The following is a 72,089-nucleotide window of genomic DNA, read 5'->3' on the forward strand; positions in this document are numbered from 1 at the left end:
TGGATTTAACTAAGCAAAAAGACTAGAACTGAAGAAATTACACACTGCATATATATATATATGCACTCCTGGAAACACCAAACCTGAAGTAGTCAGCAGAAGCCTGAAGATGACGAATGTGACTTCGTCGAAACGTCGCCAAGACATCTCCAATTCTACGCGGGAGAAAACCCGAACAACTAGAGACCTACATACTAACACCCGCGAAAACCTCAGAAAACATATATATATATATATATATATATATATATATATATATATATATATATATATATATATATATATATATATATATATATATACACATATATATATACATACATACATACATACATACATACATACATACACTTACACACACACACACACACATACACATACATACATACATACATACATACATATATAGTACACAAACTACACAAATGTAACAAAAGGCAACAGTTAAATATTGGGCTTTCTGTCTGGATGGTCTCTTGTGACGAGCCGATGGACAGAGAATGGAAGCAGTTAGCTTCCTCCCATAATTGGGGCATACCAGGGGTTGTGACTTTAAATATATACCTTTCTCCCTGGCTCAGCTGGTAACGGAGGACAGCCTGTGGCTCAAGTGGTTAATACATCTGCCTAATATGCAATACAGCCCAGGTTCGAATCCCAATAAGGGTATGGCTAGCTTATGAGAGCTAAATAGCTTGAAATAGATCTATACTAGTCTCCCTTTATTTGTTTATCAGCACAAATACTACACACACACACACACACACACACACACACACACACACACACACACACACACACACACACATATATATATATATATATATATATATATATATATATATATATATATATAATATATTTCTTCCCAACTAAAGAAAAAGACAGTGACTGCTATGTTACTACCAGCTGCTATTTCCGTGTCCTACCATTAAATGGACTCTGGCATAATGATATCATAGAGAGCAAATAGGCATGCACATGACTCGAAGGTCCAAATTGCGCTCACCTGCTATTTTTCTATTGTGTTTTTAATAGCAGGTGCAGATTTACTGCACTTCCAGTCTTTTGAAAGTATGTTTTGACTTGATAGGAAATACCTGATATGCATCATTTCAAGCTTCTTGGAAAAACACAGCTCTATTTCTTTTCTTTTTAAAAAAAAAAAAAAGTTGGGTTCTTGAAAAAGATTTCAAATGGAGGAGGTGTTTTTACTTCCATTTCCTACAAGATCAAAACACATAAAAGTAAGGAAAACGGTATCTGAAGCAACCTTAATCTTCCTGTGGCGTTTTTTACAACAAGATGGAAAGTTATCTTTGTTTTGATTTAAAGCTGCGTACAAACCATCAGAATGGTGTGAGATATTAAAAACCATCCAGAATTGGTGATAGTTTGGAGTTAAAAAACACATCCCATGAAGATTACTTTCCACCTAGATCAAATATTTCTTTTTAATTATATAAGAATATTTTAAAACATAGTGATAATTGAAAATAAATAAAAGGCATCACATTTAACAAAAATACTCATGATTCGCAGGAAGAATATCCCTCAAAGATGGGAGAAATATAAGTATAATATAACTCTTTCTAAGAAGGACTAAGATAATGACTGTTGAACAATATATTAAAAGGAAGGGAGGGAGGAAGGGAGGGAGGGAGGGAGGGAGGGAGGGAGGGAGGAAGGAAGGAAGGAAACTATCAATAAAAGGAGGATGAATGCAAGCAAATAGAAAATTCAGGAAATGGATATGTTTCTATGTATGTGGGGTGTCTTGCATAATCCTTTCCCGGAAAAATAATAATACACAACTTGATACCTTTCCTTTCAACTAACTTTATCTAAAAATCCTTAGTTATAGTAATTGGATCTATATGCTACATAAATTGTGCACTATTCTAAATGAATGGGTGTCTTATAATTTTTAATAATTATTATACAACCTGCTGGAGGCAATACATAAGCAATTTCAGGACAGATCATATAGTACTATATTAAAATTAATAGACCTACTCCAAAAAACCAAGAGCCAAGGTGGCGCAGTGGTTAAATGCAGCACTGCAGGCTACTGCTAGATCAGCAGGTCAGCGGTTCAAATCTCACCGGCTCAGGGTTGACTCAGCCTTCCATCCTTCCGAGGTGGGTAAAATGAGGACCCAGATTGTTGGGGGCAATATGCTGACTCTCTGTAAACCGCTTAGAGAGGCCTGAAAGGCCTATGAAGCGGTATATAAGTCTACTGCTATTGCTAAAACAGAATTTTAAATACAAATATATTTCTATAAGACGTTAGAATGATAATCAGAAGGCATCATACTGTTTAGTCTTCTAACACCCATTGTGACACCAGTGTAATTGGTTATAATGATAGTTCCTTTCTCATCTCTGCCATCCTCCTTACCAAAAGAACAAGATCTGTTAGCTAATATGTGCTTAATTAGGGCTGGACCAGGTTCATTGATTTTTAAACATGATGCTGAGAATCTCTAGATTCCCCCCCCCCCCCAAAAAAAAGCATGTGATTAAAAAAAATAGTTACATATGCATTTCATTCTACAGTGTAATCTCTAGCTGGCTACATTCAAATTTAATTCACAGAATCCCGCTAACATTTTTCTGGTCAATTATTAGCTGTGGCTTAAAATGCCATATAAAAACAATTATCTGTAAATTGTTCAGTCATTGTGGTTAGCAAACAAAAACATGCCAATGTCTATTTTTAACTATTTCCCTGTTTTGTTAAACGTCTAATTAATGTCCATTTTGAATATCATATCAAGTAACATTCTTGGGCCATTAAAACAGATACACTGCCAGCTTTAATACCATGTGATTTGAGCTACCGTAGTTCCCCTTCAAAAAAAATGTCGACAGGAGATAGAAGAAAGCACTTTCAATTCTTTCCATCAGAGCCAGTTACTGGATATGAAGCTTATTTGAGGCAGTTTAAAAGTCTTCAATTTTAAAAGCCAATTGTCCACCTTGAAGACTGTCACTGACGTACAGACTAAAAAATATTATTTGTTGCAGCTTTTGAAAGATGGAATTCATTTCTCCATCAAACTATATGCGCATATTTGTGAGGTCAATTTTACTCTCTTTTAACTTTTGGCCTTTTTGTCACTATTGGGTATGTGGGAACTTCCCCACCCCTCCAGAAGAATGAAATATATTGGGAAATACTAAAAAGGCAGAGTATTATATTTCCCCAAACAGAGAAATGGAGAAACATGCTCTTTAGACAGAAAGTAGATTCAGTCTTTCTTAATAGCCCCAGCAGATATTTTGTGCCCATTAAGAAAGATTGGGTCAGATTTACAACCTAAATGCTGGAGATGAGATTGTCTCGATATTACCATATATGGCGGACTTGTAAAAAGGTAAAAGCATTTTGGATAAAAATATGGTGGATAACGCAAAATGTTCTTTAAAAAAGGATAAAGTTTACCCCTCAATTATTCTTGTTAGGTATAACTACTGATTGTACTGTTATAGAGAGTAACTTGATTTTGTATTTAATAACGGCAGCAAGACTGTTGGTGGCGCAATACTGGAAGAAGGAAGATTTGCCTACTATTCAAGAATGGATATTAAAAGTAACAAACCTAGCAGAGATGGCTAAAATATCAGCGTATCTCAAGGACCACTCAAATGAGAGATATAAACTGGAGTGGAGAAGATGGATTGACTATACTCAAAATAAATAGGGGACTAAGAAATTCCAGATAGTTTATGACTGAAGAAGCAAGGAATGATATAATCTGTTTATAGTTAGCCTAACAAAAGAGGAGTTAAAGCTCAAATGAAAGATGATGCTAACTTTCTTTAAGTTTATTTTAGAACATCTTTGTTAAAGATTTATACCCTGTATTTGTTCTGGGAAGTCGGGGAGGGGGCAAATGTTGGGGTGGGGTGGGGTTTGGGTGGGGAGGGCAGGGGGGGAGGTAAACATTTGTAAAAGTTTTTTTTTTCTAAAAATTTTCAATAAAAAAAGAAAGAAAGATTGGGTCAGCTTCAGAGTGATGGGATTAAGAAGAACAGGATATGACACTTCAGAAGGGTGGATTGCTGCCAGTTTGGTACGCCCAAAAACTGAAGAGGCTTCTTGGATGAGAAGCGAAATGTGTTCAAAGAAAAAACAGAAAGGCCAATTGCCTCTTGAAAAAGCACCTTTGGGACTGGATAATAATGGTCTACAACAGTGGTTCTTAATATGTGGTCCATGGACCTTGGGGGGGGGGGGGTGTTGTCATCACCAGTGGTCAGCAAAGGCTTGAAGAAATGTTACGATTTACATCTTAAGTCTTTTGTGTCCTTGGCAACAAAAGATATTTGGGGGGGAGGGGATGTCCATGAATAAAACACTGAGCATCACTAGTCTACAATACCATCATCCCCTTCCAGTATGAACACTATCTAATCTCAGATAAAGAAAGCCTCCACCCCCTACCAATTGCACACAAGAACTAGTTAGGAATTGTGCAACCTAGAATAGGCCATTCTACATCTCTGTGGGCAAAGAAACTATCCGCAGTTCCACAGTAATCTGATGTGGATATACACATATCTGTTGTGGCCCGGCAGGTGCCGTTGGAGCTGCCACCAGACTCCAACAGCGAGGGGTCTTATGAGTCGGCCCTGCAGGAGGTGGAGGACCCTGGACAGGGTGCCGACTCCAAGCGGGGCGGGGAGAGACTGGTTGGCCACCAGGTGGCACTGGAGCCTTGCATCAGAGGGAGTGATCAGGAAAACACTTGTGAGTTGTTTCAGGATGCACGCCGTCGAGGGGCTACTCAGATGCAGGAACAACTGCGTAATTATAGGAGATGATTATGCTCAGTTGATGCTTATTAAGATCCTCTCCTGATTATAAAAGAGGCTGCTTGTGCCACGCCCTTTTGCAGAATTCAAAGTTCATGTTAAGGACTAACCAGAAACAAACTTGGCAGGCTGGATTGCTGCTAGAGTTTGTGTGCATTGCTGAATCTTGACTGATTAAAAGGAACCTTTTTAGTTACGTGGGTTTTGGCTTTCATTCCTGGACGGAGGAGGGGGGTCAGAACACATATCTATAGTCATAGTGTGAGAAAGCAATTCCAAGAAATACATTTCCAACAATATCCTGTCTATGCTATTGGACACTCACGCACACATCGACCCACACATACATGGATGCACACAGACACACACCAATTCTTAAACCTATTTACATTTGGGCTTCCCTACCATAACTGTTTATAGTTTTTCAGTGTACCAATTATTCATTTCCCTCAGCATCTGGGAACCAATAGATCAAGGGCACCATTTTATACAAGCCAAAGATTCCTCCTGATACAGAAACAGAGAGTTTCAGAGTGGTTACCATAGAAACTTAAAGGCCAGATTACAATCCCGAGCAGCCATCACCCTGACGTGGTTTTGCCCTTTACAAGGCAAAGGTAAAGCTCTGGGTTGATTTGTCATACATCCTTGACCTTTTCGTGACAAAAGCCTATCTTTTAAAAAGCAATATCACTGAAGGCCTGGATAAAAGCCAAATCAATAGTCATAAAAGTTCAACCCTGTATTTGCTGATGCCAGTAACAGCTTTGATACGGACACTGAAGGCAGCAACTTCTGTCCAGTTCTTCTTTCCGGTTCAGATGCCTGCTATTAATTTGGACAGCCATGATTTGATTCAAGGAAAAGCCACAGGAGCAACGTAAATAGACAAAGATATATTAACTTATTCTTTAACTGGGAGACACACCAGCAACTGATAACCTAAATTAGATTGAAGCAGTTCTATCTCTAAAGAAGATCTTTCGCTCAGAAGAAGGAAGTAAATTTATGAGCAAGGAAAATGAATTAAGCACGGAAAACAGTCCAAGCATTCATTCAACCCAATCATAAAAATCTATATTATTATGTTTTTCTTTAGGAATTCTCTCTCCTTGGTTTCATTACCATATTATTCAAATTGAGCTGAAAGTAAAAGTATTGAAGTGTTATAGATATTTAACTAATTAACTGGGTGACCTTTGCAACATGTTCATCCACCATCTTCTTGCATAAATATTTCATGAATTACATGTAATCATTAATAACATCAACTTGAGAGAATTAATTACTGCCAATTTTTTATTAATAAAATGCATCTTGTAATAAATAATGTTGGTTTATTGCAGTGTATTAGTCTCAGGGGTATGCACATGTCAGTGGCATTCTACTTCAGGCTATGAGAAAAGTAATCAAATAACTGTAATTATTGTACTAAATATATCACCGTTTGTTTAAAATGTCAATGAGACAGGATAAAGGCATTCATAATGCTTCAAATAGAATATTTGCACGCATAGAACAGTAAGTGCAAGGGAGACAGGAAAAAAGGTTGCAATTAAATATTGGGCGATACTGACTGATGTCTTTAAAGCACCAAATACAGGTAGTCCTTGACTTACGACCACAATTGAGCCCAAAATTTATGTTTCTAAGTGAGAAATGTGTTCTGTCCCCCCTTCACGGCTCTTAACAAACGGCAAGACAAATAAACTTAAAAGGAACTTTCTTTATCAGTTCTCAGTTCAAACTGGCTTCGAGCCCAAAAATAACGTAAATACAGTCTCTGACTCGATAACGGAATGACAAACAAAACAACTCTTACAAGCAATGCACTTCTCCAAGTGTAGCCTTGAATCAGGGTTACAGGAAACACCAAAGCACTTATCCAAGTGTATCAAGTAATTGTGTACGCACGAAGGAACGTTGACTCCTGCGACTAGGGCGTGGCAGCATCCGTCCTTTTATCTCCAAACCTGGCCCTAACAAGCCCCAGCTGCATAATGAATCTTGTATCCCGAAAAGACTCACAGCAGACACCTGCTGAGTCACAACAGAAATGTATTGAGTTTTGCTCCATTTTTTTGACTTTTCTTGCCACATTTGTTAACTGAATCACAGTTAAATAACACAGTTGTTAAGGGAATCTGGTTTCCCCATTGACTTTGCTTGTCAGAAGGTCAGAAAAGGTGATCACATGACCTTACATGGGACACTACAACCATCATAAATATGAGTCAGTTGTCAAGCATCTGAATATAAGTCAAGGACCACCTGTAATACAACAAATAGATGGAACTTGGTATTTGATTTATTCTGGTAAATTGGATAGAGTCATAGAAACTCATAGGTTTACAATTTAGGCTCATTTCTGGAAGAAGAAGAAGGAGGAGGAGGAGGAGGAGGAGGAGGAGGAGGAGGAGGAGGAGGAGGAGGAGGAGGAGGAGGAGACGATGACCAATGTCATGTCTGATTCTTGGAGATTCTTTGGGCCAGGTCTTTCCTGGAATCTAATACTAGTCTCAAGATGTGCCTTGTCTAAATATAAGTAGTAATCTGTCTTTCAGCTTGACCCCATAGAAAGTCAGCTTTCTATCCCATTGAATGTACCCAAATGTAAAGTGATGGGAAGAACATGGGTCATTCAAACCCATTCATGGCACTCATTCAAAGCCCGCTGTCATGAGTTTAAAGTTGTAGTACAATAAGGTATGAATATTCATAAGTTCCCTAGCTATTCATTACTTCCCTAGCAGTAAATTATCAGTAAGTGATATTATTCTATTAGAAATTGAATGAGCTGACTCCAGCAATATTTACAAATGATAGCAAGTTACCTTTGCTAGCTCATACAATAATACATATGTCCTTCAGGTAAATGTCATTTAGAATAACTTGGTGAAAGATGACCTCTTTGTGTAGACCATCCATTCATAACATCTTCACAAGTGCAGTAGAAATGTAAAATAAGTTTAATGGTCTTCGTATGCATACAATATACGACATGTGTACACACACGCGCGGACATACAATCGATGGAAACTTCCAAATTATATCAAAGTCATATGCCTTCAAAGTGTGGGTTAGATTAGTCATATATTCTTTCAGAACAAGATCTGGGGTAAGGTATTAGCAGCAGTGGTGGGTTTCAAAAAATTTTCGAACCTACTCTGTGGGTGTGGCCTCCTTTGTGGGAGTGGCTTGCCGGCCATGTGACCTGGTGGGAGTGGCTTGCCGGCCATGTGTTTTCTCTCTCTTTCTCTCTCTCTCTCCTTCTCTCTCTCTCTCTCTTTCCTTCCTTTTGTCTCTCGGTCCCTTTTTTCTTTTTTTCTTTAATTTCTCTCTCACTTTTTCTTTCTTTTTTTCTTTCTTTCTTTCTTTCTTTCTTTCTCTTTCTCTTTCTCTGTATGAGTCTGTCTATCTGTGTGTGTGTGTGTGTGTGTGTGTGTGTGTGGCTCTTTGCCTCTCTCTCCCTCCCTCCCTCCCTCCCTCTGTGTCTCTCTATGTGATTCTCTCTCTGTGTCTGTCTGTCTGTCTCTGTGTGTGTGTATTTCTCTCCTCCAGTGGTGGGTTTCAAAAATTTTTGGAACCTCTTCTATAGGTGTGGCCTGCTTTCCAGGTCCACTGGTGGAACCTCTTCTAACTGGTTCGGTAGATTTGACGAACCGGTTCTACCGAATAGGCACGAACTGGTAGGAACCCACCTCTGATTAGCAGCCACTGTATCTGGCATAGACAGAATTGGGGGGGGGGGGGCAAATCGTAATTCAAAAAATGGATACTCAGAATATAAATTTGCTATAAAAAGACAGAAGGCTGCTATTGTGGATTTCTCATAAGCATTCTGGGGAAACCTGATCATAATGGGAATAGAAGGAACTGAATAGTTCTTCAATCTCTTCCAGCAAGGGTGGATTTTTTATATATATATTTTATTCCCGGCTTTGGGTATGTATTAATTCAATTGCAGGAATCTCAGATATGTTGTTGAGAAGAATTTCCTCCCATTATGAATGATTTCTGTCATGCGGTATAATCATTTCATAATACAGGCATTATGTCTGATCAAATACCTAGAACAAGATAGTGAAATAATTAGTTCAGTTAGGCCAATAATTATTTGAAAACACGATGTAGTGCTGATAATGAAATCTTTTTTGTTCTGACAACTTTGCCTCAGATCTTTAAAGAAATAATTAGAGCTATTAGGACCTGGATCAAGACTGTGATGGTCCAGAAACAATAGCAATAGCAATAGCAATAGCAATAGCAGTTAGACTTATATACCGCTTCATAGGGCTTCCAGCCCTCTCTAAGCAGTTTACAGAGTCAGCATTTCGCCCCCACAGTCTGGGTCCGCATTTCACCCACCTCGGAAAGATGGAAGGCTCAGTCAACCTTGAGCCGGTGAGATTAGAACCGCTGAACAGGCACTGCCAAGCATGTACTAGCTGTAATAGGATGTCTATTGAGTCCCAACCCTGAACCCAAGCTCCCAATGATAATAGCACATAGTACATTGCCATAGGACCAGGGCCGGATTTAGATGAAAAAAGGCCCTAGGCTATTCCACTTATGAGGCCCTTTCACCTCCCATTTTTAAGTTTGTAAATTACATGAGAGACAATAAAATACATCATTACTGTGATATATATCAATATATATAGCTGGCCTCCCGAAGGAGGGAGGCTCTGCTCTGCGGCAAAGGCAGCGAGGCCAGCTGCCTCCCCTGCTGCGCTCAGCTGCCCGGGTCGGCCCCCTCGCCCTCACCTGCCTGGCCGCTGGTGGGCTCCGCGTCGACAGGGCGGCTACTGGGAGCGGCCGCGCCTCTCGCCCGACCGCCAGTGCCAGGAACGTGGGCGGGCTCCCCAACTGCCGCAGCGCTGGAATGATCTTAACCAATACATTTTTATGTTTGTTTATTAGTCATATGCGTAGAATTTCTCCTTATTTTCGGTTCAGTGTTTTAGTGTTCACTGTTTTTAGAATAGTGTAATTTTAATTTTGCTAACAATTTGAATGTAGGCCCCTCTTGATCTTGAGGCCCTAGGCTGAAGCCTAGTTAGCCTATAGGAAAATCCGGCCCTGCATAGGAGGTTTAAATATGTATTAAAAAGTAATAATGCTTCAAACCATGACCCACTCCTAGAGGCTATATGGACACATACATTCATTTTCTCAGTAACAATACAGAAGTGATTCTTTCTGTTGCCTTTTCTGGAGATGATTTATATTTCCTGTCTAGTTATTGTTCCATCCAGGGTGTCCATCCAAGGACTAACATGGTTCAATCAATCCAGCTAAGATTGGTCAGGTTGCTGCTGCCTGCTGATACCCTCACATGCTTATATTAATGCAGCGTCCAAGAGAGAAAGAAACACAAATCATCTCAATGTTATCAAAGTTATCAAATAAAACAAAATTGGTGCTTAATGAAAGAACTATCCAAGTACCTCAGCTGATTGATTGATCGATCGATTGAATTTAAATGACACTTCCAATGACTCAAAAATAAAATTCAAAATAAAAAATACAATAAGGAAGCAAAAGTAAAGAATAAAAACAAAGAAAATAATAGGAATTGGATTGATGTAGGAGAAAAAAGAAAAAGACCCATACACAATCCAACAGGACTTCTCTCACCCTTACTTGGAGTAAAGCCTGATTCTTGAGCCATTTAGAAACACCAGTGGAAGGGGTGTTCTTAGGGGAAATCTTGTTCCAAGGAGCTGAGGTGGCGCAGTGGTTAAATGCAGCACTGCAGGCTACTTCAGCTGACTGCAGTTCTGCAGTTCGGCTGTTCAAATCTCACTGGCTCAGGGTTGACTTAGCCTTCCATCCTTCCGAGGTGGGTATAATGAGGACCCGGATTGTTGTTGGGGGCAATATGCTGACTCTGTAAACTGCTTAGAGAGGGCTGAAAGCCCTATGAAGCGGTATATAAGTCTAACTGCTATTGCTAACTGCTAACTGCTAAGTACAGGTACTGCTACAAAGGTGATCTTCTGTGGTCTTGATGGATAGCATTGTTTAATTAAAAAAGCCTTCATCAACCCAACCCTGCCACAGCAAATTGACCAGACAGAACTTATAATAACAGGCAGTCCTTCAAGTAACCAAGTCAAAAAGGGATTGATAGGTAATAGCCAGCATCTTGAATTGCACCTGGAAACAAACTGGCAACCAATGCAGCTGGTAAAGCAGAGGTGTTACATGGGCATATTAAGTCATGCCCATCAATGGCGCACCACGCCTTCTCGACCAAACCAGTTGAACCTTCTAAGTCATCTTCAAATACAACTCTATGCAGATTACCAGACTAACCTGTCTCTTTCTCAGGTGAATCAATTTATGATGAAGATAACTTGGAACAGAACAGTACAGAACGGAACAGAATTGAATTTCATTTCATTTCATTTTCACTTTATTTGTATGCCGCCCTTTTCCCTGGGGGGACTCAGGGCGGCTCACAGTTCAAAAGGGGGGGGGGGAGAAAAACAATTTACAACATGGAGACACTACATCATTTAAGAACACAACAGTCATACAATTCGAGTGGGGTTAGAATCGTTAACCCCAGGCCAGCCGGGACAGCCAGATTTTAAGGGCGGCGCGGAATGACTGGAGGGTGGTGAAGGTCCGAATCTCCACGGGGAGTTCGTTCCAGAGGGTTGGAGCAGCCACCGAGAAGGGTCTCCTCCGGGTAGTTGCCAGTCTACACTGGCTGGCTGATGGAATTCGGAGGAGGCCTAATCTATGCGATCTTATTGGTCTAGTGGAGGTAATTGGCAGTAGGCGGTCTCTCAAGTACCCAGATCCAATACCATGGAGGGCTTTGTAAGTGACAAGTAGCACCTTGAATCGCACCCGGAGATCAACAGGTAGCCAGTGCAGCTCGCGGAGGATAGGTGTTACGTGGGTGAAACGAGGTGCACCCACGATCGCTCGCGCGGCCGCATTCTGGACCAGCTGAATAAAGAATTGAATTCTTTATTGGCCAAGTGTGATTGGACACACAAGGAATTTGTCTTTTTTATGACCCACTTCTTATGAAAATAACAAGGAAGCAACCAACATAAAAGATAATAAACCAAAACAAAAATAGATGAGGATAAAACCAGTATATATATATAAATAGTCGTATAATCACAATAGTCCAAAGTAAGTTATCTTACAGTACTTTATTCCATATGTTGTAGATTCTACAAAGGAGACAGATTTGCTGTTATTGCTATTTTTGATGTGAAAGCTGCTAAAGTGTCCTTACCGAATGTCCATTAAATTTTTATTTTAAATTATATGCATATTATCTTTTGGCTAGTATTTGGTAATATATTGGACCATAATAAGCTGAGGTTTTCTATAACTGAAGCTAAAATTATAAATTACTTCTAATTTTGAAATAATTGCTGTCTCACTTACGTACCTCATAAGCATACAGAAATGTTCAAAAGCAATATCTACCATCTATGCAATTAAACCAATTTTGCCATCTTTGTGTTTCAGCTAGGGAATGGATTAAATATAAATCAGAAATACTAGCATTAGATCTGTAGCTTTTATTCTGCAAAGCTTGTTCGAATATTAGAAGGAAAAAAAACATATTAACTAATTATGTACAACTAGATAAAAATAGCAGGGTTTTTTTTTAAAAAAAAGTGGCTCATGAGTTCATAAAAGTTATTACCTGATGTTCCCCACCTCAGAAAAAAAATAGCCTAACAACAAAAGTTAGTTTCGTTCTCCGCCAGCAAAAATTGAAACAAAACCACCAAATCATGAAGGCCAGCAGAAACGCATCTATTTAAAATAATAATAATAATAATAATCCAACAATCCGAAAGAACAGATGAATGGGGAGAAGGCAATAATAAAACTCAAGCCTTTTTTCCAAAATGGTGCTAATGCTTCTCTGAAACTTAATTTTATAATTTACTGGCAGTCAAGATGGCAGGAAATAAAATAATTTGCTATATTCTGCACAACAAACTCCACTTTTCCTGGGAAGGGTAATTATCCCTAAAAAAAAAAAAAAAAAGACGACATCTCATATTAAGCTAAAGTCTAATCAAGAAGAGAAAGAGTGCCTCATTACATGTAATTACCAGGGAATTAGAAACATCATTTAACTAAATGAGCGAATAATGCTCAGGATATTGAAGAAACTTGCCTGCACTTCTGCAGAGCACTCTAAGTCCCATTACAAAAATTGCACCTCTTTAATGGAATAATTTTAGGCCTTGTCTGCCTTGCTTTAAAAATAAAGAGCCTCAGAGAGGCTGAAACTACCACAAACAACTGTTGAAAAGAGCCGCTGAGTGGAAGTAGTCTCCACTGGATACCATAATTTAAAATGACTCATAATCTAACATAATCATGAAAATTAAACCTTAGGAGTTTGAGAGTAGGGGAAATTTCTATTTTTTTTTAAAGCAATGTATTTACTTGAGACTGCAATATGTTTGTGATTTTGTATTGCAAATTAGGAAGGAAGGAGTTTGAAGTGAAAAATAAATCTTTCCATGTCTTCTTAAAATGAAGCTAGCGGATGGAAAGGAGATTATAAAGGAAGAACCGTTCCCCCATTGTATGTATCAAATATGGCAGTAGGCTGTAGCTTTTTGTAGTTATCAGGAAAGCTATTTATTCTTGTGGGGGGGAAAATTGAGAAAGCCGTATCAAACATCCGGGTAACTTGTTATAGGATGCTGAGATTTGGTGTTCTGTGTATTGTGCTTAGGTGGAGCAGGTCGGTTCACCGACAAAAGGGCGACCGACAAAAGCGCACCCGACGAAACCGCGGTGACAAAACCGCGAGTTCTAAACCGCGCCGATGAATGAGCGCTGAATCGCGCCGACAACAGCGCGCTGACAGAAGCGTACTGTAAACCTAAACCTAAACCTAAACCTAACGCTAACCCTAACGCTAACCCTAAACCTAACCCTAAACCTAACCCTTAACCTAACCTTAAACCTAACCCTAAACCTAACCTTTACCTTAACTTAAATCACGCTTCTGTCAACACGCTGTTGTCGGTGCGCTGTTGTCGCCGCGTTGATGACGTCACGGTTTTAGCGATGCGGTTTTGTCGGCACGGTTTTGTCGTGCGCGCATTTGTTGGGTCACGGAGCAGGTCAGTAAAAAGTAGGCAACAAAAAGCTTATTTTAAGTATAATGTGAATGGTGAATGTGAATCAGTTTACAGTTGGCCAAAATACAGTGCTTTCAAAGTGTTTAGCATATGATAGTATCCGAAATGATGACTCTGAAATTCAGTTATGTTTCCCATTTCATTAATGAAATAAAATCCAGACAAAGAAAGGACATTTTGGAATCTAACCCAATGTTCAAAAATTTTGGATTCAGGGCAAAGAGAACAATAGCAATAGCAGATAGACTTCTATATCGCTTGATAGGGCTTTACAACTCTCTCTAAGCAGGGTACAGATCAGAGGTGGGTTCCTACCAGTTCGCACCTATTCGGTAGAACCGGTTCGTCAAATCTACCGAACTGGTTAGAAGAGGTTCCACCAGTGGACCCGGAAAACAGGCCACACCTACAGAAGAGGTTCCAAAAAATTTTGAAACCCACCACTGGTCCTTGGATATGATTATTATACACTATCATGCTCATATTGATAAAACTCAGTGCCTCTGTGAAAGGTAAGGATGACTACTGCGTTTGTGGTGCAATCAGAACATTGCGTGTGTTGAAGTTGTTTTAACGCAAACCAAAGATGCCTTTTAAAAAACAAGTATACATCATATTCTTATGCATGCCAGTGCTGTGTGTGAGGTGATTTAAGGTGGTTCTGACAAGTGTCGTCGGCATCTTCATATCCGGTCACATGGGCGGCAAGCCACTCCCATCTGGTCACATGGGTGGCAAGCCACTCCCACAAAGGAGGCCACACCCACAGAGTAGGTTTGAACAATTTTTGAAACCCACCACTGGTACAGAGTCAGCATAATGCCGCCAACAATCTGGCTCCTCATTTTACTAACCTCGAAAGGATGGAAGGTTGAATTAACCTTGAGCTGGTGAGAATTGAACTGCCAAACTGCAGGCAGTCAGCAGTCGGCAGAAGTAGCCTGCAGTACTGCATTCTAACCATTGTGCCACCACCGGCTTAGGATCCTGAAACTCCCCTTCCACATATGCTCGTATCAACATCTCTTCCCCTATGAAGTCAGGTGGCATGCTTTCATTTACCCCACTACTACCCTCCCAAGCTCCAAAAGGATTTTGAACAACTATTTTGGAGAACCACATACATAAGAGTTTTGAAACCTATGTTTCCCATAAAATAAAACTGGGTTTTAAATTAATTTTTGCTCCAAAAGATTTGTTAAGGCTTATTTTCCGGTTAGGTCTTATTTTTGTGGATATTCGATACTAAAATGCATCCATCTGATGATTACCGTAATTGGGTCTTATTTTGAGGTAGGGATTATATTACATGCATCCTGAAAAAGAGCCGAGGTGGCGCAGTGGTTAGGGTGCAGTACTGCAGGCCACTTCAGCTGACTGTTATCTGCAGTTCAGCGGTTCTAATCTCACCGGCTCAAGGTTGACTCAGCCTTCCATCCTTCCGAGGTGGGTGAAATGAGGACCTAGACTGTGGGGGCGATATGCTGACTCTGTAAACCGCTTAGAGAGGGCTGAAAACCCTATGAAGCGGTATATAAGTCTAACTGCTATTGCTATTGCTAAAAATCATGCTAGTCCTTATTTTCCAGTTAGGTCTTATTTTCAGGGAAACATGGTGAATAGCAAAACAAAGAAGGCTGTTCAATACAGATAGTCCTTCCTTCCTGTCCACTTGTTCAATGATCGTATTAATTACAACAGTGTTGAATAACGAGATTTAATGACCTGTCCTCGTTAAGTATTGCAGCATTCCCACAGTCATGTGATTGTGATTTGGACACACAATTGACAGATGTAGCATCCTACAGCAACATGATCCTCACAGCTGGTTTCCAGCAAGCAAAGACCAAAGGGGATACTGGCAGGATGTTGCAAGTCACAATCATATGACATTGTGCTTAACAACTTATGGTGATTCCCTTAATGATCACAGCCGTAACTTACATCTTAAATCAGTGTAGTCGCATGATGACCGTTTAACAACTGTGCCATTTAGCAATGGAGTTGGGGTCCCAGTTATGGTTGGTAGATAAAGACTACCTGAAAAACCTATTGGTTTTTCAGCCATACTTTGGTCCGATTTCATTCCCATTAGCTTTCCGCAATGGAATTCAAAATTTATGCTTCGATACCTGTTCTATTCCCCCCTTCTCCGCTCGTTAACAGCCAACAGGCAGACAAACTTAAAAGGAACTCACTTTATCAGTTCTCGGCTCAGACTGGCTGCGAGCCCAAAAATAAACATAAATAAAGTCTCTGATGAGAAGATAACAGGATACCAAACAAAACTCTTACAAAGCAATGCACTTCTCCAAGTGTCTCCTTGAATCAGGCTTACAGAAAGCAAATCACTTCTCCAAGTGTCTTTCAAATAAACCATGACCGATGATCAATGAACGTTGAATGAATGTTGACTCCTGCAACCAGGCCGTGGCACCATCCATCCTTTAATCACCAAAAGACGCCACTAATGAGCCCCAGCTGCATTGTTAATCTTGCATCCCGAAAAGACTCTCAGGAGACTTTTGCTGAATCACAACAGATACCTATGGAGACAGACACATGTAGCTTGTACCTCCTTATACACCTGCAGCAGAAAATAGTCAATTCTTTGTGGGTTTCTATTTGAAAATTTGTTTATTCACTAAAATTTATTTGCAATCCTCAAATCAATACTCATGACATTTTTTCAGTTACTCAGGGACACGTGCATATTGGTGGAAATTTTGAGTCACAATTCTGCGCATGTCCATCTTCTCTCAGTGATCTCGCTGGATAAAATGGCCATCAAAAGTATTCTTTTTATTCTTTTTAAATGCTTAATCTTTGTTTAATGTTCCTTTTTCAGGACTTTATTTGTAATAAATATGGACATTAAATAAAGCATCCTTAAACGGAAATACCCATTGAGCAAAATGTTATCTATTAATTATTTGACAAAAACATTGTGACAGGAACATGTATTTTTCTGAAAAAACTAATTCTCTAATTCAGTGTTTGCAGTACAGGTACTCCTTGACTTAAAACAGTTCATTTAGTGACTGTTCAAAGTTACAATGGCCCTTGACTGTTTTTCACACTTATGACCGTTCCAGCATCTCAGTGGTCACATGATCAAAATTCAGATGCTTGGCAACTGATTCATGTTTATGACGTTTGCAATGTCCTGGAGTCTCAAGCAAAGTCAATGGGAAAGCCAAGTTCACTTAACGACCGTGTTCCTAACTTAAGAGCTGAAGTGATTCACTTAACAACTGTGGCATGGAAGGTCATAAAATGGGGCAAACTCACTTAAGAAATGTTTTGCTTAACAACAGAAATGTTGGGCTCTCTTGTGGTTGTAGGTTGAGGACTACTTGTAATTTTACAGAACATGTAAACCATGGAAAAGCAGAATTTACTGTTTGTTTAAAGTAATAATTGGATAGTAAAGAGAAGCAAAATTCTACATATTTCAGTATAATAATCCATTTTCCCCTTGCTTCACAGTTTGTTCATTTTTTGGGGAGGCGGGGTAAAAAAATAGTGTAGGATTAGGTAGAGATTTGATTCATTTAATAAATTGGGCAAACCAGTGGCGGGTTTAAAAAATTGTTCGAACCTACTCTGTGGGTGTGGCCTCCTTTGTGGGAGTGGCTTGCCGCCCATGTGACCGGATGGGAGCGGCTTGCCACCCATGTGACCGGATATGAAGATGCCGACGACACTTGTCAGAACCACCTTAAATTACCTCACACACAGCACTGGCATGCATAAGAATAGGATGTAAACTTGTTTTTTAAAAGGCATCTTTGGTTTGTGTTAAAACAACTTCAACACACGCAATGTTCTGATTGCACCACAAACGCAGTAGTCATCCTTACCTTTCACAGAGGCCCTGAGTTTTATAAACATGAGCATGATAGTGTAGAATAATCATATCCAAGGACCAGTGGTGGGTTTCAAAAATTTTTGGAACCTCTTCTGTAGGTGTGGCCTGCTTTCCAGGTCCACTGGTGGAACCTCTTCTAACCGGTTCGGTAGATTTGACGAACCAGTTCTAGGGAACTGGTGCGAACCGATAGGAGCCCACCTCTGGTGCAAACCTATTAAGCCCTAATTGCAAAAAAGTAAAAGTCACCTCCAGATTTTGGAAGGTTCTTGGACAAGATGATTTCCTTGAATGGAAGAGTGGCTTGGAAAATGGGCAGCCCTGCTCTCTGTTTATTTGGTTTGCCTTCCATTGAGAGGGACAAGCAGGCAGGATGGTGGCTAGTCCTCCCTGCCTCTGCCTATTTGTTTAGCAGGACTCGGGAACAAGTAATGACAAAGTAATCATCTCTCAAGCACTGCTCGATCAAGGACAAAATTGGTGTAGCTCCAGCTTTTAGAATATAAGCACTGAAATCAGGTTGCAAAAGCAATAACTTTTTGGAATACAAAAGAGTCAAGTTTTAAGATTTTACTATATAATGCTTTTTGTAGTGTAGTAAGGGTAGCTTCTTGCATTGGGTGTGTTACAGCACTGTCTGTAAAAAGGAGTCTAAACATGGAAGAGGGCAGTGATGGAATGATGACTAACAGGTTGCCCATTTTATAAATGCATGACATATATGAACAAGGGCAGAAGGGCTTCAATTGCAACTCTGCAATTGCCATCTTCCCTAAGCTTTACAGTAATTGAATAACTACAGGTAATCCTCATTTAATGATAATAATTGGGACTAGAAACTCCATTGTTAAGTAACATGGTCATAAGAGGGGGGGGGAATCATGTGACTGCACCATCTAGTGATGGCAGTTCCAGCAGTCCCAATTGTCATTATTAATGGAGGACCACACACATTGTTAAGCAAGGACCTCACGTGATTGTGACTTCTGACTTCCTGCTGGCTTTCTCGTTGATTTTGCTTGGCAATCACAGACGGGAAAGTAGAAAACTACAATCATCTGACCGGTTCACCGACAAATGCGTGCTAGACAAAAGCACGCCGACGAAACCGCGAGAAAACCGCGAGGTCGAAATCGCGCCAACGAATGAGCGCAGAAGTGCGCCGCCAACAGCACATCTTCAACAAAGAACTAATAACAACCTAATAACCTCAACCCTAAACCTAACCCTAACTCTGAACCTAACCCTAAACCTAACCCTAACCCAAACCCTAACCCTAACCCTAAACCTAACCCTGAACCTAGCCCTCAACCCAACTCTTACCTTAACTTAAATCGCGGTTTTGTTGGCGCGGTTTTGTCGGCGCATTGTTGTGGGTGCGTTTATGACATCGCGGTTTTCTCACCGCGGTTTCGTCGGCGCGCTTATGTTGTGTGCGCATTTGTCGGGTCACGCATCTGACCATGGTAATGCTGAAGCAGCCATAAATACGAGGTCTGCTCATATAAGTTGTTCGGAAATGCTGTAAGCTTGAACAGTGGCTGAACAAGCAATGACATTGAATGAGGACCATCTGTATCCTGCTCCTATTTTATTAACTGGATTGGTATTACTGCAAATTTTATGGCAAGGTTACATTTGTATAACTCCAAAAGGTATTTGCAAAGGGATCAAAATATCAAGATAGTGGTCACAAAATGCAGTCAAAGCCCTGCCCTATTTAACAAGCATCCTGATGTGTGAAAGGAAGTAAGGCTTTCATTCCATGATTGTGGCTGCCATCTTGACTGTTTTGACTGCCACATGGATGGTCCAGTAGTTCTACTGGTTGAACTAGGCTGAGAATCTTGAACTTTCCAGTTGTCGTGTGAACAAGGAAATTTGCATAGATTCTGAGTGGCTTAACTAGACTCTGCTTTTGTTGTGGTGCAAACCAGAGGTGGGTTCCTACCAGTTCCCACCTATTCGGTAGAACCAGTTCGTCAAATCTACCAAACCGGTTAGAAGAGGTTCCACTAGTGTATTGAGTATTGAGTATTGAGTAATTTATTTATATGCCGCCCTTTTCCCTGGGGGGGACTCAGGGCAGCTTACAACTCGAAAAGGGAGGGAAACAAACAATTAATACATAAGACAGTACATCATTAAAAGCACAAAAGCTCATACTATTCGGGTGGGTTACAGTCTTTAATCCCAGGCCTGTCGGGACAGCCAGTTTTTAAGGGCTGTGCGGAAGGTCTGGAGGGTGGTGAGGGTACGAATCTCCACGGGGAGATCGTTCCATAGGGTCGGAGCTGCCACCGAGAAGGCTCTCCTCCGCGTAGTTGCCAGTCGACATTGACCGGCAGATGGAACTCGGAGGAGGCCTAATCTATGGGATCTAATTGGTCGGGTGGAGGTAATTGGCAGTAGGCGGTCTCTCAAGTACCCAGATCCACTACCATGCTTTCTAGTGGACCCAGAAAGCAGGCCACACCTACAGAAGAGATTCCCAAAAAATTTGAAACCCACCACTGACACACACACACAGAGAGAGACTCACACAGAGAGAGAAAGAGAAAGGAAGGAAGAAAGAAATAAAGAAAAAAAGAAAGAAAAAGTGAGAGATGAAAGAAAAAAAGGAAAAATGGACATAGAGACAAAAGGAAGGAGAAAGAGAGAGAAAGAAAACACATGGCCGGCAAACCACTCCCACCAGGTCACATGGCCAGCAAGCCACTCCCACAAAGGAGGCCACACCCACAGAGTAGGTTTGAAAAAAATTTGAAACCCACCACTGGTGCAAACATAAGAAAACATATAGAAAATGGGACACGAAATTGGAGAAAAGCATGAGATTGCTACATACCTAGGAATTTCTACAAGATAGACACAATGTATTTTAAAAACTCATATAAAAGAATTAAATAAGTCCACAGGAAAAAGTTATTTTTAATGCAGTGGATTTTTTTCAGGATTCCAAAGCAATGTAAACCACCTTAAATTTGAATGTATTTCTTACTGGGTATTCCCTTGCCATCCTAGAACTAGTGCTAAAACCTTTTTTTTAAAAAAAAAAATTAAATATTTCCCCCCTCTTAAAAGTCTCAGTTCTCATCCATTACCCCTACTTAATTAAGTTTGGAGTATTTAAAATTGCTAATCACATCTTTTGGGAGACTGTACATTTTAAATCACAATTATATGATGAATATTTTATGATATATATCTTTTGTGTATAATTAGGAATAAAAATTTAATCCTAAAAAGATGTTTAATAATTTATACTTCTTTGGGGTTGATTAAGGATATTAACAGGGCTGGGGAAATGATTTAATTATGTCCAAATCAGAAACTTCAAGTGCACTTGTTTTTGAAATTAAAAACTATAGTTAAGAAAAAAATTAAATACCACAATGCTTTGATAACATGCTTCTGTGCAGTTCAAGATTTTTGTTTTACCCACTTTATATCAGCTAGTAAGTATATTTTTTTCTTTTCTTTTCAACAGGTATAGATAATCCACAAATCAAATTTATATAGCCACCCATCTCACATGACTCTACAACATGGGTGTCAAACTTGATTGTATCACATGACGTGTAGTGACATTTTTGTCTTTGCAGAGTTTGGGTAAGCGTGGCCTACAGGTGATGCATCTGGCCCGTGTGCCGCCAATTTGACACACCTGCTCTACAATAAAACAATAATTGAGTCTAAAATAACCATTCGAAATAATTAAATACACATATAATGCACATAAAAATAAGACTCTGGAAGAAGGAGCCAATGTTATACATATACGTGACCCAACAAATGCGCGCACGACAAAACCGCGCTGACAAAACCGCGGCGCTAAAACCGCGACGTCATCAACGCAGCAACAACAGCGTGCCGACAGAAGCGCGATTTAAGTTAAGGTAAGGGTTAGGTTTATGGGTTAGGTTTATGGTTAGGTTTAGAGTTAGGTTTAGGTTTACAGCGCGCTTCTATCGGCGCACTGTTGTCGGCACACTTCAGCGCTCATTCGCTGGCGCGCTTTAGAACTCGCGGTTTAGTCGGGCACGCTTTTGTCGGTGAACCATACATATAATACAATCATCTTGCGGGGTCCCTGTCTCCGTGAGATCCCAGGCCTGTTGGAAAACCACATTTTTTTTGTCAAGAATTCCCCACCATTCAATTAACTACCCACTGGACAGCAAACACAAAAAAATTGATCAGGTAACAGTCCTTATAGAGATGGTAGTAGAGGGGGAAAGTCTTGAATCTTTTGCTTTGCTCGTTCTCTGCCAGCAGTTACAAAGCAGTGACAATCCCTTTTTCTCCTTCCTAGACATGGCAGAGATCATAACTGGCAAAGGTTGGGAGAAAAAAATTGAGATCCTTCCCCGGTTATCTGTGGAGAAGCGAACCTGAGAATCTATATGAGGAATGTCTGCATAGTTTTTTTTTCTCACAAAATACCTGTATATCTCACAAGATTAGAATTGCATGTCCACAAGACATGGGAGGGATTGCATACAGTTGTTTTCCAATTGCTCGTTGACACCTGACACACAAATGAAAAAGTTGCTGATAGAAATCAAGGATTCCTTGAAAACACAGTATGACGGCAACCATCAAAAATAAGGTTTGGGAAATGTGCTTGCAACAATAGCAATAGCAGTTAGACTTATATACCGCTTCATAGGGCTTTCAGCCCTCTCTAAACGGTTTACAGAGTCAGCATATCGCCTCCACAGTATGGGTCCTAATTTCACCCACCTCAAAAGGATGGAAGGCTGAGTCAACCTTGAGCCGGTGAGATTTGAACAACCGAACTGCAGAACTGCAGTCAGCTGAAGTAGCCTGCAGTGCTGCATTTAACCACTGCGCCACCTCGGCTTAATATATGTATTCTGGGGAACTGTTAATGTACGCATGTAAGTGCACATTTAATTTTCATGATACAGAACTGAATATAAATTACAATTACCAATAGCATACACTTCTTTTTAAGATGGGTTAGATACCAATTTCCAATCTAAAAACATAGACATATTTACATTAAGTATGGAACTGTTCTTTGAAATCTTATAGGATTTGTTCTGAAATCAAGGGTTCTTTTATGATTATTTTTGGTGGCTGGGGTTAGAATTTGAGAATTTTTTTTAATAGCAATAGTTAGGCTTATATACCGCTTCATAGGGCTTTCAGCCCTCTCTAAGCGGTTTACAGTCAGCATATTGCCCCCAACAACAATCTGGGTCCTCATTTTACCCACCTCGGAAGGATGGAAGGCTGAGTCAACCTTGAGCCTGATGGGATTTGAACAGCCAAACTGCTGAACTGCAGTCAGCTGAAGTAGCCTGCAGTGCTGCATTTAACCACTGCGCCACCTCGGCTCTTTTAGCTGTACTATTTTACATTTTCAGTTGATATCCTTTTTAAAAAAAAAAAAAAAAGGAAACTCTAGATGGCGCTTTCAAATAACCTTGGGCATTAAAAATTATTTAAATATTAGAGCCGAGGTGGCGCAGTGGTTAGAGTGCAGTACTGCAGGCCACTTCAGCTGACTATTATCTGCAGTTCAGCGGTTCTAATCCCACCGGCTCAAGGTTGACTCAGCCTTCCATCCTTCCGAGGTGGGTGAAATGAGGACCCGGATTGTTGTTGGGGGCAATATGCTGACTCTGTAAACCGCTTAGAGAGGGCTGAAAGCCCTATGAAGCGGTATATAAGTCTAACTGCTATTGCTATTGCTATTGCTATTAGGTCCCACTTCCCTAAGATTTGGATAGTTATATTACAATATCTTAAGTATAAATGATTCGCTTTACAAAAGCTCATTAAGGTGAATACCAATTAAATAATTAAACCATACTTACCATATGTGAACATCAGCTAAAGTATCTCAGAGGAAATGTTACCCTACCACCAAGGAAGCAAAGGAAAGGGAATGAAGTTAGCAAGCTAAGTGATTGTTGTGACAAGGGCAGTGGACAGATCAAACAACATAAATTTGTAACATAAGGGCAAAGTACTGAGAGGGGGGAAAGATTTTTATCCATGAAAAATGCCCAAGAATAACATCCAATCATAAAACAAACACTTCTTGTTTTTGTTATGCACAATGGATGCCACAGAAATACAAAATTATAACTGTGGTATGCCCAGGGAAACAATAGTGGTCTAGCTGCATTACTGAATGCTGTGGTTGGTTGTACCAAAGAAATTCAATTTAAATTTGCATATTCATTGATTGGCAGACGAGACAGAAAAACAGAACAACTTGATATGAAATTATGGTCATGGATATCATGCGGTACATCAACTTCCAAATGTTCCTATATGTGATCCTAGCACCCACACTAAATAAGAAATGTAAAAATTAGCTGAAATGTAGAGAAAATATTGAAGAATCATATAATCTTGTGAGATATCATTGTTCTTGTAAAAGATCTCATAAGAGTATACCAGATACTAAGTGATTGATATGAGTGCCAAGAATCTGAAATGTTGGTTGATCCTTGTTATAAGCAAGGGCAGTCACCAAATTCAAACCTCATTTATAAATAATTTAACATTTTGTGAAGCTAAGATGAGCAATAAAAAGTAAAATAAAAGTAAAGGTATGAAATAAAGTCGAGTCACTTGCCTGTGAGATGGGTAGCTATATAAATTAGATAAATAAATACACCTGCATTGGTCCCCATGCTTTCTTGTCCATAAAATCTAAGTCTTTGAAAACATATTGCATTTTTAGCACAGCTTTACAACAAAAAGATTCAGGTATTTATTTTAAAATATGCTTCCAAGTTCTACAGAATTTGGCCATTGATGTATTTGAGCCAGACTGGGTACAAAATGTAAATTCATAACATTGCAAGATTAAAAAAAAAAAAAAACTGTTTATATTGTTAACCTAATTTTCCTTCTTTAGAAGACTGTATTAGGTGGGTTTAATAAATTTTACACATATTAAAATTACCCTAATTCATCAGAATATTTTATTTGTTGAAATGTGACAACACATCATTTGGGATACAGATGTCTTCACTATACATACCATGTTAGTCTTCTGAGACCCCTTGTAACATTTTTACAATGCGTGCAGCCTGGGATGATGGAAGGAATTATTAGAATGGTCAGTATGATTCTATGTTCTGGAAAGCTCTCTAATCTCCAACAGAAGGCTATCATTTAAAAAGGCTTTTCAGAGCTCAGTTACCCTGCTCAGGAATCATTCTGCCTTATCTCGTTTAGCAAAAAGCAAGTTTACTGTGTATTACTCAACGTTTGTGACATTTTGCCATCATGCGTTCAGAGAATAAAAAAATTGCTCCTTCATAGATGGAATGCCTCACATATACATATATGCATGCGTGACCCGACAAATGTTCGCATGACAAAACCGCGCTGACAAAATCGTGGAGAGAAAACTGCAACGTCGAAATCGCACCAACAGCGCGCCGACAAAAGCGTGATTAGGGTTAAGGTAAGGGCTAGGGTTAGGTTCAGGGTTAGATTTAGGGTTATTACATTGTTTTCGCATTGTTTGTTGAAGGCGCGCTTTTGTTGGCGCGCTGTTGTGGGCGTGATTTTGATGTCGCAGTTTTCTTGCCGCGGTTTTGTTGGCACGCATGTCGTGCGCACATTTGTCGTGCACGCATTTGTCGGTGAACCATATGCATGTGTAACTGTATACTGCTTCTAACAGAACTATCAATTCAGGTTAATAATCCCCAACTACTGAAAACACACTTACTTGGTTTGGAACCTGACCATTGATGTGTATTGGCATCTGATATATAGATCAGTATCTAACCCACTTTCTCCTATTTCCAATTTCTCTACTTGAATTTCATTGGCATTTTATTTCCTCAGCACCTTCAAATCCTCCAATATATTTACATCACTTTTTCTGTTTGAATTTCATTCTTGGCCTCACCTACTCTTATTTTGGCCTTCTCTTATGCCTCTAGTGTAGGTATAAAAGATTGCAACAGGCCATGTATAAGCTTCCTACAATATCTAGTTGTACTAATGCCAGAGTTTAGTATTAGAGTAGAGTACATTGATCGGTTGACAGTTTCACAATCATTTTCAAAGGCTGCGAATTGTGGCAATAGCAAATGGCTGAAGAAATGGAATGCATTAATTTTCATGACTCATAAGGGAATAAAATGGAAAGGCTTTCTATTTCAAAAATAACCCTTGCTACTAAGATTTCATTGTTCCGAAAGTACAGAAGCCATACACTTCTACTTCATTAATCTGAAGACCATCTAGTCAGACTACAGTTGGAGCAAAGCTAAATGTGATTTAACGGAATAAAGTCTGAAGTATGATACATTGTTAACTTTTTTAATGGAAACAGAATAGTTGGTAGTTACTTATTCTTGAAATGTATTTTCAGAGATATCTGAATCACACACAAAGCAGAAACTAACCATTAGGGTATTGGGACAATTAGAGAAAGATAATAGGATGATTTGATGGAGTGATAAATATTACTAATGAACATAATATACCAAACTTGTTCTATAACTATGTAAACTATTACTAATCTAGAGCAGGGCTGAACAGACTTTATCACAACAAATGCCTTTCTAAAAATCACTAATGTAATCTTAAATCATTTTGAAGGGGGAAATAAAAACTGAAAGATACATCCTAAAATCAGATTAATAAAGTTAAGTAACAAAGAAAATATCCAAAGCTTCGGCTCCAAAAATATAATTTCAGGAAAAGTTTCAAAGATGATGGCACAATTTGGGATCTACAAATAATTATTTATCAAAATTGTCACATGGACTCTATGGATTGATATTCTTAGCAATCTCTCTTACTTTTAATTTCATATTTTATTGCCATCAGTATTTAGCTCTAGTTATAATTGAAAATTGTTTCAAGAATTAAAAAAGTCTACAGTCTTTTAGCCATATAGAATATATAACACTATCTTGAATTTATTATATTTCAAATTAATATCCTACAAGTAACACATTTGTAGAAACAATGTGTATCTGATACAAATATCTGTTGTGGAATTGGGGTGCTGTTTAAAGACAAAATATTCTTTTTTTCCAAGAAAAGAAATCAATTTTCAAAGGCAGACATTGATCATTAACAGTGACCATAAAACTTCAATTTAGGGTGTAAATTCCTTAAATCTGTAGGACATACTTTCCTAAACCTGCTGATCACATAACTTAATTACAATAAAAAATAAACAGGGAAAGGTTAGAGTTAACATCAATCAAATTTAAGTTGCTTGCTGCTTGAAAAACGTCAAAATGTTTTCATCATCATATTGTTGCTGCTGCTGTACAGTACATCAAAAACGATGCCATCATTAAATTCAGGGCTTAACATTTGCAGCCGATTCCAGCTAAAAGTATAGCTTTTGGGATAGAAGCGGGGGGGGGTGGGGGGAGAGAGACTGGGTTGAAAATATTTATTCAAACAATTAGGCCACAATTAATCTATACAAAAATTCAACTGTCACATTTCAAAAGAATGAACTAGCTTACAGGAATATTTCAAAGTCAGATGAACAAAAAGAACAATTCTTGGCTATGGGTTTTTTTTTTTTTAAAAAAAATTACAATATACCCAATGAAAACATTATGCCAACATTGAAACATCTTCATTTAATCCAAGGATTAATTTGTTTTGCTAGTAGTAGGTTTTTGATCAAGATTAAGTTGACCTGCAACAAAGAGAGAGATTTTAGACATGTATTTGCATTTCTGTAATATTCAAAATGAATTTTTAACTTTCTAAATAAAGCAGCAGATTTTATAAAATCTCAAAACGATTTAGCATTTCCTTGCATTTTAAAATATGTCAAAACAGAATGATTATAAGAATTTTAGAAACGGTAATAGAAAAAGTAAGCCAGGAGCTATTATCATTTGTATTATTGAATGTGTTTATTGTACTGGATCACTATAAAATTTCTATCACATCGGGCTGAAGAAAGGAATAAACATGTAGAAAAATAAATTAAACTTTCAGAAATTCATTTATAGAGAGAAATAAGTCCAAATAGATGCCTGTCTAAATGCATTGCAATTATGTTACAATTATTTTGCAAATAAACAGATGCAGAATGCTCTGCCTTGTCTCAGCTCATTACCGATTCAAACAATTTGCCCTTCTGGGATCAATTGTTTACTAATAAATAATTGTTTGCAGTCACAAAATGATATTAAATGCTATTCTTATTAGTTTTGCTTCTACATCCTGTAATAAGATTCAAAACTAACCAACTCCCAAGAGTCCAACCTTAACCTTGCTGTTTTTAACAGCCCAGGAAATGATGAACCATCTGTTTCAGAAAATAATGGACAGCTAAGAGGAAATATTGTTTAATTGCAGATTAACCTCCTCGAAAAGCAGAATGAAGCATCCCTATAATTAGCAAGCACACGCCAAGTATCGAAACAGCTGAATGTAAAGTCATATGGTTGTCTTTACTCCACTAAGAGAGTTTCCCATGTTAAATTCTCGCAATGCAAATAATTTACAGGAAGACAGCCATTAGAAAAGGGATAATATGATAAGTGAAAACAATTGCACTAAGCTGATTTGCACTTTATGCCAAGCGTAACAGATCGTACACAAAAATAAACTTAAAAAATAAAATATAAAATGTAGAATTGTTATGATTGACATATAAAATACAGTTAAGTCTAAATCCTATTGCTACAGTGCTGTTTTGGAATGCTGTAGCTGTCTCTATCGTTTCTGACAGTATTTTTAAAGAAATACATTCAAGCACAGCAATAAATTTTCATACAAAAAAAATCTCATTTTATTATTCAATGTTACCTTTAACTAAAATATCAAAACTTTCTATTGGGGTTTCTCTCTACACAAATTGAATACTGAATATGTTAACTAAGAATGTAATGAACATTTGCTGGCACTGCGGGCTATCTTCAACTGGCTCCATTGAATGTGGCTTGAAATGTAATGCTACTTATATACATACTTGAAGCAGATCATACAGCTCAGTGGAAAAAATGTACATAGTACTGAATTCCAGCATGCAGTTTTATATTAATCCAAGGAAATGCCATCACTTTAATCATTTATTGTAAACTGCATTCAGAAATGGGGTTTGCGATTATTTTTATTGTAGGGGAAGGCAAACATATTGCATTTTATAAGTCAAATAAATAAATAATCTTTGAAACCTTAACATTCTTCATAATTCTAGTTCTTTTGCTTGAATGAATTTGGGCTGTCAAATTCATGGCCCGCGGGCCAAGTGTGTCACCTACTGGCCACGCCCAGTTTAGCAAAGGGGGGTAAATTCCCGCTACGTCACGTGACGATGCCGTAACCATGTGAATTGGATACCCCTGCTCTAACTGGACTGATTTTGGAAAAAAGCATTTCGTGAATTCTGTCTCAAAATGCAGTAATCAGGTTAAATTTCATATTGTGAGATACTTTTAATCCAATTACAAGTTTCAATGATACAAAGATACAATGTGATTCACAAAGTAGACAAAATTTAGGAAGATGGCTCAAAGCTTTCCCAATCACAAGAGCTCAAAATACAGTCTAACTTTAAATTGAGAAATGTACATATCTATCTCTTTTTTCTAATATAATATGTGACTATTCAGGTTTTATATGAACAGATTTATCTTTCCTATAGACATTTAGACAATTGTTGTACATCTGCACTTTCATTACCTTTCCTTTCAAAAGACTCATATGCCAATGGCAGTCAGATACTTGTGAGCTAATGACAGCAATCAATATCCTATTTTCAAACCTTACAAACATGCAATGCATTTTCTTATTTTAATATACACTAGAAACAATATAACTGAACAGCACTAATGACGAAAAAAGTCACAATATATTTAGTTTGAGAGTACATATATGAAATCTGTGCACCTTCCCATTTTGTCTGGGTTACCAATGGTGGCATAATTTTGGCTATCAAAGGATTTAAATATGTGTGTGTAATTTACACAACTGCTATTATCTAATTCAGGCCCAACGTATTAAAGTTGAGAGCTGATACACATGCAAAAATGACAGTCAATTGTTTGACAGCTTGAAAATCCTACGTAATAATTTTGCTCACGGTAGTGATCTTTATTTATTCAGCTTTATTTGAAAGCATTATGCCAGAAATAGCATGACTTTGTACAATAGTTCATTCAGAAAGAATGAAATTTTGACCTCCTTCTCTAAAACAAACAGACAATTTTATCCCTCAGTCATCTAATCGCCTACAGATATTTAGTGTTTGGAGAGAAGAGAAAATTAATTCCAGTTTTCCAATGAAGATGCATTTTCCACAGTAGTCAATGCTGTTCATGAATTAAGGAAAATTAATCAACCCTGGAATAACCACCAAGAACATTTCAAGTATCGGTGGAACGTTCTTACTTGGGTTTTGTCTCTGCATCAGTCACTTGGCGAATATAGATACCATCTTCAGGATGTTCAATGTCATCCATTTCATACATATATGAGGATGCTATTGCAAGAGTAGTCCCATCAATACTGAAAGCTAGTGAAGCTATACTGGTAGGGTACCGGTGAAATTGGCAGAGTCTTTTTTTGTTGAACGGATCCCAAATATTGACAAAGCCATCAGAGCCACCTACAAACGGGTGTGTAAGAAGGGAGCCATTAGGAATTAATTATACATTCTTTTGTAACCCTATTAAAAATTTGTAGGGTTAGTACAAAAAGTTTTATTATTATTATTATTATTTTTATAAGAAGAGAACAAAAATCCAGAAAAGAAACAAGCCCTATAATCTGAAATCAGTGCAAACCAATCATAAATTTCAAATGGCATTACATTCTGCACATTTCTCCCCTCAATTTAATATGCTGCAAATGTTCAGGAACTGCAGTTATGGCCAATTAAAACAAGTTCGGGGGCTAAATACCGGTCCAAGACTTCACAATATCCCATTTTCAATTTTAAAAAAAGATCATAAAATGGTTCAGGGCTTGTTGGAGAAATCCAAGTTCCAAGCTACCCCTCAGACATAGAAACTCGTCACATAACTCTGGACAAGTCAAGTTGCTGAACAGAGCAGTTGTTGTGGAAGAAAAATAAGTAGAAACCCGTGTATGCTGCTTAGCTACCAAATAAATAATAAAATGAATGAAGTATTGCATATGAAACCAGGATCACTACCCATACAAATTAGTTCTGAATATCTACTACAAATCATACAGTAAGAAAACAATTACCTGTAGCAAATGTGTTATGGACATTATGAAAAGAGATGGCATTGACAGGGTAAATCTGCTCGATGTTATTCTCCTTCAATCTGTGGCATTTGAAAGCATATTTTTTCTTCTGCACCTCCAAACTTGGGTCCAAATATTCAACTGCAACCCGACCTTCTATGGAGCTCAACACATAACCCTATCAAATGCACAAAGGTCCTTTAGTTATTACAAACAGTTGTGTAAGGTTTTCTTTTGTGTAAATACTTCTATCGCATTCTACATTTGTGCCCTTCAAAATGAATCCTGTACTGTGGAATAAAAGATTCCAAAGATAATTGGAAATAATTTCCTACTTCATGTCTACTGAGACAAATTAATTCAGAAATCTTGGAAACAGAAATACATCCAACACCTTTTCAGAAATGAATTGCCATCAAAAATACTTCATTGGGAACATATTTGCCCACAAGTAATACATGAAATTAATTCCTTCACTGCATTAAAAAAGAAATCTACTTCTAGGACTCCTTACTATTTTTTAATCAAGAGCACAATTTGTTTCCTTTTTTCTTCTACCACAAGAATAGAAAATAATTCTTGCACTGAATCCCATAAAAAAGTAATAGTACAGTAACTGAAATAAAGACTCTCGTTTCAAAATTAATTTTCTTCAGTGTTGACAGGTCCAGGAAAAAAACCAATCTAGAAAGGGCTCCTAAGCAAATATATTTTCTGAAAGCCTAACTTTTAGAAAAATAAAACCATATTAAGCATGGTACTGTTGTAATATTTCCTGTACATTAATTGAACTGAATTTCCATACACTGGAATTGATTCATCAAATTTGATTGACTAGCTTTAAAAATGACATCCCTAGACACAAACAAAAATAGCAAAATTCCAAAGTTTTAATAAGCCAGGAGACAGCTAAAGTAACAACGGCATGTTTCATTCCACCAACTTAAATCTCCTATACAAGTTAAATACCTGTTTGTTGGGAAATGCCCTGATGCAACGGGTCTGATATTTAAGACTTGATTCTCTTCTCTGCTGAACATAGCCCATGTTCCGTAAGTCCCACACCAGAACTCTTCGACCAGCTGTTCCCACTATCAATCTGTCACCAGATACAGACAATGTATATACCTTGAAAAAAGATGTAGAATATTGCATTAGTATATGGGCTGCTAAAGTTTGGTAGACCAAGAATCGAGACCTTGTATTTCAAAGATATTACATATCTGCTTTCCAAATAGCCCAAAGAGGAAAATACCAGTCCTCTATTTACAACCACAATGGAGCCCAAATTTATGTTGCTAAGTGAGACATTTGTTAAGTGAGCATTGCCCCACTTTATGACCTTTCTTGTCACAGTTGTTAAGTGAATCATTGCATGTGTTAGGTTAATAATATGGTTGTCAAGGGAATCTGGCTTCCCCATTGACTTTGCTGATCAGAAAGTCACAAAAGATGCTTACATGACCCCAGGGCACTGCAACCCTCATAAAGATGAACTAGGCCAAATTTTTATCACACAACCATGGGGATGCTGCAACAGTCATGTGAAAAATGGTTTTAAGACAGTTTTTTCAGTGCCGTTGTAACTTTGAATGGTCACTAAACTGTTGTACAGAACTGTTGTAAATCAAGGACAACCTGTAATCATAAATCTCATTCTAGAAAAAATATAAATGTTAAGATAAAAGATAAATTTTGGCCAAGGATATTCTAAGGAATTTAAATTTATCCTACCACAGAAGGTCAAGTTAATTTTATCTATTTAAATGAAATATCTAATCCTAATCTCATACAATAACATACATATAGTAGTTCCCAAAGGCAACAATTAAGACTTGTTCCAATTAATAGTAGAGCCAAAAAATAAACTCTATTGCTAAACAAGCTTTGGTAATGATATTTCATTACTATAGCCACATATAAAAACTTTCATACAATCTCAAATTCCTCCACACCTTTAATATCTTGATATTCATGACAGGATACCCAAAAGTGAAAGTTGATCTTTCTCAGTGGTTCATGTGGAAGTGAAACAAGAGTGAGAGAACCAACCAAAGAATCCTAGATGGCCCCAAAATAGGCAAAGGTCTCATAAGGACTTAACTAAGGGGTTGAGGGAAAATGTTACAGTTCGTACTGTATCTAAAGAATACTTTTATGCTATTATACCTTGGCTAACTAATTACCGTATATTACTGGTTTATAGAAACTAATTTCTTTAAGAATAGAAAAAAGAAAATTTAGAACTCAGGAATGGAAATTTAATGTGCAAATCCAGTAGCTTAAACGACGGTTTTCTTTTATATCTGGAATTTTAGAGTTAATCAATGCACCTTAAGATGGAATTAGAGCAGCAGGGCAGGAATCTGGAATGGTGGGAATATTTACAGGTTAGAAACAGGTTTAAAAGCGATAAGGTACGGTTTGGGATCTACCCAAACTAGATAAAACTAGGGCTAGATAAGATTTTGTTTGGCGGAGACAAGAAAATGTTATCGAAGATTTATCAATTTTTGACCTGCCAAGATGCTAAAGAAGAGATGGATAAAAGCCTTCTAATAGCATGGGAGAGAAACTTTGGCTATGAGATTGAAATGGGCAAATGGTGGGATCTATGGAGTAAGACTATTAAACTTACAATATCTACAGCATTCAAAGAAAACATATACAAGATGGTTTATAGATGGCACTTCCCCCCAACGAGGTTAGCCAAAATGTTTCCTGGGTTATCTCCACTGTGTTGGAAATGTGGAAGAAAGGATGGCACATTCTACCATATTTGGTGGTCCTGTACTGAGGCCACGAAATACTGGAGAAGGATTCAAAAATGGCTAAAAGAGGTTACCGGGGCAAGCATGGAATGGAAACCCGAGAATCTTCTACTAAGCATTAAACCAGAAAACATGAGCAATTCAATATGGCATTTGAGCCTACATATAATTGTGGCCGCAAGAATAACTTATGCACAATTTTGGAAATCCACTACCATACCGTCGGAAGATGCTATAATTAAAAAATCTATGAATGTGCAGAAATGGACAGAATGACGGGTTGGCTGAGGGACAAAGGAGAAACGGAACATTATCTTAGCTGGAACCTATGGTATATGTGGGCGACAAGGAGAACAGCAGGGACTTAAAACGGGGAAAGTTAAATAGCAGTTGTTAACAATGGGAACTAAAAATGAACATGGGTATTGTAATAGATCCCTGAATTTTGTAATGAGAAGATGTGGCTTAGAGACCTAACAATGTGGAAAGAAAAAAAAGTTGGGCTGTGAATGACTGTCACCGCGGGGGGGTGGGGGGGTTGTATGTTTAAAATTGTATTTGTATTTGTATGTTTTACTCTTAAAAAAATGTATAACTAATAAAGATTACTTTTAAAAAAAATCAATGCACCCTAAGAGATCCAATTTGGTCTACTTATTAAAGATGTTGGACTAGAAGCAAGGAAATTGTGAAAGCCAGTGTGTCTGTCTGTCTCTCCCTCCATCCGACCGTTGTTTACTTTTATTATTTGTATTTTGTCTTTTTATGTTCCCCTTTTTCCCCCTTGAATTGTTCGCCGCCCTGAGTCCTCCCGGAGAAGGGCGGCATACAAATAATAAAATTCTATTCTATTCTATTTTATTCCTCTCTTTCTCGGACTTAGGAAGAAGACAATGGCAAGCAACTTCTCAAAGTGCTTTGATTTTTTCCCCCATTTACCAGGGATCAACTCTGACTTGCAAGACAAAACAAGCACACACAGAAATAAGCACTCTAGCCAAGGGTAAATCTCCAGTTTTCTCCCATCATTTTCTCCTGAATAAGAAAAGGAAATTTCAATATATAATCTCAAAGCAATGACCTAATCTGGGAGGTATTCGATTTGCTCAAAAACATTTTAGTTGCATGCAAACTTAACTGTTCCAAGTGAACATTCTTGAGAATATTGAACATTCTATTTTTCCTCCTGATGATACTTGTTTGGAACATCCAGATATTTTGTTCTACAAATGTTTTATTCACAGAAAAGCAGGTTTTGCACATCTCTATTACACTCATTTTTTTAAAGTCACTATGCAATTATGTTTATTGATATGTATGGTAATCAGTAGAATTAATCCATGTTGAAATGATGTACAGTACTCTAAATAATTTAAGAACAAACCTTTTCAGGCTGAGAAAATGTTCCTGCATTGCAAGGTGTTCTTGGATCCCATAACTTGACTGTTTGATCCCAACTTCCTGTTACCATTACATTCACTTCTGGACAATATTCAACACATCTTATAGGAGCATCGTGACTGCCAACAAGATTTTCTGTTTGGGAAAAAAAAATAATGTATTTAGCTTTACTAGATTCAGGGATAGTGAAATGTAATAAAAGGATTAAGGCAATATTCACACACAAGTATCAAGGTTTGACAGGCCATTCATTAATCTATGTAGATGCTGGGACATCCTTTAAAGAATGCTTGATCCTCTAATCTTTGTAACAGATATACGCTCCTGAAGTGTTAAATGTAGACTAATAGGTATCAACTCACTATTTCAAAGGAGCTTAGCAGGGAAGTTGGTGCCCATGCAGAGACTTTCAAATGAATAAGAGAGATTTATGCACCTAACTGCTGGACACAACTGAAAATTCTAGTCATGAACGGCTTATCAGGAAGATTTAATAATTGGTGAATATAACATGACAGCATTAGTGCATGCCTTTAGCGCTATTTAAGATACAAAACAATTTCAACAAACTATTGTCAATAAGTTCTTCTTCCTACATTACTATTCATTTTATCAACACAGTAGTATTAAACTGTTTAGAAGCTTTTCCAGTGATGTTTAATACAATTTTTAGTTTAAAATCTTTTATTGCTTTAAATAGCTTTTTCCTTCAAAGTTGCGGCTGAGCTTTCCAACATCTTCAATTTCTACAAACATCCTATGGAAAGTTTTTATTAATTTATGTCGCAGCATCTCATTTCATTCAGCTAGTCTACTTCCAAATATCTAAGTGCCTGATCATAGATCTCAATAACACAGGTAAAAACAAATTTAAATAAATAAAGTTTTTAAAATAATGATGGCCATTGGAAGATACTCTTAACAAGCTACATATTTTGCAATTATACACTATACTCATGTATCAGAAACTTAGTAAACTGCTTTCTTCAGATTACACCATTAGCCTCCATTTTTTTTAAAAAATGAGAAAATCTCTCATGAAATTTTTTCACAGAAAAAGTCAACCAAATATAAAGTTCACTTTAAAAAAAATATTTGAAAGTTTCTCTTTGTTTTAACTGAAAGAAGTTTCAGGAACAATTTAGCATAATTTGGAATAAGAAACTGTCAAATACTGGGGTACAGATGGACATGCTATTTCAGTAATTTATAGATGAATGAATGTCTTTTTTCCACAATCTCAGCAAATAGAATATTGCAAGAAGGAAGCCTATGACATTAAATTGCCATGAATACAATAGTAAGTGAAACAATCACTGTCTACAGTATGAGAGATAATATTGGTTGTCACCTCCCCGTGTTTTGTTAGACAAATTAATAAGATAGTGTTTAAATTAAAAAAGATTACATTGCAGCTGATTTTAAAAAGAAAAAATAAAACATTTTCTATCAGAAACATCTATAGCAATAATGTACAAAATTTGATCAGAATTTTATATTTTGTTGAATTATATTGAAGTCCCATATGTTGACTCAGAAATAAGTTCCAAGGAATGTATGAAAGTTTATTCTCAGATAATAAGTAATGGCTTGGTGCCCACATGGTTCAGCTATTCAAGCATATTCTGTTTTCTGACTGCAGGCTTTATACACTATCAGGTGAGTTTACCTTGATCAGTGTTCAAGTCATGCATTTTCAGCTGCCGATCTAATCCTCCACTCCAGGCATGTGTTGGGTCCTTCAAAACAAACAAAAGTGTTCACATGTTGTATAATTGAAGAATAAACACGGTAAAAGCCACTTTTTCCTCCAATGATATATATAAATCTGTAAAGCATATAAATGTTGCATACATGTGAAATTAGCAGGTTGCTGTCTTATTATTGTAATTGGGTTCCTGTGTTATTTTATGGTAATGCCATCAGGACACATAAGCAGAAAACATCAGGAAATTTATGTGGGGCCCTCACAGTATATGAGGAAGGAATAGTAGCTCAACTTACTAGAGATGAGTTTATTTTTAATCAGCGGCCCAAGCACATAGAAAAATAAAGATTAAAATGTAAGCTCTCATTCAACACTTTATCAACAATATTAATTGTATTAAAGCTATCCATCTTTGTGTCAAGAGTCATCATTTCAGGATAAAGTGCTCTACAGATCTCATGGCTTTGATTCTGTTGAAATTTTGAACTGTTTTGCCTTTTTCTTCCACTTACTGATAAAGCATGTTGCCCGATTAAAGGTTCTGGAAAACTTAAAAGAATTATCCACTATTTATGTAATTTGGGCTACTTCTACTAAGTATCATCAGTAAACTACATTTCAGAGGTTTTCCTCCCATGGCTAACTTTGCTTTGTATATATCAAGATTATCATATTCTAAAAATAATTTAACTTAACCAAAGATGCAACAATTATATGAGAAAGAACAAATTATTAGTTATGAAAAGTAACATGAAAGATGATTTCTGACTTAGATGTCCATTCAAAATTTGGCCAGGCCAATTTTGACTAGTTACCTGTCATTAATTCAATTTTATTTTGATTTATTGTATTGTATCTTGACTTATTTCAAAATCTTCAATTCAACAAGCCAATTATCTGGGAGTCACTTCAAGATGCAAAGTAAAAGAGAAGATTAGAAATAAGGCTATTCCATCACCCCTATTAAAATGAGCTCTCTTAATCATCCTTCAACAGTCACCTAGCAACAACCATTCCAACATGCAACACAATTAAAGAACAAGGGGGAAAATATTCCAGCACCTCTGAAAAACAATCTGCATTGTGTTCTTGCTCAACTATCAATTAGCTAACAGTAATGTTACCAGGCTGAAAAACCAAAGGTCAGGAACAGATCTAGAATTCAGTTTTTAGCCCTTTTAAATTGTGGCACTCACTCTTCCTGCGGTACTTGAGACCACCTACTGCCAATTACCTCCACTCGACCAATTAGATCCCACAGATTAGGCCTCCTCCGAGTTCCATCAGCCAGTCAATGTCGACTGGCAACCACGCGGAGGAGAGCCTTCTCTGTGGCAGCTCCGACCCTATGGAACGAACTCCCCGTGGAGATTCGTACCCTCACCACCCTCCAGACCTTCCGCATAGCCCTTAAATCCTGGCTGTCCCGACAGGCCTGGGGCTAAAGACCTCACCGTACCCGAATAGTATGAATGTTGTGTTTTTTAATGAAGTACTGTCCTATATGTAACTTGGTTTGTCCCCCCATCCTTCTGAATCGTGAGCCACCCTGAGTCCTCCCAGGGAAAAGGGCGGCATACAAATATTAATAAATACCAAATACCTGCTGCCTAGACTTTTAAGAATGAAACAAGAAAAAAATTACAGCTGAACATTGTGGCAACTAATATGAAGAACTTTGTTTTTCTCCTCCAGCTTTTCATCCTTGTTCTTCATGTCTTTTAGACAGTTGCCATCTTCGAGTTTACAAGATCACTTTTGTTATTTATAATCAGCCTGAAACTTGTCTTTTTTCAAGTCCCCAAATTACAAAAAAAAAGTTTGCTTCTATTATTGTAAAATATCTAAACTCATTTGAATATGGCACTATACATATATAAAAACATCATAACTATACCAATACATAACAAACTTGGTTCATATTTTCACCAATTAATTGAAGGTCTGGATAAAGAGTAGCTCATGTAGAAATACAAAGATTTTTGACAATAATATAGACTATTTCCAGAAAGGAAGAGCTAACAAGTCCACATATGTGCAAAACACTAACATGTTTCAGAATTCTGTCCAGCACAAAGTTCTGGTCACATATTAGATTAACTAAGTATTTCCTTCGTATTTTCTTGGAATTTTCAAATTTCAAAACATGAAAAAACTTACATAAAAAGCACAGTCAAGAACTGCTCCAGTGTGTTGATACTTGAGTCTCATTGTATTAGCAGGAACATCATACAATCGAACAGTTGTATCCCAAGAAGAAACTAGCAGAAACTGAGAGGTGTTTGGGTTGAATTTCACTGATGAGATTCCATCTTCTGGAGGTTGGTTCAGCTTAAATTCATTTGATCCAGTCATCTGATAAGATTGTGCAAAATTAGATGCGCACTTTTAAATTATTGCTTAAACTTTCTAGATAAACATGTTTGGAAGTTCAATTACTATTGATTTAGTCGTTTCATTATAAAATTCTTAACTGTATAATTCTGCAACATGCGCCTGCACAGTATGAATTTAATTGAAGAACTTTGCAGTATTACCATTATATTTCTTGTTCATTTTTATGAGTGTAATTTCACATTACGCATATTTGTGGCAGTGGAGTCATTGGTGTTCCAGGAGGTGGGTTGTTTGCTTGCACATGATTCACCATACAACTAAGTAACACTAATATGGATGCCAGTGGCACTGATGATGCTATCTAATTGAATAATGAAATATCTGCAAGAAAGCATCAAGGACTCCATACAGTTCGACGCTGAGCTACATATATTATCTTTTATTGGTATATGTGTGGCATTTATATGTTGTAAAACCATGTTGTGATTTAAACTAAAAAAAGAAAAAGTATTCTAGCCATAAAGAAGTTTCATTGCTTTTTTTAATCTTATATTACTCAAAACTATATCAATTTTTAAAAAGATAAATATGTTATCATTGAAATTACATTTACCTAAAAATATTATATAAAAATAGTCCAGTATTATCCTACACTAGGGGTCTCAAACCCAATTGCATTGCATTGAGTTGCTGACTCAGTTTGCTAAAAAAATTTGTAAACCGCTTAGAGAGGGCTGAAAGCCCTATGAAGCGGTATATAAGTCTAATTAATGAATAAATAAATAATAAATAAAGTCATATTGTGATGTGTCAGGATGTGTTTTGCCTTTGCGGAGCTCAGATGGACATAGCCTGCGCGGGCCATATTTGGCTTGCGGGCTGCCATTTTGATTGGTCTGTCCTACTCATAAAATCTTTTTATGAGGCATCCTCTCTTGTAATAACAGTATCTGAAAAGTAATTTTGCATCTTATAGCAAACCTGTAAAACAGTCTTTAATGCTGCCAGAGAAGGAAATACAGTTGACCTGGATTACTGTTCAAACCACCACTTTTCTGATCAAACTCAACACTCAAATTACTTTAGAAATCTTGTCCAACTTTCTCTTTAAGTGGGCAATATTGTACACGGTTACCTGACATCAGCACAAATGAATTCACTGCAATCTTTTTGTATCACGCTTTATTTTTAAAAAAATAACTCAAGGCTGCAAACATAGCCAACACACCTTTTGCCTTCTTTTGTCCCCAAAACAACCCTGTGAGTTGTGCTGTGTGTGTGTGTGTGTGTGTGTGTGTGTGTGAGAGAGACTGGCCCAAGGTCACCCAGCTGACTTTCAATAACTAAGGCTGAACTAGAACTCACAGTCTCCCACTTTCTAATCTAGTCAACCACTAGGCCGAAGTGATTCCACTAGTCATACCACCAATTATCTTAAAATAAAAAGAATTAAAGGGAGGGGGGGCAGAAAACCACAGTAACAAAGTACAAATAAACAGAATTGGGCTTTATTTAAAAACAAAAAATGCACATGCACAGCAAGAAGTCTTCTGTTTGACACTTTCAGTAGTGGGATTACTACTACTAAATCTGGCCTATAAAAGATGATCCTACTAAATGACAGCAAAGTCTTAACGCCTGGCTGTCATCTGCTAATTGTCCAGATGTTTACAACCAGCTCTTCACAACCCTTCACATCTTCGACTTTGAATTCAGAGCCTTTTCTCCTAAAACTCATTCTGGATCAACTTTTTCCTAATATGAAGATTCTGGAAGTGGTGGCCCTAAAATTTCTAAAGGGATTTTATATGACAAAAATCTGACATAGCTTGAACACTTTTATTACAGTGACCTCAATTTACAATTGATAGTCCTTGACTTACAATTGAGCCCAAAATTTATGAGACATTTGTTAAGTAAGTTAAGTGAGTGCCCCATTTTATGACTTTTATTGCCACAGATGTTAAGTGAATCATTGCAGTTCTTAAGTTAGTAACATGGTTGTTGAAACTGGCTTGAAACTGAAACTGGCTTTCCCCATTGACTTTGCTTGTCAGAAAGTTGCAAAAGCTGATGTCATGACTCCAAGGCACTGCAACCGTCATTAACATGAATCAGTTGCCAAATATCTGAATGTAAATCGCATAGCCAGGGGAATGCTGCAACATTTGTTAAGTGTGAAAAATGGTCATATGTCACTTTTTTCAGTGCCACTGTAACTTTGAATGGTCACTAAATGGATTGTTGGAAGTTGAGGACTACCTGTATAGCTTTCTCGTTTAGTGCCCGTGATCCACTGTAGGATGCTGATGATCTCCTGGGTGGCCTTCCTACCTACCCAGTTTGGCCCGGCAGGAGCCGTTGGGAGCTGCCACCAGACTCCGACAGCAAGGGGCCCTATGAGTTGGCCCTGGAGGATGTGGAGGACCCTGGACAGGATTCCGACTCCGAGCAGGGCGCAGAGAGACTGGTTGGCTACCAGGTGGCGCCTGAGCCTTGGATCAGTGGGGAGGAGATAAGAGAGAGCGATCCAGAAACCAAGTGTGAGTTGTTCCGGGATGCACGCAGTCGAAGGGCTACAAGAACTACTACGTAATTATAGGAGGTAATTACGCTCAGCTGATGGTCATTAGGCTCCTCTCCCAGACTATAAAAGAGACTGCTTGTGCCACGCCCTTCTTGCAGAAGTCAACGTTTGGGACTAAAGAGAAACGAACTTGGCAGGCTGGATTGCTGGCAGAGTTTGTTTGCATTGCTGCCACAGTTTGTCGGACTTGCTGCCAAAGTCCTTATCTGTTTGTTTATTTGGCTTTCAGCCCCCGAGAATCTGGACTTGTTATTAAAAGACATTCTCATTTAAGCGTGTCTCGGCTTTCGTTACGGGACGGAGGAGGGGGTCAGAACACTACCCCATAGGAGAAATTCAGCCAGTTGGATACTATCCATGCTTACTTAAGAGGCCAAAGACTGCCCCCCCCCGACTTAGGCAGCCTTGAATGCAGGAAAAGACAAGAGAGGGAGGGAGGGAGAGGGAGAGCGAGAGAGAGAGAGCAAGAGAGAGAGAAAGAGAGAGAGAGAAATAAATAAATAAATAAATCATAAGGAAGGAAGGAAGGAAGGAAGGAAGGAAGGAAGGAAATCATGATGAAGGAAGGAAATCATGATGAAGGAAGGAAAGAAGGAAGGAAGGAAGGAAATCATGATGAAGGAAGGAAGGAAATCATGATGAAGGAAGGAAGGAAGGAAGGAAGGAAGGAAGGAAGGAAATCATGATGAAGGAAGGAAGGAAGGATGGAAGGAAGGAGGAAGGAAATCAGAAGGAAGGAAGGAAGGAAATCATGATGAAGGAAGGAAGGAAGGAAGGAAGGAAGGAAATCATGATGAAGGAAGGAAATCATGATGAAGGAAGGAAAGAAGGAAGGAAGGAAGGAAATCATGATGAAGGAAGGAAATCATGATGAAGGAAGGAAGGAAATCATGATGAAGGAAGGAAGGAAGGAAGGAAGGAAGGAAGGAAGGAAGGAAGGAAGGAAGGAAGGAAGGAAATCATGATGAAGGAAGGAAGGAAGGATGGAAGGAAGGAGGGAAGGAAATCAGAAGGAAGGAAGGAAGGAAATCATGATGAAGGAAGGAAGGAAGGAAGGAAGGAAATCATGATGAAGGAAGGAAATCATGATGAAGGAAGGAAAGAAGGAAGGAAGGAAGGAAATCATGATGAAGGAAGGAAATCATGATGAAGGAAGGAAGGAAATCATGATGAAGGAAGGAAGGAAGGAAGGAAGGAAGGAAGGAAGGAAATCATGATGAAGGAAGGAAGGAAGGAAGGAAGGAAGGAAGGAAATCATGATGAAGGAAGGAAATCATGATGAAGGAAGGAAGGAAGGATGGAAGGAAGGAGGGAAGGAAATCAGAAGGAAGGAAGGAAGGAAATCATGATGAAGGAAGGAAGGAAGGAAGGAAGGAAATCATGATGAAGGAAGGAAATCATGATGAAGGAAGGAAAGAAGGACGGAAGGATGGAAGGAAATCAGAAGGAAGGAAGGAAGGAAGGAAGGAAGGAAGGAAGGAAGGAAGGAAGGAAATCATGATGAAGGAAGGAAATCATGATGAAGGAAGGAAAGAAGGACGGAAGGATGGAAGGAAATCAGAAGGAAGGAAGGAAGGAAGGAAGGAAGGAAGGAAGGAAGGAAGGAAGGAAGGAAGGAAGGAAGGAAGGAAGGAAGGAAATCATGATGAAGGAAGGAAAGAAGGACGGAAGGATGGAAGGAAATCAGAAGGAAGGAAGGAAGGAAGGAAGGAAGGAAGGAAGGAAGGAAGGAAATCAGAAGGAAGGAAGGAAGGAAGGAAGGAAGGAAGGAAGGAAGGAAGGAAATCATGATGAAGGAAGGAAATCATGATGAAGGAAGGAAGGAAGGATGGAAGGAAGGAGGGAAGGAAATCAGAAGGAAGGAAGGAAGGAAATCATGATGAAGGAAGGAAGGAAGGAAGGAAGGAAATCATGATGAAGGAAGGAAATCATGATGAAGGAAGGAAAGAAGGACGGAAGGATGGAAGGAAATCAGAAGGAAGGAAGGAAGGAAGGAAGGAAGGAAGGAAGGAAGGAAGGAAGGAAGGAAGGAAATCATGATGAAGGAAGGAAATCATGATGAAGGAAGGAAAGAAGGACGGAAGGATGGAAGGAAATCAGAAGGAAGGAAGGAAGGAAGGAAGGAAGGAAGGAAGGAAGGAAGGAAGGAAGGAAGGAATCATGATGAAGGAAGGAAATCATGATGAAGGAAGGAAAGAAGGACGGAAGGATGGAAGGAAATCAGAAGGAAGGAAGGAAGGAAGGAAGGAAGGAAGGAAGGAAGGAAGGAAGGAAGGAAGGAAGGAAGGAAGGAAGGAAGGAAGGAAGGAAGGAAGGAAGGAAGGAAGGAAATCATGATGAAGGAAGGAAATCATGATGAAGGAAGGAAAGAAGGACGGAAGGATGGAAGGAAATCAGAAGGAAGGAAGGAAGGAAGGAAGGAAGGAAATCAGAAGGAAGGAAGGAAGGAAGGAAGGAAGGAAGGAAAGAAGGAAGGACGGAAGGAAGGAAGGAAATCAGAAGGAAGGAAGGAAAGAAGGAAGGAAGGAAGGAAGGAAAGAAGGAAGGAAGGACGGAAGGAAGGAAGGAAATCAGAAGGAAGGAAGGAAGGAAAGGAAGGGGAAGGGAAGGAAGGAAGGAAAGAAGGAAGGAAGGAAGGAAGGAAGGAAAGAAGGAAGGAAGGAAGGAAAGAAGGAAGGAAGGAAGGAAGGAAGGAAATCAGAAGGAAGGAAGGAAAGAAGGAAGGAAGGAAGGAAGGAAAGAAGGAAGGACGGAAGGAAGGAAGGAAATCAGAAGGAAGGAAGGAAGGAAGGAAGGAAGGAAAGAAGGAAGGAAGGAAGGAAGGAAGGAAGGAAAGAAGGAAGGAAGGAAGGAAGGAAGGAAGGAAGGAAGGAAGGAAGGAAATCAGAAGGAAGGAAGGAAGGAAGGAAGGAAGGAAGGAAGGAAAGAAGGAAGGACGGAAGGAAGGAAGGAAATCAGAAGGAAGGAAGGAAAGAAGGAAGGAAGGAAGGAAGGAAAGAAGGAAGGACGGAAGGAAGGAAGGAAATCAGAAGGAAGGAAGGAAGGAAGGAAGGAAAGAAGGAAGGAAGGAAGGAAGGAAGGAAAGAAGGAAGGAAGGAAGGAAGGAAGGAAGGAAGGAAAGAAGGAAGGAAGGAAGGAAGAAAGGAAATCATGATGAAGGAAGGAAGGAAATCATGAGGGAAGTAAAGGGAAAAGGAAAGGAAACGGGGACCCTCCAGTAACGTGGGGGTGGATTAAAAGGCCTACTTCTTTTTTCACGGAGCGCTCTCTCGATTTGAAGGCGCCAATAGGGAGCTCTGCCCCCTCGCCCGTTCCCCACCACGAGGCCCACCCCCATCCCCGCTCACCTTGTCCTCCAGCGTTAATCCGAGCGACGCCTCCCGCGCCAACCGCTCTTCCGCTCCGCACCAGACGTAGAGTAACGCACGCGCGCGCGCAAATTTTTCCTTTCCCAGCGGCCTCAGCGCCCTCAAACCGGGATTGGCTGGTTTGAATTACTCAGCGGCACGCACGGGCAGACCAGCACGCTCCGTGAAGCTAAGACTACAACGACCGGCATGCAGCGCGCTCAAAGCTTAGTCGCTGGCCGCCTTTTGCTTCGAGCCGGGGAAATGGGCATTCCGTATCAGTTGCCTCCTTTCTAAGAAACTGGGTTTCAACCGGCGCCGTCAGCATCGGGACGAAAGCCACGGAGGGAGAACTTTTAAGAAACCACTGGTTTAAATTTGTGGGTGTTTCCCGCCTTGGACTTAAATTTTAGAACGGCGTTCAAGCCTAAAGTTGTTGGCTAACGCAGTGTTTCTCAACCTTGGCAACTTGAAGATGTCCGGACTTCAACTCCCAGAATTCCCCAGCCAGCATTCGCTGGCTGGGGAATTCTGGGAGTTGAAGTCCGGACATCTTCAAATTGCCAAGGTTGAGAAACACTGCGCTAGCGCCTCTTGAGTGCAAACATCCGAAGGCTCGCTAGGCGGCAATAAAGAGCGGGTTTGTCCCTCTGTTGGCTGCGATTTTTTTTTTCCCAATCCGAAATCCATGTCAAACCAATGTGCACTCATCGACCTACCGAATTGGCAGGCTCATAGAAGGGGAGCATGATTGCAAACCTCCCTCGTTTGGAGAAACAGATTTCCTGGGAAACGGAAGGGAAGCACCCCTACAAAACGTATTCTTCTTTAACCGAGATAAAAAGGCACGTTTTTCAGGAAGCTCCCATTGGGAAGCGAAGATTTCATATAAAGCCGTATGTTTGACCTAACCATCACACGCCCTCCAACTTGTGATCAGAGGTTCTCTTGATTTTAGTTAGAATTTGGTTCCAAAGAACGGGTAGATGGCCTTTACCATCCGGTCGTTTAAAATTTCATGGGCAAATAGAACCAATACTATTCTTCGATTGTCTTCCTGCAAAACATACATTCAAGCCACCGTTCGCATTGAGAACCCCAGCATTTCTAGCAAAGCCTACAGTATATCCCTTCCAGCGCAGAAGAAAAATAACAAAAATGACACAGACTTTTCCGGGAAGAATTCATGTTTCCTATGACATCTTGTCAAAGCAAATCCCACTCTTTTTTTTTTTATTGGGTTCAGGATATAAAATAAACATCTCATTGGCCCTTAATACACTTGTCAATTATCCTTGTCAATTTGCCTTCCGAGGAAGACAATTTTTAATCCCTCTTTTCTGCTGTTCAATGTATAGATTCTCAATAAATCATACCGATATATATATATATATATATATATATATATATATATATATATATATATATATATATATATATATATATATATATATATTCTCCGAATTTTCACATTTTTTCTTCACGTGAAACAACTATTAACAAAAATAATTTTATTATCTTTGATCATAAAAATGTAGTGTTTGAAAACTTCTCTCGTGTTTTGAGGCTTTTGCGTAAACCTGTGGTTCCCTAATTAAAGAGAATTAACGCTACCGATTAAAAGAAGTTTCATATCCTATGTCGGGAAAGGCGCTTCTTCAAATTGTTTTTCCCGTCCTAATTGGTTTAATTTTTAAAAACTTGGAAAAAGTTTTCCACGTGGAAAGAAGGCAGCTCAGTGAGCCTTAATGATTGTGGACAAATTAGGAGACCACATATTTACAGATAGATTCATTATAAAGGTGCTTTAATGAGGAAAAAAATCCACCATTTAAAAAAAAAAGTTATATTGTCCTTCCTCCCCAAAGTCTGGCTTTGTCGCTGATTCAAAGCCAGCCACCATGTCTTTTCCTCCTTCCTTTAGCTTTTGGTCATTTCCGTAAAAGCTTTAGGTCCAAAGTATTTCTTAATTCTTTATCACTGCCATCTACCCAGCACAATCAGCTCCCAGGTTTTTAAAGTGCGAGGGATTAATCCGCGATGTGATGTTGCAACAAGAGATGAGCATCTTGCCTTAGCTGAAACAATATTTGTTTTAATTTAGACGGGTTCGGTCCTGAAGATTGTGGATATAGCCGTGTGTGTGTGTGTGTGTGTGTGTGTGTGTGTACACACAGAGATATTCTGCTTCTATTCAATAATTAGTGGCGATTCATGGGATAAAAGGAATATGTGTACTGTGAGTAATGGGGAGTGGCAATTTAAAATGTGACAAAAATGCAGTCAATTTATATAAAAACTACAGTGTGGCTTCTGTTTAGATTATGATAAGGGAGGGACATAAGGGAGTAAACACACAAACTATTCCTTTATTCAAAAGACGGAAATGAAAGCAGAGGAGGGTCTACGTTAAGACCCCAGAACTAACCACACATATTGGAAGCACGTTATATTCACAAGATCAATAGGACATCCTTTTTCTGGAGTTGTGGGATCCTAAACGAATTAATTCCGAAGCATTAGGCTTTTATATATCTAATTATTGTCAAAGCAAACTTTTTAGCAATGTTTCACGTATATCTATTGAAGATAGTCTGAAGCTGAAAAATACCTTTCCCCGGGCTCTAAATGAATATGTTTTTTGCTTTTGTTTTGCTGCTACTACTGGAAAACCTGAAAATTAATCTACTATCTAGTATTTACCAGTTGTTGGAGGGGGGGGGATACGTGGATTTAATATGAAGCATCTCGCTAGCATGTTTCATTTATCTGAGCAAAGAGACATTGGGTTCCTACTTTTGAAATATTAATTTCCCCCCAAAATGCACATCCTGTTGAGGATGTGGAAGCTCTAATCCCCCCCCCATCTCCTTAAAAAAAAAACATCGTGAATCTAAATTACTGAAATATTGGCTGCATTTTCAAATAGCTTTCCCTCTTAAGATCCGAAACTACTAACCCAGGAAAACAGGTGGCTGCGCTAACCACGGAACGACTCCCGAGATTTAAATAACACTTGACGAAGCATTTACTTTTTGTTTTGTTTAAACGATTAGCGTTACTCCTTTCGGGCAGATCCGAGGCTGCAGGTGTTTCTCAACGCTTGGGTGAACGCTTCAGATCAATCACGGCTGGGCTATAATGTCACTTTCTGGTTTTAAAAGGCCTGGTGAAAGTACTTTTTACCTGAGATCGTGGCATTGAACAGAATGCGCCTCAAATTCTGAAGAAAGCCCATTTCCGGAAACACTTGTCAATTCGGATCATTTAATAGAGAAGGTACGCCTATCCACACACACACACACACACACCCTTTTGCTTTTTTCAAATAAAGAAAAGAAGGGACCGCTTCAATCCAGGGACGGCTGAAAATTGCGCGTCTGCTGTTTATCAATGGAACTTTCCTGAACATTTCAATGGGGCGATAGCCGTTGAAAATGAGCAAGAGTTTTCATCTGGGGTTAGAGAAAGGGGCAGAGAAATAGACGTAGATGCTATCTTGACTATCAATTGATTGGCTGAAAATAGCACGTTTAAGTCATCCGCATGTGATTAAAGCCATTCAAATCAACTGTCACCTTTCACTGTTCATCCTATTGATTTCAAAAGGTAGTTCTTCCAACTGAATGGTTTATATTAGTCCAACATCTACACTGCCCCTAAATATATATATATATATATATATATATATATATATATATATATATATATATAGATATAGATATAGATATAGATATAGATATAGATATAGATATAGATATAGATATAGATATAGATATAGATATAGATATAGATATAGATATAGATATAGATAGATAGATAGATAGAGAGAGAGAGAGAGAGACAGAGAGAGAGAGAGAGAGAGTGCTGATAAATAGAATATATATATATATATATATATATATATATATATATATATATATATATATATATGCTATATTTATGCTGATAAATAAATAAAGGGAGACTAGTATAGATCTATTTCAAGCTATTTAGCTCTCATCTCATATATATATATATATATATATATATATATATATATATATATATATATATATATATATATATATATATATATAGAGAGAGAGAGAGAGAGAGAGAGAGAGAGAGAGAGAGAGAGTGTCACAACCCCTGGTAAGCCCCAATTATGGGAGGAAGCTAACTGCTTCCATCATCTGTCAATCGGCTCGTCACAAGAGTCCATCACGACAGAAACCCAATATTTTTACTGGGGCCTTTGTTATATTTGTGTTTTTTTATTGTGCCTTTATTTATTCATCAGCACAAATAAAAAACACACACACACACACTATATATATAGTGTCACAACCCCCGGTAAGTCCCAATTATGGGAGGAAGCTAACAGCTTCCATTTATTTATCAGCACAAATATAACACTATATATATATATTCCAGAAAATGATCACGTCAGAATTCTGTAAATTAAGAATTCTCTAAATTAAGTTGCTCTATGTTGCTTAAATGATAAATTCTCTAAAGTCTCTCGTGGATTCTAAATTCTCTAAATCCAGGAATTAACCTAAGTGAAATGGAAAGGGGGGGGGAGGGGAGAAAACCGCATAAATAAAGAAGAACCCGTTTCAAATAAATTCTGTTTGGATGAAATAGATTTAAAAATCAAGAAGGGCGGATGAACTGAGCATGCGGCCAAAATTGTTAGAAGCAAGAACTCCTAAACTTAATTCGATCCACCAGGGAGCTTGAATCCCGAAATATAAACAGATTTTATTTTTTTTAGAAGAACCCTCCATCTTTTGTAACCCAGCCAAACATGCCTAATTGTGAAACATCAAACCTTAACCATCGAGCGAGCATAAAGTATTTATCAATCACGTTGCTGAAATGATTTTTTTTTTTAAAGGATTCTAACAATTGGGTCACGGAGATGTCTGCTCGGAAGTAATACTTCTTAGATGTATACAGTCCACTTTGTAAGAGTAAGGTAAGGTATGTGTCTGATCTAAACTCAGAGATATTCACTTCCAAGCAGACAAGCTCATCGATCCAAACATTTACGGAAAATACGGTTACCTAAGAAATCTGAGAGAGGCAAATTTCCTCTCCTTGTCCCTCCCCATTCTCACCTGGGTCTATGGAAGCTGTGTTGTAGGCCCTGTGAATTGCGAAATAACTTAATAATTCACATTTGTTTTGATCAATGCTCCGCCTACTATTGATTTCCAAGTAATGCTGCCGGATTTTTTAGAACACTGACGATTACTCAAAATTCCCTGATTGCCCTCCCTTACCTTCTTCTCCTCCCCCCCAAAAAAAAGAAGCCCTTCATGCTCAGAGGAAGCCCTTCATGCTCAGAGGAAACTTTTTCCCCAGCGCTTCCAACCCAGAGCTGCTACATCCGCGGCAAACCCCTTAAAGTTCCAAGCGCTTTGCCAGAGAAAGCCAAGCAGGCTACGCCATAAGCAACCTAACCCAAATTAGCCAAGGACGCTTTTAAAATTCTTTTTTTTATTATTTTCTTTAAAAATATGTACAGGTCGGAAGCATGCCCCTCCGACAACGCCTCGTTTTTGCTTGCTTTCCCGCAAAGTATCATTAATGCCCGGGGGTGAAGCGGCAGGGTGGGACGAGCCTGGGGAACGGGGCAGAGGGTTTCCAGAGCCCTGACTTTGCCTATCGACGCACGAAGACGATCCCCGTTTGGTTTGAAAGAGGAGCACCCCCCTGACCAACCCCCAGAAGCAACAAGCTGGCTTAGGTACGTCTGTACCAGGAACGAGACCAAACAAGAGAAGGCGGAAGTCATATAATTCTTTCTCTCCAGCCTAGAAAACAAGCGAAAGAAACCACCCCAAAGAGGATTCCCATAAATATTTTAAATATATATATATATATATAATATAATATAATATAATAGCAATGAATACACATGGTGTATTTCTTAACAATGCCAAAAGCACAATTCTTCTTTCCGATCAACAACAGACGGATGGGTGAAGAACAGGGCGTAAAGGGTCGAGACCCGGCTGGCCTCCAAGATCGTTCGAGTCCCGTCTCAGTAATCGAGCTTATTGTAGAGGTTGTAAAGAGGTAAGGCGGACAGGTTGCTGCCTGGGTAGTATAAGGGCGCCGGGAAGGCGATGGACCTGGGCACGGGCACCCTGAGGACGGAATTGTCTCTGAAAACCAGTGGCATCCCCACCAGAGTCTGGGCCGAGGCGTGGGCCATGTTGGCCGCCTCCAGTTCGGCCGAGAGCTGCCGCTTCCATTTGTTCCGCCGGTTCTGGAACCAGGTTTTCACCTGAGTCTCTGTCAGTTGCAAGCTGGAGGCCAGGCAGGCCCGCTCGGAGCTGCTCAGGTAGCGCTTCATGTCGAAGGTGGACTCCAGCTGGTAAACTTGGCTCCGCGAGAAGACCGTGCGCGTCTTCTTTTTGGCCGAGCCGGATTGCCTTTCCGTCCCGTCCCTTTGACGGTCCGCCGAGCAGGCGGGCGAATTCGGAGCGAAGGGCTTCTCTTTCTCTTCCTTAAAATCCGGCTGGGACGGAGAGAGGAAAGGAGGCGTCCGGTCGGAACCGAGCGCCGCGCCGGTCCCTTTGGAATTGCCTGGAGTGAAGAGGAAGAGAAGCAGAAGTGGGCATGGATATTGTGATTTGTCCCGGGCGGAGGAGAGGGGAAATCCATCATAGCCCACCCCAAATAATACACACTGTGGGGGGAAGGGGGGTTAAACCGCTGGTGTTACCCAATATTGTTGTGTTGTGCTGTTCTGTAATCTATCTATCTATCTATCTATCTATCTATCTATCTATCTATCATCTATCTATCTATCTATCTATCTATCTATCTATCTATCTATCTAACACACATACACATACACACATACACACATACACACAGACACACAGACAGACAGACAGACATCTCTACCGATGTCTATCTACGATATATGTCTACCTACCTACCTACCTATCTACCTATCCACCTTAGAGAAGGGGGGGATGAGCGCATTGGTCTCCCCACTTCTCCATCTCTTTACGGTTGTGTGTATCTATCTATCTATCTATCTATCTATCTATCTAACACACATACACACAGACAGACAGACAGACATCTCTACGGATGTCTATCTACCTACCTATCTACCTATCCACCTTAGAGAAGGGGGGGATGAGCGCATTGGTCTCCCCACTTCTCCATCTCTTTACGGCTGTGTACAGACGCTATTTGTAGCTCTTCCGGGAAGCTGATCTGATCAACTGCACCTCTAGACTCACGGGGCCGAGGGTTCTCAGCTGCCGCATCCTGTTTAGATTCGTTTCTACTTTCTGGATCGCGCAAGCCAGGCGTGCTTTCTCGGCAGGAAGTCCCACCGCTGATGCTGGGGTTTGCTGTCCGCTAAGGTTCTGCCTTAACACTGGGCTGTGGTCAGTTCTCCACCAGCCTTCCGTGCTGCAGAGCTCAGAGAAGCGAAGAAAAGGAATCGAGTGGAATTTATTCCACTCTCTCCTTTTCCCAATGAATTACGAGGGCCGGTTGTGTTGCATTTTTTTTTACAAAGTACATCCTTTAAATACATACATACATACATACATACATACATACACACACACACACACACACATACACACATATACATATACACACATACACATATATACATATACATACATATATATTTAAAAAACCATTAACCATTAAAACCATTAAAAAACCCATTTTTTTAAAAAAAATCTCTGCCTAAATCGTTCTTTAAAAGAGGGAGGAGACACCAGAGACAATTATTGGAGGAGAGAGGGGGGAGGGAGAGGGAGAGAGAGGGGGAGAGGGAGAGACAGACAGACAGACAGACTACCTAAAACTGTATTCCCCCATCCCCGGATCTCTTCACTTTAACCCACCGCCTTCTCTGAAGAGTAAAAGAAGATCAGAAAACAGATTTGTAGAGAAATCTGCACCCAAAGTTTTTTTTTTTTTTTAAACCAACCTGAGTTTTCGTTCTTACACTCCCAGCCTTTATAAATAAGACGCACCCAGAGATCATTCTTCCTAATTAGGAAGCCAAGGGTGCTTCTCTGCGTGTCGTCCCCCCCTCGCTTCCCCCGCGCGCTCTCCCCACCATCCCGGCCCAATACTTACTGAGACACGTGAAGCCGAGAGCCTGATGCTTGTGGCACGTTTCTTCCGGGGCCTGCGAGTCGGAGCAGAAGCAAGTGGGGTGTTTCCAGCTCTCGTCGGGTTCTTCTTCTTCGGAAGAGACCGACAGGCTCCTCTTCCTGCTCGGCCAGGCGGAGGAGGAGGAGGAGGAGGAGGGCTGCTTGGAGCTGGGCTCCCTGCCTCCTCCCGACGTGCCGCTGCCTAAGATCGACTGGATGGTGAAGCTGGAGACCGGAGCTGCCGCGGGACAACCTTTGCCTGCATCTTCTTTGTTGCTCATCCTGGGCTCATAAGAAACGAGAGGGAGACACCGCTCGCGTTAGAGGCGCGCTGCGGAGCAGGAGTCAAGCTTGGGTATAGGGAGCAGCCGGAGGGGCTGATCTGCCCTAGCCTGGCTTTGGGGAGACCGGTTTGGGGGGCTTTTTGGGGCGTGCCTCGGCAGGTTTCCCTTGAGCTCGCCGATTCTGAATGCATGCTCCTTTCTCTCTCGGATCTCTATTGATCTACGGGCTGCGAGGTGGCGGGGGCTTCATTTGCATGGAGGTTACCTCCGCCTTGGCCAATCACCAGCCGCCAAGCGGCCCCGGAAAGTTTCAAAAATTCTAGATCACAGACAGACAGCTGACTGCAGAACACCCAGCTCCCCTTCTCGTTTATAAATGGACCCGTTAGAAGCGGCGAGAAGCCTCTTTCTTTCTTTCTTTCTTTCTTTCTTTCTTTCTTTCTTTCTTTCTTTCTTTCTTTCTTTCTTTCTTTTTTTTAGCGTGCGCAGAGCGTTTGTGTGTTTAAAAATAATAAAATCCTTTATCGCCTCCTCCTCCTCCTTTCCAGACCGGTTTAGCATAGAGTCTTAAGTGAAATCTACATGCCCCTAAAGGCGTTGGTTTAAAAGATGGAAAGGAGACTTTGGTATTGGACCTGGGTACTTGAGAGACCGCCTGCTGCCAATTACCTCCCAAAGACCCATTAGATCTCACAGGGTTGGCCTCCTCCGGGTGCCATCTACCAGCCAATGCCACCTGGCTATTACCCGGGGGAGGGCCTTCTCTGTGGCAGCTCCGGCCCTCTGGAATGAACTCCCTGCAGGGATTCGGACCCTCACCTCTCTCCAGGCCTTCCGAAAAGCCGTCAAAACCTGGCTTTGCCGGCAGGCCTGGGGGTGATGAGTTCCCTCCCCTCTCGACATGTATGGCTGTGCGACTGTTGTCTACTTTTATTATTTGTATTTTGTCTTTTATGTTCCCCTTTTTCCCCCCTTGAATTGTTCGCCGCCCTGAGTCCTCCCGGAGAAGGGCGGCATACAAATAATAAAATACAAATACAAATACAAACGACCACCTTTCCTCCCAGCGCCTAGATCTTGGTTCCCGTAAACGAGAACCAGCGTTGAGTCCCATCTATCAGGCAGGTTATAGGTGTTTTCTAGAGCCCTCTGAGGTTGCCCTCGGAAGCCCACGAAGAAGCTCTCGCCAGGGAAAGCTTACTTCCAAGGAAATGCTGTTTACAGATGATTCCAGAAACTATTCAGGGATGTTTGGCATTTTATGCAAGTTTAATTTAAAAAAAAAAAAAAGCTTTAGTAACCCCTGCTCTATATACTTTCGTTTTGATCAGAGAAATTTTCTCACACTTCCCGCCTCTGGTTTCGTTATTCTGAATTCATTTCCAGAATAGAGCTGCAATAATTTGAACAAAGGGAAGGGAAGGGAAGGAAAGGAAGGGAAGGGAAGGGAAGGAAGGGGAGGGGAGGGGAGGGGAGGGGAGGGGAGGGGAGAGGAGAAGAGAAGAGAAGAGAAGAGAAGAGAAGAGAAGAGAAGAGAAGAGAAGAGAAGAGAAGAGAATATGAATGAATATGAATGCTTAAACCAAGATAGCGTTGTAGCAATAAAACGTCCCCCACCCCACTCCCAAAAGGTTAGCTGAAAACTGATGGGGTGGGGGCGGGAGCACGACGATTTCATCGGTGAATGAAAGTCAACGTTTGAACCCCGCTGCTAAACCCTCAAGCGCACGGGATCGTCACTCATCTCCGTCCCTCGGGAGCCCGGGGGGGGCGGGGGGAGCCAGGCAAAGATACTGCTTTTCCACGGATGGGGGATTGCAGGCGACGCGCATTCAAGTTGCCTGGCGCCAAGATGCCTAGGCAAGGAGCACGCATTGGGGGAGCTGGGGGCGGGGGCTTAGCTGGCAACCCAAACTGAGAAATTATCTTCTCTTCTCCAGCTCTGACAGATCCAGCTCTAACCTTCCCCTTGGGATGTAATCTCTCCCGATAGGTTCAGGAAGAGGATGATTATCAGGACCATCTAAGAATAAGCAATTATATGGCCTTTCCACTCGGGCTGACACACCTTCTTTCCATCGCTTGTAATACAATCGCTCCGCTTCCTCCGGATTTGTACATCTTTGATCGGGGTAAAAAGGGAGGGAGGGAGATAGAAAGGGGGCAATCTTGATTTCTAAAAGTTTTCAGCAACGTTTCTCTAGAGAAAGGGGAGGAGGGGGGCAGAAGATGCACACCTGGATAAACAGACAGTGATGAAGAAGCATTGCGAGACTGGTACGTGTTAGTATAATAAATCAATGATATCAGACGTGCTTGTTGAACTACATAACATTGGAGATAGATAGATAGATAGATAGATAGATAGATAGATAGATAGATAGATAGATAGATAGATAGATAGATGATAGATAGATAGATAGATAGATAGATAGATAGATAGATAGATAGATAGATAGATGATAGATAGATAGATAGATAGATTAGGTAGGTAGGTAGGTAGGTAGGTAGGTAGGTAGGTAGGTAGGTAGGTAGGTAGGTAGGTAGGTAGATAGATAGATAGATAGATAGATAGATAGATAGATAGATAGATAGATAGATAGATAGATAGATAGATGTGTGTGTCTGTCTCTCTCTGTGTGTGTGTGTGTGTGTGTGTGTGTGTGTGTGTGTAATATGTACCCGATTGGCATGACATAATGAAATACAACTTCAGCAGAGCCATGTGGTCAGCAAGAACAGAGTAACAGTTGAAAGGGAGCTTGGAGGTCTTCTAGTCCAACCCATTGCCCAACAGGAGACCCTATACCATTCCAGACAAGTGGCTGCCCAGTTTCTTCTTTAAAACTTCCAGTGATGGAGCACCCACCATTTCTGAAGGCAACTTCTGTTCCACTGGTTCATTGTTCTCACTGTTATGAAACGTCCCCTTAGTTCTAGGGTGCTTCTCTCCTTGATTAGTTTATATCCATTGTTTCTTCCCTTGCCTTTTGATGCTTTGCGAAATAGGTTGACCTCCTCTTCTTTGGGGCATCTCCTAAGATATGGCAACACTGCTATCCTGTCACCCCTTGTCTTTTTTCACTAGACTAGACGAACCCAATTCCTGCAACTGTTTAATAAATTAACTGTTTAATACTGCAACCATTCTTCATATGTTTTTTCTTACAGTCCCCTAATCTTTGTTGCTCTTTTCTCCACTCTTTCCAGAGTCTCTACATTTTTTTTTAATAAAATATGATCACCAAAACCTGATGCAGTATTCTAAGTGTGGTCTTACCAGGGCTTTATAAAGTGGTACTAATATACTTCACATCATCTTGATTCTATCCCTCTGTTACTGCGATTTAGGGTTGCATCTGAAAGCATCAGAAAGATCATTATGTTTTCTCTTAACATTTGCAGAGCAAAGGAGTGATTGGTTCCTATTTATTTATTTATTTATTTATTTATTTATTTATTTGTCTTGTATGCCGCCCACTTCCGGAGGACTCCGGGCGGCTCACAAAAGACAAGGGAAAGGGGGAAAACGAGACAAAGACAACATATTAAAAACAAAACCAACATTCACAATTTCCGTGGAGGTAAATGCTTCTCAGTCCCCCCCCCAGCCTGCTGGAACAGCCAGGACTTGGTGGCTTTGCGGAAGGCCGGGAGGGTAGTAACAACTACTAACAACTATGGGCGATATATCCAAATCATTTCCCCCCTAATACTAATTCTTTGGATAGCAGGAATGCAGTCTTTCTTCCAACTGGCATGGCAGATTTCTTATCAGCCATGGTGATGGGAATTGCAATCCAACAAATTTAGATGGACTAAGAAGTCTTAAGATTTGACCATAAAAGCAAAAAGTAAAAACCCAATAAAAGAGAAGCCTTCGCCAAAAAGAGTTGCAATCTATTCCTAGCCCCCCGAAAAGCCCAACTCCAAAGCTTTTATTCCTAGTTTAAGATGACCTGCCAAGCAATTCTCAAGGAACTGTTCCATTCTATTCTACCTTAGAACATTTTTGTGAACATTTTCTTTCTTTTTTTCCCTAAGGATTCAACAACTTATCTCTATTGGATTGCTTATTTCCTTCACTAGGGGCTATTTGCGGGGAGGGGGGGTGGATAGGAAATAAAGGAGCTTGACTTTTATTTTATACTCCTGGAAATAAAAGCTTGTTGATGCATCATTCTTGTTTCTTCCTGGTCTCCTTGTGGGTGTGGGGCACTTATTGCTTGAAAGTGCTATCAGAGACCGTTCAAATACAAATGAAGCAAGCTATAAGAAATTTGACATTGAAATCGCCTTAGAAATTGCATCTTACATTACAGAACAGTGCAATTGAAATTGCAAAGGCTAAGAGACTTGATTGTTTTAAGCTTCAGTCAGATACAGGCAATGTTAGCCTTGAGATTTCTCCATGGGAGTTCACAAGTCACAAATAGATCCATAGATGCCCCAAATGGACTGCAGGATGAATCAAAACAACAAAACTTAAAAGGTTCCAGGCAGGTGCAAATTCCCTTTTATACAGAATTACTGCTGGTAATCCTCAAGCTCTTTTCGCTGCTTAACAACTTTATGCAGTCTGCAAATCTCCCTATGGGTTGGAGTACAGATTCCAATGCAAGAGAGTATATGTAGCTCAGCCTTGAACCGTGAAATCTTGAGTTGTTTCTTATATTGGTTGCTTGAATGCAGATATCTTTTTTTTAAAGCTATCCAATTAGGTAACTTTTTCAGTGCTAGAAGGAAGTGGGATGCGTTCTCTGTTTTTACAGGAAGAGCAAACCTTAAAGCAACTCTCTATTTATAAACAGAGTATATCCCACTCTCTTCTAGCACTGAAGATGTTACCTACTCTGGTAATCAAATGGCTGCAAACGAACAACAACTCGGGGAGCACCAAGAACTTCACAATATGTTCCACTGGACTCCAACCAGTGGTGAAATTCACATTATTATTTTTTACTACCGGTTCTATGGGCGTGGCTTGGTGGGCGTGGCAGGGGAAGGATACTGCAAAATCTCCATTCCCACCCCACTCTGGGGACAGCCAGAGGTGGCTTTTGCTGGTTCTCTGAACTACTCAAAATTTCCGCTACCGCTTCTCCAGAACCTGTCAGAACCTGCTGGATTTCACCCCTGATTCCAACCCTTTTGTAGATCCACAGATTTAGCTCAGTTCTTTTGAAGGTTCCCTAGATTTGGAAAAAAGCTATTTTATGCTTTTTGTCTGGAGTGAAGGTGGGACTAATAGTACCCTGAAGTAAAACATAGTATGGTGTTCTGACCCCCCCGCTTCTCCGTCCAGGAATGAAAGCCAAAAGCCACGTAACTAAAATCAGTCCAAGCTCTTGTTGGCTGCAAGCCCAAATAAACAAAGATAATAGCTTTGGCAAAAGTCCTATAACTCAAAACAAAATGCAAACCCAGCTTCTCTTATGTCAAACCCCTTATCCAAGTTGGCTTCTCTCGGTTTGTGAACAAGAACAACACTAGAACAGGAATGGAACGTTGACTTCTGCAACCAGGGCATGGCACCAGCAGTCTCTTTATACTCAGGAGAGGATCCCAATGAGCAACAGCTGCTCACAATCATCTCCTGTAAGTACTCAGTTGTTCCTTCTGTCGAGTAACCCTTCGACGGGGTGCATCCTGCAACAACTCCCAAGTGCTTTCATGAACATTCCCTTTGATCCAATGCTCTGCCGCCACCTGATGGCCAACCAGTCTCTCCTTGCCCTGCTCAGAGTCGACACCCTGTCCAAGGTCCTCCACCTCCTCCAAGACCGACTCATAAGACCCCTTGCTGTCGGAGTCTGGTGACAGCTCTAACAACTCCTGCCGGGCCACAACAGTATGGTATATGTTAAAGGCTGATAAGCATTGTGTCCTGTTACAATGTTGAAAAGGGTTGTACAAGTATTGCTTGTTCTGAGAATGGTTCATACAGAGCTCAAAAGTAGCTTAAATCCCATAATAAAGTAGGATGATAATGATAGCTCCTACTACTAGGATGTCAAGTGCAAGTTTCAACTAAAGCATTTGCTTTTATTATTGTGAGTACCCCACATCTCTTGATAGAGTGGATCTATGGCTAAAGATATCCATACCTCTCCCAACTCCAAGGGCGTGTTTTCCCCTTCTGCAATTTTTAAATCTGGACTACTGCAATGTGCTCTACATGGGGCAGCCCTTGAAGAGCATTCGGCGACTTCAGCTTGTCCAGAATGCAGCCGCGCGAGCGATCGTGGGTGCACCTCGGTTCACCCGCGTAACACCTATCCTCCGCGAGCTGCACTGGCTGCCTATTGGTCTCCGGATACGCTTCAAGGCGCTAGTCGTCACATATAAAGCCCTTCATGGTATTGGACCTGGGTACTTGAGAGACCGCCTGCTGCCAATCACCTCCACTAGACCGATTAGATCCCACAGATTAGGCCTCCTCCGAATTCCATCCACCGGCCAGTGTCGACTGGCGACTACCCGGAGGAGAGCCTTCTCTGTGGCTACTCCGACCCTCTGGAACGAGCTCCCCGTGGAGATTCGAACCCTCACCACCCTCCAGGCCTTCCGCAAAGCCCTTAAAACCTGGCTGTTCAGACAGGCCTGGGGCTAAGAACTATTGCCCCCATCTCGAATTGGTATGACTGTTGTGTATTTTAAATTATGTATTGTTTCTGTGTCGTTTTAATTTTCTGTTTGTATCCCCCTTCCCTGGTTGAGTTGTGAGCCGCCCTGAGTCCCCTTCGGGGGGAAAGGGCGGCATATAAATAAAATCAACATTCAAAATTCAACATTCAAATATATTCCAAAGCATTACAATCCAGACTTCAATCCAGAAGCTGTTGGAAGTTCAGTTCTGAATTCTGAACCCGGACTAAGGACTGTGGCAATTCTCCCATGACTTTCTGGCAACTGCATGATGCTTACAGTTTACAGTGTTCCACCAGCCCATTCACATATAGTGCTTGGGAGGCAGTGGAGGATGTGGCGGGCCATTCTTTCTCTCGTAGAAAAGGGCCTTGCAACACCCCAGTGATTTCCAAGTGGAGCTGCAACCCAGGATTCGCAGAAGGTGCTTCTCTTGATTGTTGCACGGATTGCCAGGGATGACAAAATATAGGGAGTCATAGGTGAAGGAAAGGGGCTCAGTTCACACAGCAGAAACGACAAAGTGGTTACACCAAACAGGCAAAAAATGGCCAGGCTAAGGGTACCGTTCTGCGTTCATTTACTAGTAAGTGCATGTCCTCCATCCCAATCCATCTCCATCTTCTTCATCCCAAATCACAGGGATGGATAAAAGGCTGGACAAGAAGAGAGGAAGAGGAGGGGAGGAAGGGACTCCTTCCCTCCTTTCGGTCCCACCCACCCATTTTTCATTCAGCCGAGCTTTGTTAAGGGTTGTGATTCTCCCTCCCGCTCCTCAAAATACATAAGGAGAGATAAAAGCAAGATCCCAATCAATATAGACAAATGTCAAGATTCTTCCCCATGACATTTTCATTAACTCCCAGCCGCCGCCCCCTCCCCCCCCCCCCGCATTAAGGCCGGCATATTGAATCAAGCGCTTATCAAATAATTAGGGGGAGCGAGCTGCCGCCCCAGCAGAGGCAACGGCGGCCGGGCGATCATTCACTCCTTGGCTGCGCAGGAGCCTCATTAAAAGGCCTAATTGATTCAAGGGAGTGTGGCCCGGCTCCTCCCTTCCTCGTGCGGGGCAGGTGCTGTCCTGTTTTACCGCATTAACCTTTTCAGTGCTTTTCAACAGGCTCCAGACACATTACAAATGGTCAGCTTTAATCATGATGTCAGCTCATTAACCCGGAAAGACCTTGCATTGAAACATAATGTAAGGGATCGTCCTTCACTCCGCTCTGCAGGCTGGGCCTAGATTGCCTCCGAAGCCTACGGAAGAAAAGGGACTTTCCATCTCATCGAGCAAAGAAGTTACTGCTTTTCTAGGTTCAGCGTCCTGGGTTAAAGAGAATTATTTATCCTTGAATACCCATCCCATTTCCTATCCCTAACTTTGATGCGTTTTAATAAAGGGAGTGGAGCATTCCTCTGCGAAAACCTTAACCAAAAATCCAGTCTTCAGTTTGGATTTCAAGTTTCGTGGTTGTGCCCTGTGTCTAACCTAATGTTCATTTTCCCTCTAAAAATAGGTGGGGAATAGAAATAGTTCCCTTTATCTTCTCTATGAAAGTATTATCAAAAACTGAGGCAGATCGAGGAAGGTGTGGCCAGTTCTATGCAGATATTTATTAAAAGGCATAAGAACTATCTCTAAGTAAACCTACTTATGTTGTAACAATGATTTCTTGTTATCAGTCCAGCCTTAAGGGCAGATAAAAGTCTAGAAAGATAATATATTGGCAACTTTTCATTTCAGTTTGTATTACCCGGTAGTTCAAGTGGCTATGTTTGCAATATAAGTTTATATATAGTTTATTAACTTAAACACAATTAATTGAATTAACTTTGCCACTGACCAAATTAGAAACCATCAGCCTGAAATTCCCTCTTAGGTTAAAATGTAGTTGGCTAGTGTGTTTTCATCCTAAAACCTTTGCATTCCAGAAATGAGAAAGAATAAGATTTGAATGAAACCTGTCCTGAATAGGGGGATCCAGTTTAAATTGAATTGTGAAAAAAGATGCCATCTTTTTGTGCCAAAAGGTGACACAGGAATAATTGATGCCATGTATGCTATATCTTCATCACCTAAAGACAAGGAGCCAAGGTGGCACAGTGGTTAGGGTGCAGTACTGCAGGCCACTTCAGCTGACTCTTATCTGCACTTCAGTGGTTCAAATCTCACCGGCTCAAGGTTGACTCAGCCTTCCATCCTTCCGAGGTGGGTGAAATGAGGACCCAGACTGTGGGGGCGATATGCTGACTCTGTAAACCGCTTAGAGAGGGCTGAAAGCCCTATGAAGCGGTATATAAGTGTAATTAATAAAATAAATACATAAATAAATGATGCAATTCTTGTTATTTGTGTAATGATGCCATGACAGGATATGGCTGTGTTTTGCCCCAATGCTTAAGCAACTTCATTGCTCTAGAAATCAGACTGCATCATCACTTACTATGACACAATCATAATCCTAGCATTATCTTTTTTCTGCTCTCTCCCGGTGACACTTCCTTCATTTCATTCTAAGCCCAAATTGACTTTGGCTGTTCCATTCCATACAATATTTCCCTCCTTATTCTAACACCATCCAACAGCTTGGAGGTATGTAGCAATTGCTACACGGTACCTTGGAGCAAAATCATGAGAATGATTTTGCAGCATCCCCAACCATTATTGAAACAATAGAAATCCTGTCCCCCTTACTGTTATTTTGGCAGAGTGATCGTGGGATACCTTTAGCAGAATTTATGAGTTATTGATGAACAAATGATCAATGACTGGGAAGAAAAGCATAAAGACAGAAAAGGGATTGGTACAGAGGTGGGTTCCTACCAGTTCGCACCTATTCGGTAGAACCAGTTCGTCAAATCTACCAAACAGGTTAGAAGAGGTTCCACCAGTGGACCCGGAAAGCAGGCCACACCTGCAGAAGAGGTTCCAACATTTTTTGAAACCCACCACTGGTCCTTGGATATGATTATTCTACACTATCATGCTCATATTTATAAAACTCAGTGCCTCTGTGAAAGGTAAGGATGACTACTGCGTTTGTGGTGCAATCAGAACATTGCGTGTGTTGAAGTTGTTTTAACGCAAACCAAAGATGCCTTTTAAAAAACAAGTTTACATCATATTCTTATGCATGCCAGTGCTGTGTGTGAGGTAATTTAAGGTGGTTCTGACAAGTGTCGTCGGCATCTTCATATCCGGTCACATGGGTGGCAAGCCACTCCCATCCGGTCACATGGGCGGCAAGCCACTCCCACAAAGGAGGCCACACCCACAGAGTAGGTTCGAACAATTTTTGAAACCCACCACTGGATTGGTAGCGGGCAGAGTAAATGTAATGCCAGTAGAATTTTCCTGTGACTCAAGGATCAGTGGGTAGCAATATAAGTCTCTAAAGATCCACAGACAATCCCAACAACTAGAGAATTACCCCCAGGTTAACTAAAAATAAATGAAAATTACCCCTACTGACACTGGGTGACACTGGGTCCACACATAATTATTAGCTATGGTCTGCTTAATCCATGGGTCTCTCAACAAAGACCAATATGCCTAAACAACATAATTAGCCATATTGTAATTAAGGTTTTCATGATTCATACTCCATTTCATTCAGAAGAAGCAGGAAGACTGTAGTATGATAAGTGGACAATTGATCCTGGGCAGGGATGCCATAAAATATAACACTAAAGCAATCTTTTGCCTTTGCTGCCTTCTAAATACACTGTACCTCAGTGGTCACAATTTCCCAAAGTCCATGATGGCTAGAATACATCTATAATAGAAGGTACTTTAGATTCAAGTTCATTTTATTACTTTCTGTTACTCACAATAAAACAAAAGGTCGAAAGAAGAACTACATGAACTTATTCCATTGCTCTAATTAGAAAATCCCTTCAGGTCATCTTATGACCATTGCCAGAAAGTTGCACAGAACAAGCTGTTGATTACTAAAAGCTTCCACTTATTGGCTAAAGGATGTCCTGTCCTAGTGATTTATTGTTTTATCCGGAATTTACAGTTCCGTAAAATAGAACTATCTGATTTGGGCTGCAAAAAACCCAAATGATTCAGATGACCTCAAAAAAATACAGGGCAGATCTGGCAGCCCTATGTAAGTACTAAAACCAGGTTAAAAAAGTATATTTTGTTTACAATTCTAGAAATGTTTATAAGAGGAACAATGCAATTGTTTTGGCACAGTTGGACTGTGATAAACATAAATAGAATGCCGCTGTTTGGCAATTTTATCATTATTCCTCTACCTAAAATACATCTTTCAGTCACCAATTTTATTTCTGATACCAATCCTTCTTCTCCCATAAATCAGCCACTTTTTACAGCTTAAATTAATCCATTGCCATGTAAAAACTTTCTTGTATTTTTTTTCCTTTTCAAGGAAGTACATTTGTGTGACCAGATCAATCTTGAGAAGGCATTAGTAAAGTTCCTGGAAAGGGCCTGGATCTTAAGGAAGACAGGAGATAACCACTAATAGTTAGCTATTCATCAGCAAAACAATATCCTCAATACTTCCTTACGTCAGTGACAATAACTATTTCAGCAGCTACAAAGATCTGGGCCAGCATTTTATGTTAACTTGGCAGGAGGTTATTAACAAAACAGCAAGGGATGAATTTTATCAAATATGCCTGATTAGGAAAAGCTGTGGGAGAAACCAAAATAATTTACCGTAGGATCTATGTTGGAAATTTGCTCCTCGTAATTTGTTGATTTATACTTACTTCACCTCTGAAATTTAAGCTCAGTCCTCAGATTTCCTTGTCCTCTGGGGGTTAATAAAATCTGACATTGCCTCAGCTTTATCTCCCCATAAATTTGGGGGATATACATTTTTGTCTCATCCTACTCCAGTGTCCTTAACATATGAGAGGTGGGGGTGGGAGGCACCGTTTTTCAGTGGTTCTCCTCCTACCTCTCGGACAGGTCGCAGTCAGTGTTGGTTGGGGGGGAGAGGTTGACCCCTAGGCCCCTGAAATATGAGGTTCCTCAGGGTTCGGTCCTATCCCCCCCTCCTGTTTAACATCTACATGAAGCCACTGGGTGAGATCATTCGACGGCACGGGATAAAATACCATCAATACGCGGACGATACCCAGTTGTATCTGTCCGCCCCGTGCCAACTCAGTGAAGCGGTTGACGTGATGTGCCAGTGCCTGGAGGCTGTCAGGGTCTGGATGGGGGTTAACAAGCTTGTGCTCAATCCAGACAAGACCGAGTGGCTGTTGTGTTTCCCTCCCAAGAATTTGGTTAGTATTCCATCACTCAGGCTGGGGGGTGAAATTCTACACCCCTCAGACAGGCTTGCAACTTGGGAGTCCTTCTGGACCCACAGCTGACCTTAGAACATCATTTGTCGGCTGTGACCAGGGGGGCATTTGCCCAGGTTCGCCTGGTGCACCAGTTGCGTTCCTACCTGAACCGGGAGGCACTCGCAACAGTCACTCATGCCCTCGTGACCTCAAGACTGGCTATTTTAAATGTTTGTATTGTACTTTGTGTTCCCTTTCCCCCTTGAGTTGTTCGCCGCCCTGAGTCCCCCTGGGAATAGGGCGGCATATAAAAAAAACAAATCTCAATCTCAACTTACTCCAGATAAAAATAATTAAGAGCAGCAGGTAAGCAGCCCAGAACTGCATGCATTTAAAACAATCCTTTGGAGGGAATGATTCAAGAGGAAATCAGGGCATAAGTCATCATTCCAGACCAAATGAATGGAACATTCAGAATGGTAGTAGGTAAGGCTGCTTTTAAATGAAACATGTATTATCTAATTCTCCTATTTAGTTATAGAACTAAATAAAACACCAGTGTATTCCTTTATTTTTATTTTATTATGGGCTTCATAATTACTGGGAGTATCCAATTTTGGGGAACTACTTTTGAACCTACTTTTGCAACCTGCAAATGTGTCCAAAGCCATTTCTTTACTAGTGATTTACGGTTTCACCCAACCATTACTTTGGTGATATAGCAGCAGCAATGAAGACAGACTTCATATCGCCACAATAGTGGGCCCAGCTATAAATCACTAGGAAGGAAAGTCCTTAGATTACTGTTTATTTTCAATTTGACTTTATTTATAAATGTTAAATAGAATTAATCTTAGTGCCACTGTGAAAATTATCTTTCTATCCCTATTTTTTTCTCTTTCAATTGTTATTATCAGTTCATAAAATACCAGCCTTATGCTTATTAGAATTTTTGTAAAACCCAAATATATAATTTCTCTGGAACAAGGCCGGCCCTGTTACTAGGATGAATGGGGCAGCCTCCAACAAGTGATTTGGGGTTACAGGAAAGAGAACCAGATGTTTAGGAGTTTGATTATAAAAATATGCTTATCCATAGATATATTTTTATCCAAAATGACAAGCGTTTGTGAAATTTTCTGCATTAAGCACTAAAATAAGTTGGCCAGCTACAAATATAATGAACACTATCTTTAAAGGGGAGAACTATTTTTTCTTACCTTATAAATTTAAATGTTTTGGACTGGCTGGAAAGGTTTTTATGGATACAATTATTGGTGGGTTTTTCCCCCTGCATTGTTAATTATTCTACATTTAATTTTGGTTTTTACTTTCTTGATCTGAAGTTATATACCCACATCTGCATTCCTTCATTTTCTCGGACCCATTTCTAAAAAACATTCTGCTGACTATTATTTCCTCTAATAAGGCAGCAATTGTATGAAGCTGTGGTTTTTTTTTTCCTGTGAATAGATTAACAATTTTATAATTCAGCTCTTTCAGAATTTCAGGTTTGTGGTCTCATTCTCGGTTGCTTATTAATTATTAATTTGACTATTAACCTTGGAATTTTATATCTTGCGATAATTGGACATTTTGGGATACCATATCTGAACGGCGACTTGTGACTATCTAGACAAAACTTCACAAGTAAAGACTAATGCAAGCATTTCAGTTTTCATTAATAACTTATTCTTTCTATCTCTTACCTTCTCCTGGATTTCCAATTTCAAATGTATTCAGAGTCCAAAGTATTTCACGTTCTAATGTCTACAAAAAACTTTCTTTCAATACCTGTAGCAACTTGTTTCTCAGTTTTCTTACCATTGGCTGATTTTAATTTCAACTAGCTAAAGTTTCGGCTTTTCATTTTTCTCTTTGGTCAAAGAAAACCTACTTGTCTTCTATAGTTTCCTAGAGGATGCTCATTATAGATACTGGCACTCTCTTGAACTTGTTTTATCTTAGGGCATGATATTTTATCTAAGTTTCTGTTATTGTCAATTTAAATAATGTCAAACTTCCAGAAGGTATTTGACCTCTTGACCCTCCTTTCAATGAATCTTCTCATTTCCTCTTTCAAAATTAAATAAGATTAGGTTGGACTTGGCAGGCAAAATCCTGCTAAAATGTAGAACTCACATCCGTGTTATGTAAAAAATATTCCCATTGGTATTTCTAAGGGGTATTTTAATGCTTGCTCAGTGTATCAAATCTTGCACACCTCTCAAGATTAAAAACAAAATTTCTAACTTTCTTGTAACTTGAATATTATCGTCTTTAGCTCAGGTGAGAATACATTGATCCTTATGGCAATATTTTCTCCTGTAGTTGAACACCTGTTTTTTGCTTGTTTTTCCTTCCATCTTAAAAATAATGACAGCATACAGGTAATTCTCGACTTACGACTGGTCATCTTACGAACATTCAAAGTTATAATGAATATGGAACAATTGCTTTGCAGCCTGTAAAACACCTCCAGATTATCAACATCTCAACCATCTGACTTGTTTGGTTAGCTTTGCCACCCGTTGTGGCATTCTGTGGCGGTTTTTTTGGAGGGAGGGGTCAGTTTCTGGCATTTTTGACAGTTTCTGGCAAAAAAAAAACCCCTCCTGTTCAAGGAAATGGATTCACTTAATGATGATGCCATTCATTTAATGATCACCACAAAAAGGTTAAATCGTTATTTCATGTCCCATGGGTGCCTCATAACCATAATTACTTCTGATTGGATTTCTGATCCCAGTTATAGTAGTAAATCAGGTTCAACGACAAAAGGGTGACTGACAAAAACACGCCCGACTAAACCGCGGTGACAAAACCGTGAGTTCTAAACCGCGCCGACGAATGAGCGCTGAAGCGCGCCGACAACAGTGCACTGACAGAAGCGCGTTCTAAACCTAACCCTAACCCTAACCCTAACCCTAACCCTAACCCTAACCCTAAACCTAAACCTAAACCTAAACCTAAACTTAACCCTTACCTTAACTTAAATCGCGCTTCTGTCGGCGCGCTGTTGTCGGCGTGCTGTTTCCATCGCGTTGATGACGTCACAGTTTTAGCATTGTGTCAGCGCCCTTTTGTCATGCGCGCATTTGTCAGGTCATGGTAAATCAAGGACCATATCATCAGGTGGTATTTGAGACTTCTCCATTTTCACTGCTGACCAATACTTGGAAGGACTGTTTTGTTTCAATGAAAGTTTAGGCAAGGAATCTCTTTGAAGCTCTTCATGAAGCTTCCACCTCTAAAAAGTGAAGCCACGCCTTTGATTGGACTATGTCATCAGGCAGAAGATAATGCAGTGGATGTACAATGCATCAACAGAAATCTCTTCCTACTATTAGAGCTACTGGACATGGCCTCAAAACAATCTGAAACACTCTACCAAGGTCTGTTCACTTCCTTCTATTAACGAAAAGAGTCACATTGTCTCTCTGGCACAAAGGTCCTCCTTGACACCAAATACAACTGCCTTGCACAGACTTAGTATTTTTCCAACACACTTGTACAAGAACAACTTCACCAAGGGAAGACCAAGGGAATTTGGATCCCTCTGCCTGTCAGATCTGGAAGCCATCTTTTGCATTGGGCCTTCAGGCCTGCTGTATTTCCTACTGTGGGAAAATGGGAGGGGGGTTATATGGAGTATGGGTGATATATAGTCAAAATAACATTCCTTTCTCAGAGAGTCAAGGACACCTTGCCCTGCAGCTGCGATAGTGTGACTGGGAAGCATCTTCAGTTTTGGACGGTGCCTGACTGGATCATGTGATGGACATGTGGGCGCTGGGCAGGGACTTGAATTTGGGTGGGGAAAACCCCGGAAACTTTCAGATTCCGGTTTTCCTAGATGTGCCAATATGACATCTCTAATAAAATGGAAGGTTCCACCACAAAATTGCGGAGGACATAATCGCGCTCGACGAAAGCACGCATTTGACGTCATCACAGCGCGACGAAAACATCGCGCTGTGATCGAAAAATGTAAAAATAAAGCTAAAACCTTACCCTAACCCCCCCCAAACCTAACCCTAAACCTAACCCTAAACCTAACCCTTAACCTAACCCTAAATCTAACCCTAAACCTAACCGTTAACGTAACGAAAAACCTAACGCTAACCCTTAACCTAACGCTAAACCTAACGCTAACGCTCTAAACCTGACCCTAACCCTTAACCTAACCCTAACCCTAACCCTTAACCTAACCCTTACCTTTATGTGAATCGGCTTGCTTTAATTTTAATTTTATTTCAATTTTTAATTTTTTTCATCGCGCTGTGATGACATCACATGCGCGCTTTCGTCGAGCGCGATTTTGTCCTCCGCGCTTTTGACGGGTCACGAAATGGAACTCTGAGGAAACTCAAGCTTCCGAGTCTTCTTTCATTGGGGGTGTTCCTTGAAACCCTGCCACTGTCTGCCACTGTACTAGAACTCCCATCATCATCATTTCCCATCAGAATAGCCAGCAATAGGAATGAAGGAATTCAAGTATCTGGTATTATTTTTGGAGCGATGATATTGTCTTTCCTTCCTGGAGATTTTATGTAGGGGGAAGGAAATTGTATATCATCTCTTTTTGTGTGCCACAGTGCTTTCTGCTACGGGGCATCCTCTGGTTCAAGTCAGCTGTTGGTTTGGTCGTGGCAAAGCAGAAAGTATGAGCCAAGCTATTGCAGGCTTGCAGGATAAATACATAACAGAAAAACCGTGCTATTTAATAAGTTGTCACAAAATGTTGGCGGAATAACCATGTAGCTTCTGCAGGCCACAAATAAAAGACTGGAAGTTGTGTACAACCTCTGTTCTCCTGCAAGCTTTTGTGTAAAGGAAGAGAACAATAAAAGAGCTAACTTTGGGATGGGAAAAGGGGAAGCAGAACCTTGTATCTTATTGTTAAACACAAACAAATCTTGGTACAGGGCCACATGTGTGTATATGCATATATGTGATTAAACAAGGAGTGGGTGTATAATTATGAAAACTCTGAAATACAATATCTAATACTACATATACTCACAGCAGCAAGGATCGCTTTTGCCCAGAAGTGGAAAAACAAACTAACTCCAAATGAAGATGAAATAATAAGAAAAAATATGGACTGTGCCAAAATGGATAAATTAACCAAAGAAATACAGGGAAAGGAAGAATCAGAATTCTATCGGATATGGGATAATTGGTATAGTTGGATGGAGCAAAGGAATAAAAAAGCAATGAAAAAATAGAATAACACTCAAAAATAATTATTATGAGTAAAACAAGGGGGCCAAGATTGGTGAATTCAAATCAGAACGATAGTTGGAAGATAGACTGTAGAATCCTAAAGAAAAAAGGAAAGGATATGAAACAAAATGGGTGTGTGGAAATACCATCCCCAAGAAAACATGAACTGGGATCTGAAAGAGACACCTATAACAATAGGAAAAAAAGAAAGGAAGGGAAGAAGGAAGGAAAGGAGGGGAGGAAGGAAGTAGAGAATGGAGGGATGAAGGAAAGGAAAGGAGTGGAGGGTAGAAGAGAGAGGAAGAGAAGGAGAGAAAGTAGGAGAAAAAGAAGAAGTGTGGAGGAGAGGTAAGGGAAGAAGAATGAGGTAAGGGAAGGTGGGTAGAAGAGAGAGAAAAAGAAGAAGAGGGGGGAGGAAGAGAAAGAAAGAGAAGGAGAGAAGGTAGGAAGGAGAAGAAAAAGGGTAGGAGTAGGGAAGAGATAAGGGAAGGAAGAAGGGGACAGAGACGAGGAAGGAAGGAAGTAGAAAAGGAAGGGAGGGAGAAAAGAAAGAGAAAACGAGGTGATGTCTTAGCAGGTGCGAAGGATGGTAAACAAAGCATTTTAAATTATACCTTATAACCTTCCAAATGGAATAATAATAATATAAGAATGGCAAAGAAAAATAATAATTATGTGAATGTATAATCTGTATGTAAGAGAATAAATGACAGTAAAAATATAAAGCATAATATAGGTAAATAATATTTGGTCATAAGTAGCTAAGTTTAAATAAATAAAGAAATGTACATAAAAATGGCTAACAAATAAGGAGATTATGAATGAAAGATAGAAATGTATAGTAGGGAAAACACTAACTGCAAAGAAACCGATTCGGAACTGCTGTATGATATACGATGGAACTTATTGTTCCTATGTTGTTTTTAAGTTACGTGTTTGTTTTTGTTGATGTGTTTATGTGTTTAAAATAAAAATTTATATATATAAAAAAAGAAAACCCTGAAAAGATCTACAGGCGGTCCTCAACTTACAACAATTCATTTAGTGACAGTTCAAAGTTACAATGGCAGTGAAAAAAGTGAGTCGGGACCATTTTTCACACCTACGCCTGTTGCGGCATCCCCATGGTCACGTGATCGAAATTCAGACACTTGGCAACCGACTCATATTTATGACAGTTACAGGGGTCTTGTGATCCCCTCTTGTGACCTTCTGACACAAGCAAAGCCAATGGGGAAGTCAGATTTACTTAACAACCGTGTTACTGACTTAACAACTACAGTAATTCCCTTAACAACTGTGGCAGGATAGATCACAAAAT

General features: G+C 39.9%; 2 protein-coding genes across 3 annotated transcripts; both read right to left on the reverse strand.

Annotated features, from left to right (window-relative positions):
- Nucleotides 1-27,051: 27,051 nt before the first annotated feature.
- On the reverse strand, nt 27,052-45,300 carry BUB3 (BUB3 mitotic checkpoint protein). Of its 2 annotated transcripts, XM_032225832.1 has the most exons (8): nt 45,202-45,300; nt 39,091-39,285; nt 36,892-36,961; nt 35,206-35,357; nt 32,020-32,178; nt 31,051-31,228; nt 30,229-30,445; nt 27,052-27,520 (listed from the first exon to the last, which is right to left on the reverse strand). In XM_032225832.1, exons 2-8 carry the CDS (start codon nt 39,283-39,285, stop codon nt 27,511-27,513), a joined length of 981 nt encoding a protein of 326 aa, XP_032081723.1. In that variant the 5' UTR covers nt 45,202-45,300; the 3' UTR covers nt 27,052-27,510. The 2 variants fall into 2 exon arrangements, with proteins under 2 accessions (XP_032081723.1, XP_032081724.1); XM_032225833.1 differs by lacking the exon at nt 27,052-27,520 and having other exon boundaries at nt 30,225-30,445.
- A 5,935-nt stretch (nt 45,301-51,235) lies between these two features.
- On the reverse strand, nt 51,236-53,614 carry HMX2 (H6 family homeobox 2). Its single transcript, XM_032224809.1, has 2 exons — nt 53,317-53,614; nt 51,236-51,783 (listed from the first exon to the last, which is right to left on the reverse strand). The coding sequence occupies exons 1-2, from the start codon at nt 53,612-53,614 to the stop codon at nt 51,236-51,238; spliced, it is 846 nt and encodes a 281-aa protein (XP_032080700.1).
- Between the last annotated feature and the right edge of the window lie 18,475 nt (nt 53,615-72,089).

Source organism: Thamnophis elegans, chromosome 10, assembly GCF_009769535.1.
Source record: "Thamnophis elegans isolate rThaEle1 chromosome 10, rThaEle1.pri, whole genome shotgun sequence".
NCBI classification, from domain to species: Eukaryota; Metazoa; Chordata; class Lepidosauria; order Squamata; family Colubridae; genus Thamnophis; species Thamnophis elegans.

Bases quoted from the DNA above. Each gene is read 5' to 3' on its own strand.
- BUB3 (XM_032225832.1), bottom strand. From the start codon at position 39,285: ATGACTGGATCAAATGAATTTAAGCTGAACCAACCTCCAGAAGATGGA. The intron at 35,358-36,891 runs GTAAACTCACCT...TTTCCCAAACAG, and splicing joins TGACTTGAACACTGATCAAG to AAAATCTTGTTGGCAGTCAC. The intron at 32,179-35,205 runs GTTTGTTCTTAA...TCTTTTTTCAAG, and splicing joins CATTTTCTCAGCCTGAAAAG to GTATATACATTGTCTGTATC.
- HMX2 (XM_032224809.1), bottom strand. From the start codon at position 53,614: ATGAGCAACAAAGAAGATGCAGGCAAAGGTTGTCCCGCGGCAGCTCCG. The intron at 51,784-53,316 runs GTAAGTATTGGG...TCTTCACTCCAG, and splicing joins TCTCGGCTTCACGTGTCTCA to GCAATTCCAAAGGGACCGGC.